Source organism: Hyperolius riggenbachi, chromosome 2 (genome assembly GCF_040937935.1).
Source record: "Hyperolius riggenbachi isolate aHypRig1 chromosome 2, aHypRig1.pri, whole genome shotgun sequence".
Taxonomy (NCBI): Eukaryota; Metazoa; Chordata; class Amphibia; order Anura; family Hyperoliidae; genus Hyperolius; species Hyperolius riggenbachi.
The window spans coordinates 152,183,826-152,255,914 of record NC_090647.1 but is presented as its reverse complement, the minus strand read 5'-3'; the positions used below and the strand labels follow the sequence as shown (position 1 = coordinate 152,255,914).

The 72,089-nt window shown below is 44.4% G+C and overlaps 1 protein-coding gene across 1 annotated transcript; it reads left to right on the top strand.

Annotated features, from left to right (window-relative positions):
* Nucleotides 1-20,242: 20,242 nt before the first annotated feature.
* On the top strand, nucleotides 20,243-41,137 carry SPMIP11 (sperm microtubule inner protein 11). Its single transcript, XM_068265204.1, has 4 exons — nucleotides 20,243-20,366; nucleotides 31,842-31,949; nucleotides 35,118-35,262; nucleotides 41,038-41,137. Exons 1-4 carry the CDS (start codon nucleotides 20,285-20,287, stop codon nucleotides 41,084-41,086), a joined length of 384 nt encoding a protein of 127 aa, XP_068121305.1. The 5' UTR covers nucleotides 20,243-20,284; the 3' UTR covers nucleotides 41,087-41,137.
* Nucleotides 41,138-72,089: the final 30,952 nt, after the last annotated feature.

Here is a 72,089-nt window from a genome sequence, read left to right as displayed (position 1 = left end):
CGCACAAGGGCCTCCTTCAACTCCCTTGTGCGTTGCTCGGTGGTGGATGGCGTCATTAAGTCTCCCAGCTTCCCCTTCAGACGGGGATCAAGCATCAAGGTAATCCAGATGTCCTCCCTTGAACGCATCTGGATCACCCGGGGGTCCCTGCGAAGGCAGCGCAACATGTGCACAGCCATGGGAAACAAGTGGGCCCTGCCAGCACGATCTTCCTCGTCCTCGCCATTGTCCCATAACGCATGCCTGTCCTCTTCCTGTGCCATGTCGTTGTCCTCCTCAAACCGCCATCCACGTACAACGCCTGCTGCACTCTGCTCCTCCTCCTCCTCCTCATTCAGGTTAGGGACCTCCAACTCTTCCACTACCTGCTGTGAGCCCTCCTCTGAGCTGGACTGTGCTGCCATCTGCTCCTGTTCTTCCAACTGCCTTAGGGCTTCATCCCCACGCTCAATTAAATTGTCCATTGCCTGCTCCAGTAGACAAACCAAGGGCACCCACTGGCACACAGAGGCCCGCTCCTCACTGACCATCAGTACATTCCTCAAAGCAATCCCACACTGGTGACTTTAATTTACTGCGGCCCCCACTAGCAGAGGGTGCAGCGGAGCAATGTGTGGTAGTAGTTGCCGGGGGTTGCATGGTGGTGGTGCCGGCTGAAGCAGTGTCCTGTCTACTTCCTCCACGCCCACTGCTGCCGATGCCCCTGCCCCTGCCTGACATATGGCGATATCCTTGCCTAGGCCGAGGTGACTCGTCATCCTGCTCTGACCATTCTTCCACGGACTCAGCAGGCTGCACATAGTTAGGGTCCACAACGTCGTCATCATCAGCAGTATCATCATAATCCAGCTCTTCCTCTGACTCCCCCGCCTCCTCTTCTGTCCCTACATCCCCAGACACAGACCCCTCTTCTTCATCACCAGAACTCAACAACGCTTGTGATTGTGGCCCGATCTCAATCTCTGCCACATCAGTCCCCAGTAAGTCCTGAGCTTCTTGCATCAGCAGGTTCCCAGATGCCGGACTGAGGGACAGAACGCTGTCATCCTGGGAGGGCTGCTGACCAGTGGGTGCTGGGGTGGATGTCACCACAAGCGTGGGATGTTGGCTGCTGCTGCTACTGCTTGGAGTGGTGCTCACAGTAGAGGTCTGGGAGGAAGTCATGATGTCCATGAGTACGTCAGGTTCCATTTGCTCAACCACCACACGGGGACCAGAAACTTTAAAATATTTGGACAATGGCGTCCGCTGACTCGGCCCAGGCTTTGCTGCCCCCTTTTCTGCTGCATCACGACCACGTACAGCTGGGCGTCCTCTCCCTGGACGTGGAGCAGTCCCAGAAGTGGCTTAGGCAATTGAACTCCCTTTCCTCTCACCCCGCGAAACCCTGCCAGACATGTTGCTAGTAATGAATCACTGGATGCAGTGGGCACAGTACAAGGTCACTGAAGGATGCAGTGGCCACAGTACAAGGTCACTGAAGGATGCAGTGGGCACAGCAGTGGGCACTGGATATACAACTAGGTCACTGAAGGATGCAGTGGCCACAGTCCAAGGTCACTTAAGGATGCAGTGGGCACAGCAGTGGGCACTGGATATACAACTAGGTCACTGAAGGATGCAGTGGGCACAGTACAAGGTCACTGAAGGATGCAGTGGGCACAGTACAAGGTCACTGAAGGATGCAGTGGGGACAGTACAAGGTCACTGAAGGATGCAGTGGGCACATCAGTGGGCACTGGATATACAACTAGGTCACTGAAGGATGCAGTGGCCACAGTACAAGGTCACTGAAGGATGCAGTGGGCACAGCAGTGGCCACTGGATATACAACTAGGTCACTGAAGGATGCAGTGGCCACAGTCAGTCCAAGGTCACTTAAGGATGCAGTGGGCACAGTAGTGGGCACTGGATATACAACTAGGTCACTGAAGGATGCAGTGGGCACAGTACAAGGTCACTGAAGGATGCAGTGGGCACAGTACAAGGTCACTGAAGGATGCAGTGGGGACAGTACAAGGTCACTGAAGGATGCAGTGGGCACAGCAGTGGGCACTGGATATACAACTAGGTCACTGAAGGATGCAGTGGCCACAGTACAAGGTCACTGAAGGATGCAGTGGGCACAGCAGTGGCCACTGGATATACAACTAGGTCACTGAAGGATGCAGTGGCCACAGTACAAGGTCACTGAAGGATGCAGTGGGCACAGCAGTGGGCACTGGATATACAACTAGGTCACTGAAGGATGCAGTGGGCACACAAGGATGTCACACTGTGTAATGAGATGCTCATACGCCAGCGAGCGAGCGAGCAGTGGGCACTGGGCACGGCACAAGGTCACTGACAGAATGAATGAACAGCGCTGGCAGAGAGTGGCGGCGCCGGCGGTGTGACTGGCTGCCTGCAAATAGTACAAGTGTATAACTGTCACTGGAATATACAAGTGAACACTGCAGCTGCACTAACCTGCCTGCCTGCACTCTACACACAGATAATCCCCACTCCCACTACACTGCAGCACTGAACCTGCCTGCACAGCACTACACACAGTTAAATAATCACTAGACTCCCACACTCCCACTACACTACACTGACTACAACTAACTACAGCAATCACTCACTGACTAGCTAACTGTGTACAGTATAAGAGCAGTGTTAGCAAAAAAAACGCTTTGTTTTTAACACAATAAATGCACTTGCTCAAACAACAATGGCCTGGAGATAATCCTCTCAGCACCACAGTCTAACAAGGACAGAGCTTTTCCATCATGGCCGCCGCTTTATATTCAGGAGGGGAGGGCATAGCTCCCCTCCTGTGATTGGTTGCTAGGGCCTGGCTGGGGCACTCTGATTGGCCTGCAATGTGTCACTTCCGCATAGTTTGACGCATTTCCGCAAACCACGACTTCAGCACCGGGTTTCACGAGCGTGAATGCGGATTTCTGTCCGCATTCACGCGAAGCCGAAGTAGATTTTCGTGGTTGAAAATCTATTCACGGATTTTCGTGTCCGAGGCGGAATGCGTCAAAATGGTCGTGAATCCACGCGTAAGCGTGATCACGACCTGGCGGTGAGCACCACTGGTATACAAGTGACAGTTTCTGCCTGGGTCAGACTATAGCACAACCCTCACTGATAAGTAATTACAGCCATAAAACACTTTCCTGTCAGTAAATGGCTTCTGAGAGCAGGACAAAAAGGGTCAATAATTCATAGATTTGAGCACTGACATACTTCAATTAAGGTGTCATTGAGCTTAGACAACAAAACAGTAAAAACTTAACAAGATTTTCATTTTAATATAAAATAAAACTGTGGGATATCTAAAAAAAAGGTCATTTTTTTAGGAGAATGAGGATAGACACAAATGTTTTTCTCATCAGTTTATTTTATTCTCGGGTGTCCTTTAAAAGCAAAAAAATATGGCAGCCTTCATATACCTCTCACTTCAGTTGTCCTTTAAAGGAGCCAAGTACAACGTTTATTGGGACAATGGGAAGCTGCATAGTGAGTTTCTACCCACCAACAGCAGAGACACAAGAGTGGTCAGGAGAAAGCTCATTGTACCCAGTGAATTCAGGGGCAGTTGTTGACAGCAAAACAGGAAGTCCTCCTTTCAGGCCACCCGAGCACTTCTAAGACCAGAGCTTGGGTGCTCGACATCTTTAATTCCATACTTTTCCTGTTGGTTTTGTTCTGTTTTGCCAGCATGTGGGAAAAGACATGGGATATTTGCAAGGTTTGTTTGCAACCATTGTTCATCATTGACAAATACCTTCAGAGGGTGCCAGTGGACATTATCAGGCTCCAACCCATCTCCAGCAGCTCAGGCAACAACTACATAGTGACAATGATAGACTATGTGGTACTGCTTTCTTTTACATACTGACAATGATAGACTATGCTGTACTGCTTTCTTTTCTCAGAGCAGATTGATGATCTGCTAGGAAATTTCACACACTTGAGGAATCCTGTAGACTTAGAGATCCTCATGGTCCAGGGTCCACAGCTTAATGCCTGATGCAGTGGGGATCCTCTCTGGGAAAACACAAATGATGCAGGTCTTGACTAGTTCTTACAACCCAAAGACTAGCGTAATGGCCCTTGTGAGCGAGCTCTTCCACTGGACTTTTAACACAAATGTTTAAGACTGGGAGCAGCATTTTCCTTACTTGCTATGAGTATCCACAAAGAGACCTCAGGACTTCACCGGGTTCTTACCCTTTGAATTCCTGCAAGGAAGAAAAGTGAGAGGTTGTGGATTATGTCTTAGGGAATCGAAACAACACAGAGAAAAGCAAGAACTGTGGTACAACCACAATATTAGAGAGCGGGCATATGATGTAGGCCAAAAGTTGCATGGGATGCATGCTATACAGAAGAAATTGCTGCAAACATATCAGAAAGGCCTTAACCACCAGGCATACAGTAAACTTGAGTAGGAGACCGAAAGCTTTTCATATAGATGTGTTTAACCACTTCAGGACCACAGGCTTAAACCCCCCTAAAGACCAGGCCATTTTTTTACAAAATGGGCCACTGCAGCTTTAAGGCCTCACTGCATGGCCGCACAGCTCAGCACACAAGTGATCCCCCCCCCCCCTTTTCTCCCCACCAACAGAGATCTCTGTTGGTGGGCAATGATTGCTCCTCCAATGTTTATTTTTTTATAAATATTTAATTATTTTATAAATAAATTTTGCATTTTTTAAATATTTTCATTCCTCACCCCTCCCCCCGCCAACCAATTACTGTGATCGGCTGTCATAGGCTTCAGCCTATGACAGCGCATCACCCCTGAGCCTGCCAGTGGGACAGCACTGCCTTAGATCGCAGTGCTGTACGGACTAAATAGACGGTGGTTTCACCGTCTAACAGTCTCCTAGTGGCGATCGCCGCTGGGAGACTGATGGCGGAGCGCAATCTCCTGTAAACCACGCCCCAAGGATTTTACGCCGATCTGCGTTAGGCGGTCCTGGGGCTGGCGTCGCATTCACGCCCATCGGTATGATGTGGTCGCCTAGAGGTTAAGCTACACCATGAAAGAACAGCTTATTTCATCCCTTTTCACAATCACCCTGAACAAGACAAGCAAGGACTTACTAAAGACAGGTCCAGTCTCACAAACATGCTGAGCTTTTATGAAGTGGTGATTAGGAATGGTCAATGAGATGCAAATGATTACGAGTTGATGCAACAGTATGCACATTTTATATGCAAATTTGTGAAGTTTGAAAATGGACCAATCAAATTTTACCTCATCAGGATTTGATTGGCTCATTTTCAAGTTGCATAAATGTGCATACAAAATTTGCCTAATACTGCACCAACTCGAATTTATTTGCATCTCATTGACCATCCCTAGTGGTGAATATAAATTTAGAATTGGGGAAAGCAATAGTTATAATACACTTGGACTTTGCCAAGGCTTTTGATACTGTTCCCTAGGCCTGAACGATTTTAGGAAAAAATTGAATGGAGCGATTTCTGTCAAAAATCACGATTTCGATTCGATTCGATTCACGATTTCTATCAAATCAAGCAGTTTTTATCAGACATGCTGGAAAATATCAATCTAAATACTGGCTAGCGTTCTGAGTAAATGCCTTTTTGATATCGAATTTGTGAAATGGGATCAGGAATTTTAAAAATTGCATACGTGCATAGGCTAGCTTTCTTCTAAATCCAATAGATCTCAGATATGATTATCGATTTGATCACTTGCTGGAATAGGAACAGAAGTGAAGAATGCACAGTGTGCACCAGACTTTACTACACAAACCCACTGAAGAATGTGTACAAAATAAACCGGTAACCAGCTTCTACTTTGTATGTGTGGTATACATGATTCAATATTGTATCGATTGACGATCAAATCGATTATTTTCCAACAGGTCCAATCTGATTTCCAATCCTTTTTGTATAGAAATGATCAGAAAATCGATCAGAAAAACGATTGTAAATCAGATCGGACCTGTCAGAAATAATTGATTTGACCGTCAATCAGATGGAAAGTTGCATCATGTGTACCAGGCATTACAAAAGAATAAAAAAAAAAAAAAAAAAGTTTAACAGCAGCACAATGTCAACTGGCAGGGTGAACAGTCAGTGAGCTGCATGGGATTAGTGTTACCCTTCCCCGCAAACACCTGGAACAGAAGATAAAGTCACAGTGAGTTCCAGCAAGTCACATCCCCAGCAGCAGCAAGGCATGGATGAGTCACTTACAGCGTGGGTCCCGGCCCACTGGTGGTCCATGGGCAGTTTTCTTTTGGGCCTCGGCGGGTCTGTCACCTCGCCCCCCTCCCCCCGCGGCTGCCACTCCTGTTACCTTATGAGTGGGCGTCCGCTTCTTTTCTTATATTCCCCCAGGCGCCGCTCTCCTGTCTGCAGCATCTCCTGCGCGGCTGCTGTAAGGTAGGGTAGGAGGCAGGGCAGCGGTTCCCATGGTAACGGCGATGCATATCGCCGGTACAGGAAGCCACTGCCCTGCTTCCTTCCCTTCCTTACAGCAGCCGCGCAGGAAGCGCTGCTGTAATACGAGATGCTGCAGACAGGAGAGCGTCTGCGGGGGAAGAGAAGAAACAGCCGCCTGCTCACAAGGTAACAGGAGCGGCGGCCGCGGGGGGAGTGGGGCACTACCTACCCATACTAAAGCACTATACTGGCCACTATACTAGCTATATACTGGGCACTATGCTAGCTATATACTGGGCACTATGCTAGCTATATACTGAGCACTATTCTAGCTATATACTGGGCACTATTCTAGCTATATACTGGGCACTATACTAGCTATATACTGGGCACTATGCTAGCTATATACTGGGCACTATTCTAGCTATATACTGGGCACTATACTAGCTATATATTGGGCACTATGCTAGCTATATACTGGGCACTATACTAGCTATATACTGGGCACTATGCTAGCTATATACTGGGCACTATGCTAGCTATATACTGATCTTTATAATAGCTATATACTGGGCACTAGACTAGCTATATACTGGGCACTAGACTAGCTATAGAAAAGAAGCAAAAAGGAGCGCTCCGTAGTGCATTAAAGTTATTTATTTCTCAAACACGCAAATTATTAAAAACACTTACTAGAAGACAATAAAATGTAGGCATATCATGGGCAAAAGCCCAGTAAGACAACCGTAGGTGGCAACCTGTTCCTCCTCTGTGGCCTGCAGTGGATGGATGTCCCAGCTGGTGGTGGACAATGGGTGCCTTCCTTTTGGTGCCCGTGTGCAGTGACTACATGACGCGTTTCGGCGTATCCACGCCTTTGTCAAGTGTGTCACTGCTCTGCACACAAAGATTTATATAGCTCTCCCTAAGGGGGTTGACCCAGATCTAAATGCGTGACCCTGTCACTATGGTAACCAGAACTAACACTTCCGGTATTGTAATGATCATTAAAAATCAAAAAGTTTTGAGGATCTGTAAGTTTATACTTACATTTGTATCGCTATCTTAGCGGTATGATGGTCCCTGTCACCAGTTCAATAGTGCCTGGCCTATATCGCGATGAGAAGAACTCATGGCCGGAGGTGGACAGAGTGTTTCAGTGTCTTGGACATCGCTGATGCCGTGCGCTGCAGGACCTGCCTGCATTATCGAGTGGGCGTGGCTATGGGTCTCGCTGCGGGAGTGGTCGGCGGGAAGAAGCGCGAATTGCGCAAAAATTCAGCAAGCCTCTATGGGCGTGACTTTGTGACGTGCTGTAACGTCGTCACATGAGGAAAGGGAGGGGGAGGAGGGATCTCTCCCTCTGTCATCAGCGTAATCCCATTGGTCTTTATGACCATATCTAAAATACTCCCCTAGCCCGTCAGGAACCTATCCGCTTCTAGCATAGCGTTGCTAAGCAACTGTGCTATGGAGTTCGCGTGTATCGCTGCCTGCCAGCCATTGTATACATTAGCATGCATTGATCTTTTATCTAATTTGACCGCTGGATCGCTGGAAACACCTAGATGGCTTGATGACATGTACTGCCATCCTCGTAGGGGCAATTGTGACCATAAATTTAGGATGTACATATAAAGATAAATATATAAAAATTGATGATGAACTATTATGTAAAAAAATATATATAAATAAATAAATAATCACCACCTCCAGCAAATGAGGATAAAGGGGAAATTTGGGGGGGGGGGGGGGAGGGAGAAAAGGAGGGGAAAAGACAATCACAACGGTGGTACCACTATGTTAAGTGTATATGTGTGTGCATGACCTGTATAATCAGAGGATGCCACTATCTGGGAAGTGGGTCCCCGTTTGCTAGGTCGATTCAGTGGAGATGAACAAACTCTTTAGATGAATCTGGCTACCTCCACTTCTTCATTCAGACCCCCTGGGGACAAGGAATTGAGTTTAAAAATCCAATAGGCCTCCCTTTTGCACAGTCTTCTAAACCTTAATCCAGCAGGAAGCTCAGGTGCGATCATTTCCAATCCTGTTACTGTGAGGCTCTCAGTTAACTGTTTATGATAGTGCAGGAAGTGGTGGGGCACGCTGTGACCCTCTGAGCCCTCCTCTATACCACGTCTATGTTCGCCAAACCTCTCTCTGAGTGGCCTTGTCGTTCTCCCGACGTAGTACTTGGGGCAACTGCAGGAGAGTAGGTAAACAACATGTGTAGAAGTACAATTTATAAATTGGTTTAAACTTATCCTGTCTCCATGTACAGTGATCTCTTTATGTTTGTGGTTTATAAAACTACAACACTTGCATCGTGCCATCCCACACTTATAATTGCCCGTTAGACCACAGAGAGGGAGTGGGTGTGCTGATGAATTGTCATTTGCGCGGATGTTGCTTTTGGCGATCTTGTTTTTCAATGATTTTGCCTTTTTGAATCTTGTTTGTGGCTTCCCATTTAGCCTCTGTTCAAGTACAGGGTCTCTTAGTAGAAGTGGCCAATTGGATCTAATTATGCCTTCAATTTCTCGAGCTCTCGCGTTATAACTGGTCACAAAGCATGGTCCCTGTGTTATCGCCTTCCGATCATTTCTGTTTTTGTTTTTGTTCTGATTCTCATTCCTATTCTCCCCTTTTCTTCTCCCCTTAAATTCATTTTTAGCTGTTGTTACTAGGCCCTTGTCATAGCCCTTCTCCAGGAATGTTTTCTCAAGGTGCTCACCTTGTTCTTGGTAATCCCTATCACTTGTGCAATTTCGTCTTAGTCTGCAAAATTGACTTCGCGGTATGTTGGAAATCCACTTCGGATGATGGCAACTTGTCTTGTGTAGGTAAGAATTGCCTGCAGTAGGTTTGAAGTGTGTACGCGTTTTGATGTTACTCTCACTCTCACTTGATAATTCCAGATCCAAGAACACTATTTTGTCCTCATCTATAACATGCGTAAATTCCAGGCCAAAGGTATTTTGGTTGCAGTATTCTGTGAATTGGATGAATACCTCCTCTGGTCCATCCCATACGATAAGGATGTCATCTATAAATCTTACATAGAGGGCGAGGTTTGCTCCATAGGGGTGATGATCCCAAATGAAGAACTCCTCCCAATAAGCCATATAAAGATTGGCAAAACTTGGAGCAAACCCCGCCCCCATGGCTGTCCCACAAGTCTGTAAATGGTACTTGCCCCCAAAAGTGAAATAATTATGCGATAGAGAAAATTCCAAAAGATCAAGAATAAATTGTGCCTGTAGTGAATTGAAGCTCCCATCTTGCATTAAAAAGTAATTAACCGCCTCTATTCCCCTTTCATGTGGAATGCTGGTATAAAGGGAGCTGACATCCAATGATGCCCACTTATATCCAGCTTGCCATCTGAACCCCTCCAAAATTTCTAGAACGTGGCTTGATTCACGGGTGTATGCTTTTGTTCCGGACACTATTGGCTGCAGAAAATAGTCTATATATTCTGAAATGGAGGACAGTAGGCCATCCATGACTGCGACAATCGGTCACCCGGGCGGATTAGATTCACATTTGTGCACCTTGGGAATATGATAAAAGTATGGTATCAACGGGTGGTCATTGATGAGGAACAATTTCTCCTCCTTGGTCAGGACTCCTGAGTTACTTGCTCTGTCAATCATGGTTCTTAGTTCTTGCTGGTAAATATTTGTAGGGTCCTCCTTTAATTCTTTGTATGTTCCAAGGTCGACAAGTAATCTAAAACCTTCTTTCATATATTTATCATGATCTACTATCACAACTCTACCCCCTTTGTCTGCTTGTCTTATCACTATATCCTTGTTTTTCATCAAGGCATTGAGGGACTGCTTTTCTTTTTGATTGAGATTGCTCTTCTTTCGGACGGCCCTGGTATTTTTACTACATAAATTTTGAGTTGGCACCACAAGGCTTGAAAGAAGTTGTTTATGTGTTGTCCTTTCGCATAAACAGGATTAAATACTGATTTGGGTTTAAAATTGCTGGATTTTATTTCCAGTGGCTCAAAGGGGGACAGCCACACATCTGGATCTGAGGAATCACACTGTTCCTGTAATAAGTCCTCTAAATCTTGTAGGGTTGATGATTCTAGGCTCAATGATTCAATTGTCACCGGGTCATTGTCATCAGTTCCTACTTGTTTAGTCTTTGGTTTCTGATTCTCTTTGAGTCCATAGTACCGTTGTAAGGTTAAGTTCCTAATGAACCTATTCAAGTCTTTAAATAACTGAAATTCGTTCGGGTCAGTTGTTGGAGCAAAGTTCAGCCCTTTTGTGAGTAGTGACAATTCACCCGCATCGAGGGTATGAGAGGAGAGATTGTAGATCTTAATGGTTTCTTGCACTACAGGGTTCACTAATGATTTCTTTTTTTGCTTTTTACATCCTCCTCGTCTCGTTCTAGAGGTCTTTTCCCAGGGATTGGTGTCATCTGCAGATCCTGGTCTAAAAAACGAGCCAGATCTTGTTTAGGATCTCGTATAGCTTCAGAAAAGGAGACTTCTTCTAAAATAGCACTTGTGCTTTCAAGGTTTCTTGAGGCCCGGATGGAGTGGTGCTCCTGCTCTATAGCCGCCACCGCCCAGGATTCATTTATTTCACTCCTTGTTTGGGGAGCATCCTTAGCTGGCATTTTCTCTTTCCTTCCTTCTCTTTCTCTTTCCTTCTCATCTATTACTTCCACTATTGCCCTGAGGCTTCTGACTTCAATGGGCTTGAATCTGTTTGCATTTTCGGGTGTTGTGATGTTTTGGGGGATGTTCTGACCCTTCGTGTGGAGCCTGCTGTTGTTAAATGTATGCTGGCCTCTGGACGAAATAGTCGATTGTGCCCGTCTGGGTGGTCTGGACGAGAGTGGAGCTATCTCTGAGTGATCCATTTTTGTTCTTGAGTTCCTCCCTTTGTAGTGATCCTGCCTGGTTCTCCTTCGTGTATTTTGCCATTCATTTCCACCTTTCTTTTGTATGGAGGATGACTCTTCTGTGAACTTTACTCGCCCCCTTGGATGCTCTCAATTAGGCATTCTCTGTTCTCGGTGGAATGGGGTACGTGATTTGACTGGTCTATCCTGAGTAGATGTTGAGACAATTGGGGGAGCATTGGGTGGGGCCCTGGGGGACGATAGTAAGATCTTATCATTCCCCCAATTGTATATGTTGCCAAGTGCATAATCTGTTTTGTCCCTTTTTGTTCTTTTTCACAATGATCTACAAGATCTTCTCAAAAAATTAGCATATTGTGATAAAGTTCATTATTTTCTGTAATGTACTGATAAACATTAGACTTTCATATATTTTAGATTCCTTACACACAACTGAAGTAGTTCAAAGCCTTTTATTGTTTTAATATTGATGATTTGGGCATACGGCTCATGAAAACCCAAGATTCCTATCTCACAAAATTAGCATATCATGAAAAGGATTCTCTAAACGAGCTATTAACCTAATCATCTGAATCAACTAATTAACTCTAAACACCTGCAAAAAATTCCTGAGGCTTTTAAAAACTCCCAGCCTTGTTCATTACTCAAAACCGCAATCATGGGTAAGACTGCCGACCTGACTGCTGTCCAGAAGGCCATCATTGACACCCTCAAGCAAGAGGGTAAGACACAGAAAGAAATTTCTGAACAAATAGTCTGTTCCCAGAGTGCTGTATCAAGGCACCTAAGTGGGAAGTCTGTGGGAAGGAAAAGGTGTGGCAGAAAACGCTTCACAACGAGAAGAGGTGACCGGACTCTGAGGAAGATTGTGGAGATGGACCGATTCCAGACCTTGGGGGCAGTGGCGTAGCTAAGGAGCTGTGGGCCCCGATGCAAGTTTTACAATGGGGCCCCCCAAGCACTCTATACATAACAATTGATATGGTGCACCAAAACCTGCCAATGGTAACTACAGTGTCTGAGGTGCAAGAAGGGGATGGGGAACAGTTTGTTAATGATTACCAGTATTCAAAGTATCTATAGAAGTGATTATTATGAGCACAGGACCAATAGAGAGCTAAAACTGTAGTTGAGGGAGGGCCCTTCGGGGGCCCTCTGGCCCAAGGGCCCCGATGCGGTCGCTACCTCTGCAACCCCTATTGCTACGCCCCTGCTTGGGGGACCTGTGGAAGCAGTGGACTGAGTCTGGAGTAGAAACATCCAGAGACACCGTGTACTGGCATGTACAGGAAATGGGCTACAGGTGCCGCATTCCCCAGATAAAGCCACTTTTGAACCAGAAACAGCTGCAGAAGCGCCTGACCTGTACTTGACACTGGACTTCAGGCATTTTGGCATTTCCCTCTCCCCAGTCTTCCTCCAGACTCTTGCACCTTGATTTCCGAATGACGTGCAAATGTTGCTCTCATCTGAAAACAGTATTTTGGACCACTGAGCATCAGTCCAATGCTGCTTCTCTGTAGCCCGGGTTGGGCGCTTCTGCCGCTGTTTCTGGTTCAAAAGTGGCTTGACCTGGGAAATGTGGCACCTGTAGCCCATTTCCTGCACACACCTGTACACGGTGGCTCTGGGTGTTTCTACTCCACACTCAGTCCACTGCTTCCACAGGTCCCCCAAGGTCTGGAATCTGTCCTTCTCCACAATCTTCCTCAGGATCCGGTCACCTCTTCTCGTTGTGCAGCGTTTTCTGCCACACTTTTTCCTTCCCACAGACTTCTCACTGAGGTGCCTTGATACAGCACTCTGGGAACAGACTATTCGTTCAGAAATTTCTTTCTGTGTCTTACCTTCTTGCTTGAGGGTGTTAATGATGGCCTCTGGACAGCAGTCAGGTCGGCAGTCTTACCCATGATTGCGGTTTTGAGTAATGAACCAGGCTGGGAGTTTTAAAAGCCTCAGGAATCTTTTGTAGGAGTTAATTCGTTGATTCAGATGATTAGGTTAATAGCTCGTTTAGAGAACCTTCTCGTGATATGCTAATTTTTTGAGATAGGAATTTTAGGTTTTCATAAGCTGTATGCCAAAATCATCAATATTAAAACAATAAAAGGCTTTGAACTACTTCAGTTGTGTGTAATGAATCTAAAATATATGAAAGTCTAATGTTTATCAGTACATTACAGAAAATAATGAACTTTATCACAATATGCTAATTTTTGGAGAAGATCCTGTATAGCATTTGCAACTTTCAGCTCCCACCCCGAGAATTCTTTCATGGTTTTGTAGTGAATTAGCTCCCCCTCAATATCTGGCAATACTGACTGTACCCGTTTTAAGTTGCGTTCCCTTTGTGTGATGGAAATGTTCATCCATGTTGTTGTGCAAGTGTTGGATGCTACCTGCCAATCTGCCACCAGATCGGTATCTAGGGAATCACACTCTTTCCTATTCCTAAGTCCTCTGGGGGCAATATGATGCCTAATATACTCTTTTAGGAAAAACGCATCAAACCATTGGACAGATTCATATTTCTTGGCTACCTCATACTCCCTGAACAAACCAATCATGGAAGTCAGTTTGGAGCTATAGTCATCGGAAGCTTTAACATTATCATCAATTGTAATCCGTTGTCTAGGATCAGTGTCTACTAGATCGCAGATGTTGCTTAGTTTAACAGTAATGTCCTCTTTAAAGAGAACCCGAGGTGGGTTTGAAGAATATTATCTGCATACAGAGGATGGATCTGCCTATACAGCCCAGCCTCTGTTGCTATCCCAAACCCCCCTAAGATCCCCCTGCACTCTGCAATCCCTCATAAATCACAGCCACGCTGCTGACAAACAGCTTGTCAGAGCTGGCTGTGTTTATCTCTATAGTGTCAGTCTGTTGCTCTCCCCGCCTCCTGCAGAACTCCGGTCCCCGCCTGCATCCCTTCCCTCCCTGCTGATTGGAGGGAAGGGACGGGGGCAGGGACCGGAGCTATGCAGGAGGCGGGGGAGCAGCTGAGACTGACACTACAGATGTAAACACAGCCTCGCAGCACGGCTGTGATTTATGAGGGATTGCAGAGTGCAGAGGGACCTTAGTGGGGTTTGGGATAGCAACAGAGGCTGGGCTGTATAGGCAGATCCAGCCTCTGTATGCAGATAACATTCTTTAAACACACCTCGGGTTCTCTTTAAGTAAAATTGCATCATTAATGGTCACCTTTAAATAAGAGCGAGCAATGTGTGTGTATGTGGGTGGTGGTGGGGGGGGGGGGGGGGGTTATTATTGGGCAGGTGGTGGCTGTTGATAGTGGCCTTGGGCAGCAAAATGGACTAAAATGTAGACTGAGTCCATTTTTCTTCAGTGTTGCTGAATGTCATTGTAAGATACAGAGCAAACAAGCAGACTTAATGGTCAATAAACAATACACCATTCAAAATCGTTACAAGTAAAAAATCAATGTTACTGGTATGAACCAGATCCGAGAAAATAATCGTTACCCAGCCTTTGTGAAGTTGCAGCAAGATCAAAACAGCCAAAGCATGGATCCAACAAGAAGAAAATGATGTGCAATCTTGCGCTAATCTCGCCAGGCGTACCGGGTATATATTGCAACCACTAGCAGCTCCTTAGTCCTGGCTGAAGGAATGACTGTGGACATGGAAAAGAAGCAAAAAAGAGCGCTCCGTAGTGCATTAAAGTTATTTATTCCTCAAACACGCAAATTATTAAAAACACTTACTAGAAGACAATAAAATGTAGGCATATCATGGGCAAAAGCCCAGTAAGACAACCGTAGGTGGCAACCTGTTCCTCCTCTGTGGCCTGCAGTGGATGGATGTCCCAGCTGGTGGTGGACAATGGGTGCCTTCCTTTTGGTGCCCGTGTGTAGTGACTACACGACGCGTTTCGGCGTATCCACGCCTTTGTCAAGTGTGTCACTGCTCTGCACACAAAGATTTATATAGCTCTCCCTAAGGGGGTTGACCCGGATCTAAATGCTAGCTATATACTGGGCACTATGCTAGCTATATACTGGACACTATACTAGCTATATACTGGGCACTATGCTAGCTATATACTGGGCACTATACTAGTTATACTGGGCACTATACTAGCTATATACTGGGCACTATACTAGCTATACTGGGGTGACTATACTAGCCATACTGGGGCAACTAAACTCCCTATACTGGGGAAACTATGCTAACTATGCCGCCGCACCCCAGCCCCCCTCCCCCCGTAACCCGCTGCGGACAATACTGTCCACTAGGTTGCGCGTCCCTGGAGAAAAATTTGGCCAGGTAGTGGTCCCCGGGCCGGAAAAGGTTGGGGACCCCTGACTTACAGGATAGAAGTCTTGACACAGGGGATGTTAGCTAGCATTAGATGCATGTATCTCACAGAGACACTCTGTAAACACAGCTACTAAGCAGTATAGTGACATATTACAACAGGATCTTGACAACATGATGACATTGATTTTTGATAAATGTGCAGCTTGGAAGTAACAATGGTAAAGCACCACATGAAATAGATGGCATAGAGCTGGGAACATCAGACTTGGAGAAGGACTTAGTAATATTTATTTATTTATTTATTATATTTAAAAAGCGCCAACATATTATGCAGTGTTGTAATACTGTTTGCTAATAAGTTAAGTAACTGTATACAATACCAAGCAGCATTAGCTAAAGCAAATGGAATTCTGGAATGCATAAAGCAAGAAATAAAATCTCAAGATGATGGAATACTAATCCCTCTGTTAGGCCCCATTCACACTTGCGTTCTGTCACGCAAACGGACCAGATCCGCATCGGAGCCGGACCTGATACGCATGGGAGCTGTACGGCACCTATCCGCATGCGATGCGAATCCGATCCGTTTGCATGCTTATTTCTTGCGGTGTGAACACGGCTGCCATGCGGATCCGGGGGGAAAAAAAATTACAAAAGTACCTAAACTTGTTGGGGTCTGCAGAAGGTGCACCTGTAGAATCAGGTCCTCCGCTGTAGGCCTCACCTCCACCTCCGACATACTGCCAAACAGCTCCAGCACGTAAGTCACTGCTGCTCCACTGCTGCCCATGTGTCCCCATCCGAAATGGCCGCTAGAATACGCATAGGAAGTGGGGTAGAACGTCAGGTGTTTGCATCCTGTGTGTTCTGTGCTTTCCGTTCCCCATAGGCTTCCACATCCGCATGGTGCAGTCAGGATCCGTTCCGGGTGCGTGGGCCGGATAAGCCGGACCCAAAAAATAGCGCATGTTGGAAAAGCCTCCGGAGTCCGGATCCGATCCGGCTCCGGAGTGTACGGAACGTACGCGTGTGAACGTCCGCATAGCCTTTGCATTGCTATGCGGAACGTACATTCCGTTTGTACAGTATAAGGTCCGGATCCGATCAGGCAGATCCGAACAGGGAACGCTAATGTGAACCAGGCCTTAATTTGTCAGGCCACATCTGGAGTATGGGATACAGTTTTGGGCACCACACTATAGAAAGGACATTGATCTAAAATGAGTATTGAGTACAAAGACACGCAACTAAATTAATCAGAGGGATGGAAGACTTGACATACTGAGCTTATTTAGCTTGGCAAAAAGAGGTGACCTGATTAACGTACAAAAACATCAGAGGGCAGTACAAAAGCTCAGCAGATTAGCTTTTTGTCTCTAAGCTTGTAAAATGGGCAAGAGACATGACCTGTGCATGGAGTAAAAAAAAAACCTACCTTACCTAAGGAATTAGTTATGGCAAACTCTATATCTGCATTTAAAAGGGGCTTGGATGTTTTCCTTGCATAGAAGGACTTTCAGGACTATAATCACTGGGATTTATCTGACTGCCATCTGGAGTCGGAAAGGATTTTTTTTTTACTCCTTTTCGGATTCATTGACCCAAACCTGTAAAGGTTTTTTGCTTTCCCCTGGAACAACTGGGAAATGTGTTGGGTCAGGACAGTGATTCTTTTTATTTTATCTGGCTGAACTTGGTAGACAGATGTATTTTTTTTTCCAACCACACTATGTAACTATGTAAAGTTGATCCCTTGCTAAATTTACTATGTAAGAGTTGGAAAGTGACCTAAACATCAACCCACAACTCTCCCCTTCACAGACGGATTGGCTCCTGGAGGTGATCACTATGGCCTCCATTCATAAAAGCAGTGTGATAAAAAAAAAATCTGGTAGGGAAAATATTGCATTTGGTATTTTAGACCTTTGTGTGCTAATTCATAAAGATTTTCACAGCTGCCTTTGAGGTTCTGTAAATGACCGCAGCCCATTGAGCGGTACAGCAGAAATGTGGCGATATCTCTCTTATGTTACAAGCTGTAATTACGGTTTCCTGCACAGTCTTGCAGAGACGTCGTCTTCCTGCACAGATGACTCACACAGACTTCGGCTACCTGCACAGATGACTCACACAGACTTCGGCTCCCTGCACAGACGACTCACAGAGACTTCGGCTCCCTGCACAGACGACTCACAGAGATTTCGGCTCCCTGCACAGACTTTTGGCTCCCTGCACTTTGCATTGTGAAGACCTCACCAGAGGTGTCGGTAACTTCTTAAGACCTCACCAGAGGTGTCGGTAACTATCGTCAGGCTTACCGCTTGTTGTAGGCTTTATGAATTGACTTTTGCTGACAATTTACTGACATGTGTTGGAGGTGATTAAAGAGACACTGAAGCGAAAACAAAATTATGATATTATGATTTGTATGTGTAGTACAGCTAAGAAATAAAACATTAAGATCAGATACATCAGTCTAATTGTTTCCAGGACAGGAAGAGTTAAAGAGACTCTGTAACAACAAAAACCTCCCCTGGGGGGTACTCACCTCGGGTGGGGGAAGCCTCCGGATCCTAATGAGGCTTCCCACGCCGTCCTCTGTCCCACGGGGGTCTTGCCGCAGCCCTCCGAACAGCCGGCGACTGTGCCGACTGTCAGTTCAATATTTACCTTTGCTGGCTCCAGCGGGGGCGCTGTGGCGACTTTCGGCACGGAAATAGACGGAAATACCCGATCTCCGTCGGGTCCGCTCTACTGCGCAGGCGCCGGAAACTTGCGCCTGCGCAGTAGAGCAGACCCGACGGAGATCGGGTATTTCCGCCTACTTCGGCGCCGACAGCCATCAGAGTGCCTGCGCAGGAGCCAGGAAGGTAAATATTGCGTCACGGCTGTACGGAGGGCTACAGCGAGACCCCCGAGGGACGCAGGACGGCGTGGGAAGCCTCATTAGGGTCCTGAGGCTTCCCCCACCCGAGGTGAGTACCCCCCAGGGGCCGTTTTGTCGTTACAGTTCCTCTTTAAGAAACTCCAGTTGTTATCTCTATGCAAAAAAGCCATTAAGCTCTACGACTTTCAAAGTCGTGGAGAGGGCTGTCTTCTGACTTTTATTATTTCAACTGTAAGTAAACAAATGTCTTTTTCTCTGGCAGAGGAAAGGTCATTAGTTCACAGACTGCTCTGAAAGAATCATTTTGAATGCTGAGTGTTGTGTAATCTGCACATATTAGAGAATGATGCAATGTTAGAAAAAACACTATATACCTGAAAATAAAATAATAATCTTCTAGTAATTATTCATAGTGCACAACCAATTCATTATATCATATATATTTTTTTCGCTTCAGTGTCTCTTTAAAGCCAAGTCAGTAATTTTCCTCACTGCTCGGTAATTTCAGTTTTTCATGCGGTAACAGCCTTTATGAATTGACACTTTGCTAAGTGCTCGGGAAAGTCTGCTGTTTTCAGCATTACCGCATGCGGTAATGCTTTATGAATTGAGGCCTATATGTAGGCACAGGCTCAAAGGGAAGCCAGGGAGAATGTAGCATTTAGTCCACAAGGTAGACACAGGAACACACTCTACTGTAAGACGGTTGGCCTATCATGCCTCACGTGATGTGCATGCTGCCCTGAGGAAAGAGATATTACAATTAAGTTTAATTTAGCATGTGCACTTAGGTTCAGGGGTGTAACAATAGACCCTGCAAGGGATGCAGCCACAGGGAGGCCCAGAAGCCGCAGGGGGACCCGTGGGAGGAGAAGTTTATTTTCCCTGTCCTGAGAGACTGACAACTAAGGACATGGGGAGAAAAATCTTCTGCTCTCTGCACAGTTGTTCTAATGACTGCATCTGCTCAGCCACTGATAAGGAATAATACAAAGTTTTGCAGACAAAGATTTGTGGACAGTCCCTATTCAGTGTTCAGAAGGGTCTTGTGTACAGCGCGCAGCCCCAACCTCTCTACCCCTCCCTAAGTGCTCTGTACTGTAGTAATGCTGGAGGAATCTGCAAATCCAGTTCTGCTTCATCAGAGATGGACAGAGGGGGTGTAATAAGCTGAGGCTGTGAGCACATCCGTCTGTCGGCTCTCTGTATGTGTTTTCTGCACACCATGTGTGTATGTGTGAAAACATGCACGTTTTATCACAGCAGCTAATGTAAGCTAAGCTGATAGAGAAAATGTGTGCAGTGCTTCATTGCTGTCTGTTTTTATCTGCATGGGGAAAACAGGTTTGCACTAGCCACTTAAATAACATTGGTTCTCAGTTTACCTGTGCAGAAAGCGAGTGGGGGGCAACCAAAGTTTTGCAGGGGGCCCAGTGATTTCTAATTATGCCCCTGCTTAGTTTTATAGAGATGGGACAAGTGGGAACAATCTGCAGCCAGAAACAACAATAGGGTACAGGGAAGCAAAGCTGCAATGATGTTTTTTGTTTTTGTTTTAATAACGCTTTTGGAGTTCCTCACAAGGTTGCTGTGTTATCTTCCTAATAAATTAAACATGGCCAGAAATGCGAGAGAATGCATTTTCCTGGTCATCCATATCAGTGTGACCACCCTGGTAGTAAATATCGCGAGCCCCGTCTCTATGGTAACACTCCATTGAGCTGTCGCAGCAGAGGCAGCGTGGATGTTTCTGCTGCTACCATGGTAACGGACGACGCTTCCTGTCTGCCTCTTCATGGCTTTCTTCGGGCTTACAACTCTCGGCTACCAGGCTCCTCTGCGGGCCGCCCGCATTCAGGAATTGGGTGACATCCCAGGTGAGAAAAGCGCTGCCCAAATCCTACCTAGCTATAAACGGGCTGCACCTGCAGCAAAAGCCACGCATAGGTCACGGAAGGTCTCTCAAGCACAAAGTGTGCAGCGGATGCGTCATCCAGATTCATAGACTCACGTCCATAATCCATTCTGTAATGCGAGTGACAAAGACTTCTTCACAAACGGGGCAAAAATTACTAAAAGGGCGCTTCATAGATGAATACTAATTAAAGAGGCTCTGTGAGAACACAAATGTTATCAATAAAGTTTAAGAACCATGTAGTGCTAAAAAGAGAGTTTGCTTTATTTACTAAAAATAGTACTTAATAAAAAGGCTTAAAATAAGCCAACATTCAAACAAGTCACTCCCAGGATGTGTTTGTTTCCCTAACTACAAGCACACAATCATAATCATTCATGGACCACTGCGAATGTATATGCATGTTGTCTGGAAACATACATATCCTGGGAATAAGTGACTTGTTTGAATGTTGGCTTATTTTAAGCCTTTTTATGAAGTACTATTTTTTTTTTTTAGCGCTACGTATTTCTTTTTCATTAGGTCTTCAAAATATTCTATAGCAGTTACCTGTTAAAATGAGATAAATCATTAATTTCTTTATGCACTGGGTGACTCCCAGTTCCAGGAGTTGGGGCCGACTTTATTAAGGTTTGTTCACACTCTATGCACATAGTGTACAATCTGCATGTTCCCACTGCAAGCACGTGGTGTACGATCCGCATGTTCCCACTGCATGCACGTGGTGTACGATCCGCATGTTCCCACTGCATGCACGTGGTGTACGATCCGCATGTTCCCACTGCATGCACGTGGTGTACGATCCGCATGTTCCCACTGCATGCACGTGGTGTACGATCCGCATGTTCCCACTGCATGCACGTGGTGTACGATCCGCATGTTCCCACTGCATGCACGTGGTGTACGATCCGCATGTTCCGACTGCATCCACGTGGTGTACGATCCGCATGTTCCCACTGCATGCACGTGGTGTACGATCCGCATGTTCCCACTGCATGCACGTGGTGTACGATCCGCATGTTCCCACTGCATGCACGTGGTGTACGATCCGCATGTTCCCACTGCATGCACATGGTGTACGATCTGCATGTTCCCACTGCATGCACATGGCGTACGATCTGCATGTTCCCACTGCATGCACGTGGCGTACGATCCGCATGTTCCCACTGCATGCACGTGTATGATCTGCATGTTCACACTGTATGTGCATAGTGTACCATCTGCATGTTCACACTTTATGCGCATGGTGCACGATCTGCATGTTCACACTGTATGCGCATGGTGTACGATCTGCATGTTCTCACAACATGGTGTACGATCTGCACGTTCCCACTTCATGCACATGGTGCACGATATGCATGATCACACTGTATACGCATGGTGTACCATCTGCATGTTCACACTTTATGCGCATGGTGCATGATATGCATGTTCACACTGTATGCGCATGGTGTACCATCTGCATGTTCACACTTTATGCGCATGGTGCATGATATGCATATTCACACTGTATGCGCACGGTGTACCATCTGCATGTTCACACTTTATGCGCATGGTGCATGATATGCATGTTCACACTGTAAGCGCATGGTGTACCATCTGCATGTTCCCACTGCATGCACGTGGTGTACGATCCGCATGTTCCCACTGCATGCACGTGGCGTACGATCCGCATGTTCCCACTGCATGCACGTGGCGTACGATCCACATGTTCCCACTGCATGCACGTGGCGTACGATCCGCATGTTCCCACTGCATGCACGTGGTGTATGATCTGCATGTTCACACTGTATGTGCAAAGTGTACCATCTGCATGTTCACACAACATGGTGTACAATCTGCATGTTCACACTGTATGCGCATGGTGTACGATCTGCATGTTCACACTGTATGCACGTGGCGTACGATCCGCATGTTCCCACTGCATGCACGTGGCGTACGATCCGCATGTTCCCACTGCATGCACGTGGCGTACGATCCACATGTTCCCACTGCATGCACGTGGCGTACGATCCGCATGTTCCCACTGCATGCACGTGGTGTATGATCTGCATGTTCACACTGTATGTGCAAAGTGTACCATCTGCATGTTCACACAACATGGTGTACAATCTGCATGTTCACACTGTATGCGCATGGTGTACGATCTGCATGTTCTCACAACATGGTGTACGATCTACATGTTCCCACTTCATGCACATGGTGCACGATATGCATGTTCACACTGTATGCGCATGGTGTACCATCTGCATGTTCACACTTTATGCGCATGGTGCACGATATGCATGTTCACACTGTATGCGCATGGTGTACAATCTGCATGTTCACACTGTATGCGCATGGTGTACGATCTGCATGTTCACACTGTATGCGCATGGTGTACGATCTGCATGTTCACACTGTATGCGCATGGTGTACCATCTGCATGTTCACACTGTATGCGCATGGTGTATGATCTGCATGTTCACACTGTATGCGCATGGTGTACCATCTGCATGTTCACACAACATGGTGTACAATCTGCATGTTCACACTGTATGCACATGGTGTACGATCTGCATGTTCACACTGTATGTGCATGGTGTACCATCTGCATGTTCACACTGTATGTGCATGGTGTACCATCTGCATGTTCACACTGTATGCGCATGGTGTACAATCTGCATGTACACACTGTATGTGCATGGTGTACCATCTGCATGTTCACACTGTATGCGCATGGTGTACAATCTGCATGTTCACACAAGATGGTGTACGATCTGCATGTTCACACTGTATGCGCATGGTGTACCATCGGCATGTTCACACAAGATGGTGTACGATCTGCATGTTCACACTGTATGCGCATGGTGTACGATCTGCATGTTCACACTGTATGCGCATGGTGTACAATCTGCATGTTCACACTGTATGCGCATGGTGTATGATCTGCATGTTCACACTGTATGCGCATGGTGTACGATCTGCATGCTCACACTGTATGCGCATGGTGTACGATCTGCATGTTCCCACTGCATGCACATGGTGTACGATCTGCATGTTCATACTGTACATGCATGGTGTACAGTCTGCATGCTCACACTGTATGCGCATGGTGTAGAGTCTGCATGTTCATACTATACGCGCATGGCGTACGATCTGCATGTTCACACTGTATGTGCATAGTGTACCATCTGCATGTTCACACTGTATGCGCATGGTGTACAATCTGCATGTTCACGCTGTATGCACATGGTGTAAGATCTGCATGTTCATACTGTACATGCATGGTGTACAATCTGCATGCTCACACTGTATGCCCACGGTGTACTATTTTGAAAATTAGTGAACACCATCATGGAACTAAAATAAGAATACAATAATTGTAATAATAATAACAGTTATGGCTAACCAGCAGGCAAGCTGGAAGTATTATTATAAATGGAAACACATTCATGCTCATGGGTTACCTAGTGTAATAATACAGAGATACATACAATTAAGATCCACTCCTCATGCAATTTCTAATTATTGAAGTGATTCCAGAAGGCCCCAACCATTTTTATGAATTTAAAGCTAGAGAAGCCTTCTGGATTTTTAGATTAAGAACACTTCACCCAGAAGCGCTCAACCCAATGACATGTTAGCAAATGTCACATTATAGAATATTGTTTTGACTGTTTTCAGGACATTTATGGATATTATGATGTTTAATGTTATCATTGTTTGGTACAATACTGTATTTAGTCAGTATCTTCTTACTACATGTGCAAAAAGTTTTTTGGCCACTAGATGGTGATATGTCTCTAGTACATTATGAGCCATTTCAGACACAGGCCCATAAAGAAATACCTTCCTTGTACACACACACCCAAGTGAAGATACAAATGCGCAGGCGAAAATGTGTAAACACAAGGGCCCATATGCAATTCATTTTTTCACCTGAGTTTTCTCCTAGGTGATATTTTTAAACTTGTCAATAAATTGCATTTTAAGCCATCAGAAAGCAAGAAAATGCTCAAACTAATTTTGATAGTACTTTTTCATTTACTTTTTGGTACTTTTTTAGTTAAAACGTGCTGGAAAGTTATTTTAATTTGAAGATGAAAAATTCTCTCCTAGGAGAAAACGCAGGAGAAAAAATTAATTGCATATGGGCCAAGGTTTTCCAGCATGATAATGTAATGTGTGCAATTTGGCTATTTCAAGGCACCACACATTACAGCACACCTTACAGCCATATGGTGATTTTTCTCTTTTATTAGGGATAATAGATATTGAACTATTACATTTTTCCTTAAAATCACTTTTAAAGTAATCAGCCTCTTTTTACTTTCTAATTGTTTGGCACAAATGTATTTCATAATCATATTTTAAAGAGGAACTGTTCTGAAAATAATGTAATGAACAAAATTGGTTAATTTTTTTATAATATTACTTAATAAATGATTTAGTCAGCATTTTGGAATTGTATAATCTTTCCTGATTTACATTCTGAAATTAATCATGGGTGGGGACATCTTTAGTTCTGTCAGGGGCAACTCTGTGGAATGTTTGTATACTTAGTATTCTAAAGCCAGTAGAAAAAATACTTGGTCTCCCAGAATGCTCTGGGAGTAGAATTCCCCATATCTTAACAGCCTAGGCTGGATCATCACTAGGAGAGCAGGGCTACATAGCAATATATAGATTAAGGGCTGGGGCACACAGAGCGGCTTTTTGAGCGTTTTTGCAGCCGCTTGTGGCTGCGCATACGCTAGGGTAATGTATGTCAATGGGGGTGTGCACACCACAGCGGGAGGCGTTTTGCAGAAACGAATCCTCCCGGGGTGAGGCATTTTTTGGATTGCGGAGGCGTTTCTGCCTCAATGTTATGTATAGGAAAAACGCAAACCGCTCTGAAAAACGGCAGATCAGAGCGGTTTTGTTACAGAAGCTGTTCAGTAACAGCTTTACTGTAACAATATATGAAATATGCTACACTGAAATTCGCAGCAGCAATCCGCAAACCGCTATGCAAAACCCCTCTTGTAAATAAAAAAGCGTTTAAAAATCTGCTAGCATTTTGCGGATCTGCTAGTGGGTTTTGGTGTGCACCAGGCCATAGGAAGTGTTTCAGATGCTGAAACCAGGGTAATGAATGTAAAAGTGAGTACCCATATTTTTCGGACTATGAGACGCTCCTGACCATAAGATGCACCTTGGTTTAGAGGACAATAACCAGGGGAAAACAAATATATACTTAACCTGGTACATCCATGGTGAAGGGCATTTTGTGGATTATGCCCCCTTGTACCTCTTGTTTCCCTGTGTCCTCCTCTGTCCCCTTGTGTCGTTCTGTGTCCACTTCTGTCATCCTTGTGTCCTCCTCTATGCCCTTTTGTGTCCCGCATGTGTCCTCTATGCCCCTTTGTATCCCCCTGTATCCTCTGTTTGTCCCCCTGTGTCCTCCTCTGCAGGAGCATAGTACAGGGAGTCCCCGACATTGCAGAGGGTTGGAGGTTCGTATTGGCAAGCGTTCACAAGTCAGGAACTCCCTGCATTTGGACTATAAGACGCAGTGACTATTTTCCCCACTTTTGGGAAAGAAAAAGTGAGTCTAATAGCCAAAAAAATACAGTACCTTAAAGAGAAACTCCAACCTAGAATTGAACTTTATCCCAATCAGTAGCTGATACCCCCTTTTACATGAGATATATAATGATTTTCACAAACAGACCATCAGGGGGCGCTGTATGACTGATTTTGTGCTGAAACCCCTCCCACAAGAAGCTCTGAGTACCGCGGTACTCTGGGCAAACGGCCACAATGTAACAATGTTCACAGACTGGAATTAGCTGTTTACAGCTGTCTCTAACAGCCAAAACAGCTAGGAGCAGCTACATAACCTGCCCACAGTAAAAATGTCACCATGTAATAAATGTCAGAATGTGAATCTGGGAGAGGAAAGATTTTACAATGAGCAAACACTGACTAAATCATTTATACATAATTATGGTAAAAAATGAAGCACTTTTTTTACTACATTATTTTCACTGGAGTTCCTCTTTAAATAATGTTCTTTATTCTACTGGATGTCACTCAGTTCCTCTTTAATATGGGGGAGCATGGGGGACGCACTTGTTAATATAGGACAGCATGGGCAGCACGGTGGCATAGTGGTTAGCGCTCTCGCCTTGCAGCGCTGGGTCCCCGGTTCGAATCCCAGCCAGGGCACCATCTGCAAGGAATTTGTATGTTCTCCCCGTGTCTGCGTGGGTTTCCTCCGGGTACTCCGGTTTCCTCCCACATCCCAAAAAACATACAGATAAGTTAATTGGCTCACCCCTAAATTGGCCCTAGACTACAGCACTTACACTACATAATACATACGGTACATAGACATATGATAATAGTAGGGATTAGATTGTGAGCTCCTTTGAGAGACAGTTAGTGACAATACAATATATATATATATACTGTACAGTGCTGCGTAAGATGTCGGCGCTATATAAATACTAAATAATAATAATAATAATGGAGGGCACACTTGGTAATATGGAGAAGCATGGAGATCACACTCATTATGGAAAAACATGGAGATCACACTCGTTATGGAAAAACATGGAAGCCATATTTACTATGGAGGAGCATGAAAGGGATGCTTGTTTCTTGAAGAAGCTTGGAGGCACAGTTATGATTGCTTCATTTGTCATTGGGAGGTACATATGTTATGGCCAGAACCCGAAGTCTGGCCACTTCTAGCCGGCCAAAATGTGAAGTGGCTGTGCTACTGCAGCCAATGTAAGAAATTAATAGAGTCCGGCGGCTCCTCCCCCCACCCCCTCCTCTAACCAGTCGGCCAATGTGAGAAGTGAATAGAGTCCGGCGGCTCCAGAACCTCCCCCTGCCCCTCCTCTAACCAGTCGGCCAATGTGAGAAGTGAACAGAGTCTGGCAGCTCCAGCTCCTCCCCCTGCCCCCTCCTCTAACCAGTCGGCCAATGTGATAAGTGAATTGAGTCCGGAGGCTCCAGCTCCTCCCCCTGCCCCCTACTCTAACCTATCGGCCAATGTGAGAAGTGAATAAAATCCAGCAGCTCCGGCTCCCCCTCTTCCTCTCACCACTGGCAGCTGGCCCATTATCCCTACCCACCACCCTGTATGTTCCCCCTCGTCCTGCTTCCCCCTACAATGAGCTATCATTTGTAACTGCAGGGAAGTACCTTGAGAAGCAGGGATTTGTGCCACTTATTTCATTCCTATACGTGGGCACTGCAGAGCAGACTCATTATGAGCATGCTGGTGAGACTGCAGGGAGGCAGGACACAGTAAAGGCATTCTGAGAAGATTGCAGCCTGAAGCTCTACACTACATGAAAAGGCTGGAGAGGGGAGCGCTCCTGACCAGATGGATATTTTGGCCCCTTCCTCTTCCGAAAGCTAATGGTTGATTGCATACACCGATCAGTAGGGGAGCTTTGGAGCTCCACTCATTGTGCTATCACTTTCATTCTGAGATTTCCAAATATCTGAAACTACTGTGTGTTCTCACATTCAGTGTTTCGCAGAATGTAACGTGTGTATTTTACAAGCTATTACTTTCTATTGCCCAACTCTGTGGCATGGACGTATTTGGGCCCTGCCACACCGGAGAACGTTGTGCTGGTCCTTTTCTTTTTTTAAAAAATATGCTTTCATTGACTTGCCTTAAAATTGTGGCAAAATAGCGGAAAATCGCGATTGGGGCAATTTGCCACGATTTTAAAGGATACCAGAGGTGACGTGACATGATGAGATTTTTTTTCTCTTTCTCTGCCTGAAAGAGTGAAATATCAGGTATGTAAGTGGCTGACTCAGACAGGAAGTGACTACAGTGTGACCCTCACGGATTAGAAATTCCAACTATAAAACACTTTTCTAGCAGAAAATGGCTTCTGAGAGCAGGAGAGAGATAAAAGGGTCAAAAGTTCATAGATTTTAGCTCTGGCATACTTCAATGAATGTGTCATTGAGCAAAAACCATAAAACAGTTAAAACTTAAAAAGTAGATTTAAACATAAAATAAAACTGTGGAATATCTTAAAAAGTCAGTTTTAGGAGAAGGAAGATAGATACAATCATTTATTTCATTAGTTTATTTTAACCTCAGTGTCCTTTTAACCATTTATGCCATGCAGACATGAGCTTCACCTCCGCAGCGGCAGTTGCGAGAGCCGCAGGTACGCACTAGTCACGTCCCTGCAGTTTGGGGGGTTTGCGGGCAAATGCCCGTGATCGCGCTGTTAAAGGGAGCAGGGGGAGGTTGGCTGCAGAGGACAAAAGTCCCCTGTTCCAATCCATACATTACCGCCGAGAATAAACACTGTTTTTGTTCAAAAACAGTGTTTATTCTTACATAGAGCCGCCGTGGTTTCCGCCAACCGATTGTTAAATTTATGAATGGGAACAAAGTTCCCATTCATTAATCTCACCACCAGCACTGTGATCGTAGGTTTCCATTGAAACCTTGGGTCACTTCCCTAGTTACAATGTAGCAATACATTGTATCCTATGTAGCGTACTTGTACGCTACATAGAATTTTGCTCAGCGTGGACATCTTGTGGCCAAATAGTAAAATACACCTACTGACTTTAGGGGGAAAAAATTAATATCTATGTCAAAAGGGCCTATAATTATTAACCACTTTGTCCTCCTTGACGTATAAAAACGTCAAGGAGGACATGCGCACTCCCGCACGATCCCGCGGCCGATCGCGCGCGTGCACGCACACTCCCGGCCGCGGATTCGGTAGCCCAGGAACCAATGTATCGGGCTATGGTGCCCGATCACTGATTCCTCCCCTCCCCCCAGAAAAAGCGACAAATTCAAGATTGCCATCTTGTGGCCAAAAAGTAAAACTACATCTAAAAGTTAAAAAAAATTACAATACACAAATATTTCCCCAAATAAAACACTATTTATATCCCACCCTCCCAAAAATACCCACATAAAATGTTTAATAAAAACAAAACAAAAACATTACTATAAAAAAAACCCCACAAATATTTACCTAAGGGTCTAAACTTTTTAAATATCTATGTAAAGATTAAATATTTCTCTATATTTTCTTTTTATAAGCTTGTAAATAGTGATGGATGCAAAATGGAAAAAATGCTCTTTTATTTCCAAATAAAATATTGTCGCCATACATTGTGATAGGGACATAATTTAAACGGTGAAATAACCGTGACAAATGGGCAAATACAATACGTGGGTTTTAATTATGGAGGCATGTATTATTTTTAAACTATAATGGCCAAAAACTGAGAAATAATGATTTTTTAAATTTTTTTTCTTATTCTTACTGTTAAAATGCATTTACAGTAAGGTAGCTCTTAGCAAATGTACCCCCCAAAGAAAGCCTAATTGGTGGCGGAAAAAACTAGTGATGGATGTAAAACTGAAAAAATGCACCTTTAATTCCAGATAAAATATTGTCACCATACATTATACTAGGGATATAATTTGAATGTTGCAATAACCGGGACAAATGGCCATATAAAATGTGTGGATTTTAATTATGGTAGCATGAATTATTTTAAAAATATAATGGCTGAAAACTGAAAAAAAATGTTTTTTTTCAATTGTTTCTTATTATTCCCATTTTAATGCATTTAGAATAAAATAATTCTTAGCGTAATGTACCACCCCAAGAAAGCCTAATTGGTGGCGGAAAAAACAAGGTATAGATCATTTCGTTGTGATATGTAGTGATAAAGTTATTGGAGAATGAATGGGAGGAGCGCTGAAATGTGAAAATTCCTCTCGTCCATAAGGTGAAAAATACCCGCGGGCTGAAATGGTTAATGCAAATCAATGGAAGCATTTTCTTAAAAGGTGAAAGCACCTGCAAAACGCTCTCCGGTGTGCCAGGGCCCTTAGGCCCTGTTCACACTTGCGTTTTGGCAAGTAAACGGACCGGATCCTGATCGGATCCTGACCTGATCCTGATCAGAACCGTACGATTTCCGATCCGGATCCGGTCCGTTTGTATCAGGCATGCATCAGGCTGCCATCCCGATCCGTGGGCAAAAAATAGTTAAATTTAAATAAAAAAATGTTCGGGTCAGCAGAAGGTGCACCTGGTGACCATGTACAATCAGGTTCCTCCGCTGCAGGCCTCACCTCCACCTCCGACATTCTGCCAAACAGCTCCAGCACGTCTGTCACTGCTGCTCCACTCCAGACATGCTTGGCCCATGTGTCCCCATCCGAAATGGCCGCTTGGATACGCATAGGAAGTGGGGTAGAACGTCAGGTTTTTGTAGGCAGTGTGTTCTGTGCCTTCCGTTCCCCATTGGATTCTGTGTTCCGGATGGTGCTGTCAGGCTCAGGTCCGGCTCCGGTCCGGGTGCGTGGGCCGGAGATCCGGACCCAAAAAATAGCGCATGTTGGAAAAGAGTCCGGATCCGGTCCGGAACGGACACGTGTGAACGTCCGCATAGACTTTACATTGCTATGCGGAACGTGCGTTCCGTTTGTACAGTATGCGGTCCGGATCAGATCCGGAAAATCCGGATAGCGTACGCTAATGTGAACCGGGCCTAAGTCATATTAGTTTATATGTTACCTGCATTCAACTTTTTGCTTCTTGGATAATTGCATTTAAAGGACAACTGAAGTCAGAAGAATATGGAGGCTGCTATATTTATTTCTTTTTAAGCAATACCAGTTGTCTGGCAGTCCTGCTGATCCTCAGCCTCTAATACTTTTAGCCATAGACCCTGAACAAGCATGCAGCAGATCAGGTGTTCCTGACATAATTGTGAGATCTGACAAGATTAGCTGCAGATTCAGACACCACTGCAGCCAAATAGATTAGCAGGGCTGCTAGACAACTGGTATTGCTTAAAAGGAAATACATATGGCAGCTCCGATATTCTTCAGGCTGGGTGCACAAATGGCTGTGCGTGAAAAGTCGCGTTTTCTGTCATGTGCGTTTTTGCGTTTGTAGTGCGGTTTTAATGCATTTTTTGTGCATTTTAGCGCATTTGCGGTTCACATATACAAAATGCATATGCATTTTCCATGCATTTTTCTATTGCTTTTTTTGCAAATCACTAGGAAGACAACAGGAACCAGGAAATACATCAGAAAACATTTTTTTAAAGCATATAAAAACGCATGAAAAACGTATACAAAACGCATTACATTGCGTTTTACCATTGACTTTCATAATATGCGTTTGTGATGCGATTTTGAAAAATATGCAACAAAACCAGCGTTTTTAAAAATGCATGTTTTAAAATGCATACTAAATGCATATGCATTTTTTTATATGCGTTTTTTGATGCGGACCACTGACTACAATTGCAGGCAACAACGCTGCGTTTTCCGCAACACTAGCGTTTCTGCTAAGTGTGTTCCCAGCCTCTCACTTCAGTTGTCCTTTGTCGATGAAACATAACCCTTGTATGTTGTCTCATTTTGTCTTTTTAGGAGAAAAAGGAAAGAAATCAACAAAACTTCCTCCCCTTGTTCCCCAGACGCCACATGTTAGTTATGGCAAATATAAGGAAACGGTGAGACGTCACCAGGACCTGCATAGTAAGTGAGGCATATATATGGCAAAGAATCACGTTTGCATCATATATAGTGTGTCAAGGGGAGACTTGTGGGAAAAATTGTGTTTCTATTTATTTTTAAAAAGAAGCCTTTTGAACCCCTTGTTCTCCATGCAGGCTGGTATTCCCCAGACAGTTTAGGGCCTCAAAGTATTGCTTCCAAACCTGTAACCTGTGCAATATTAGCCCATCTGGTCCATGCCATTGGAGGGGGGGGGGGGGGGGGGGGGGAGTTATCTGCAAAAGGAGGGGTGGTGGCAAAGCCTTCCCCATTTGCAAAGCAAACTTGTGTCAATAATAAAAATCATTATAAAATTATTTTTAATGAAATAAATGTACATAAAAAAGTAAAGACGTTTTAGGAAAACCCTTTTCATCTATACTCTACAGCAGGGGTGCCCATTGCATTGATCTCAAACTACCGGTTGATCACAAAAGACTGGGCAGATTGCGGTTGCATGTGCCATACACTCCGCAAGGGCTGCACTTTACGATTTGCCGCATCACCAGTACACGCATCAAGAGCGTGTTGGCGACAATGGTTGCCATGCACCTCCAGCTCTGCGCATATATGCTTCACTCATGCGAAGGCTGAGGTATAGAAGGAGCCAGTCTTAGAGGCTTTCATGCAAGACCTACTGCACCTCCTGAGCCCAACATACAGCCTGAAAGACAATGCATGCAACGTTCATAAGGGAAGCCGCCAATGTTAAGTACGCACATCTGTGTGAAAGCCGTCATAGGAGCTCATGCTTTATTTTTATCTAACATTGTCCTGGCAAAGTGAATAAAGGCGAAATGTTGTCGGTTGAAGCAACTGTGAACTTAGCCTCACTAGCTGTTCCATAGGGTATCATTCCTTTGCGTAGTACAATATCCGATACAGAAGCTTGAAATCTAAAGATAGCCATATAAGCCAATAGGACAGGTCAGTGAAAGTATACAACATTCTAAAATGAAGCAGAATGTATCTGTTTACTCTCTCAGGCTTACAGAAGGTTAGTAAAAGGAGAGAGAAAAGAGCGCTTTTATGGTGCAATACCTTTAATTCAGTTTGCAAATTGCAAAAGAAATGCACTTACAAGAACGCATAAATTTGCAAGTATATCTCACATGCGTAAGATATGCACATTTATGCCATCTTGTACGTGCATTTCTTTTGCAATTTGCAAACTGAATTAAAGGTATTGCACCATAGAGGCACTCTCTCTTCTCTCTCCTTTTTCTGATACAGACACTTGTCAAATCTCACTGCTGAGAAAGCTGCACTGGATGCTACCTTTCCTCCTTTCATTGTCTGACACTGACATTGGAGAACTGTTTCAGGGCTTTTGCACACCAAGAGCGGTTCTGAGAGTGTTTAAAAACGCTTGCGCTTTGAAAACCGCTTGGCTAATGTATTTTAATGGGATCATGCACACCAGAGAGATTCATTTTTTCTCCAAATGCAAACTCAGGTCCTGCAGCATTTTTGCTGATTTCTGAGGAGATTCAGCCTCAATGTTAAGTATAGGAAAGTGGAAAATTGCTCTGAAAAGCGCTAGCTCAAAGCGATTTTCCAAGCCTTTTTGTTAGAGAAGCTGTTCAGTTACAGCTCTACTGTAACAAAAAATGCTACACCAAAACGCTCCAAAATTCGCTAGGCACATGCCTACAGTCGCCTAGAAAAATCACATCAAAAAGCACTGAGTGTTTGCAATTATACTAGCGCTTTTTGGTGTGCACTGGCCCTCACTTTGGACATAATATCCTTTAGTTTGGGTTGCAACACGCAGCATGCATACATTTATATTACAGGAGGTTAGTATCTGTCTTTATTCTTATTATAGGTGCCCACCACTGACACTAGGGAGTGTCTAGGTGTTTCGGGGGGGTTTCATTGGTAAGCTCACTTTGACTCAGTAATTTCTAAAGTATCTCTAAAGTTGAAAAGTGTGGGCATCCCGCTCTACAGTTTACTTTTTTTTATCTGTATGCTTTCTCCACATCTGTACATTACCTTTTTTCTTTGGTACACTTACCTCTTCTTCTATGACATATGTCACTCTCCATCCCCTGCCGTCTTCAAGCATAGGACATTCCTGTCAGGCACCAATGAAGTTCCATTCTCTGTAGAATCTGATCCAGCATCTCAGCTTCTGGATCTGCAGTTTACTCAGTCCCCTAAGGGCTCGTTTCCACTAGCGCGGAACCCGGGCCGAATCCACAGAGTTTCCCTGCAGGCAAATCGCTCGGGTAAACTCTGCCATAGGAAAGAATGGCGCCGCCGGCAAAACCGCTTGCCCTAGCGATTCATCCGGCATTGCCCACAGTTTTCGCACCGGAGGCAGCGAATCCCATAGCTGTGCATGGCACAGCTTCTGGGATTCGTCTGCGTTCCCGCAGACCCGGAAGTGCCGCCGCGCGTCTCCCAGCTGCGCGTGTTGGCTAGTGGAAACTGGCCCTTAATTGTACTCGCATAGATTGCCACCCAATGTGGTAACCAGTTTAATCCCTCTCTTATCTACATCTGACCAGAGATGGATCAAACCTCTTCATACACGTCACTGTTTTAGGCAGTGCAATGCACTGGTCCATAGATCTGTCACTGCTACTGGCCTACCCCAATCAATCAATATTTTGGGGCCAATTTGATCAATAATTTCAATACATTTTCAGAAAAACCTATTGAAATTACGATCAGTGAAACATGATGTGCTATAGGGTCCTTACGGATTTGATCATATTGAATTGAGCAGGAAAATCTATGAGTGTATGGCCTGCATTACTTGTTTCCACTCTATGCTAGATTACAAGTTTTCAAGGTCAGTGTTCTCTCCCTTATTGTTTCTAGTACTTACAGTATATTATCTCCCCTATTGTTGCTAGTACTTGCAGTATATTTGTTAGAAAATGTAACTGTCACAATAATAACTTTATATTTTGCATCTATGTTTGCATCCTACTCTGTAGAGGAGACAGAAAATGATGACACTATAGACAAAAAAATAAATAAATAAAAGCTATGACTATTAAAATAGTGGCAGGACTGGAACTTTGTTGCGAGTTATAAGACAGCCAAGACATATTGGTCAAGAAAATAGAGAAAATTGATGCTTGCAGGCACTATATGAAGATATGGAAGACAGTCATCGTATGATTTTGTTTTCAGCTCCTAAAGAAACTCAGCGAGTCCCTCTGACAACAGCCCAGCAGTATGGATGGTGGCTGCCCCAGGAACCCAGAGAAAATCCGCAAACTCTCTATCCTTGGATTCAAAGCACGCGATACCCTATGATCAACAGTGCTATGACCAGGTGAGCCAGCAGTCATTCTGCAATAATAGGATGCATCTGCACCAGAAGAGACAGATGCTAAGGGTCTTTTCACACTTTGCCCATTGCATTATGACAGAGTACCCAAGCAGCTGAGGGTGACCCAAAACCACTAGGAAAGTAAAGGGACTAAAAGAGACCGAAAAGTCCTCCTACCAAAAAGCAATGCTTAGTGTGGTTTCCCTTCTTAGCCTCTTGCGGACCTCAGTGTTAAACCCCCCTAATGACCAGGCGATTTTGTGTTAAATGGGCCACTGCAGCTTTAAGGCCAAGCTGCAGGACCGCAAAACAGCACACAAGTGATTCCCCCCCCCCCCCCCTTTTGTCCCCACCAACAGAGCTCTCTATTGGTGGGGTCTGATCGCCCCTGCAGTGTTTTTATTTTTTTATATATATAAATCCTTATTTTTTTTTTATTAAATGTTCGTATTTTTTTATTATATTTTTTTCCCTCTGTCCCTCCCACCCCCCAGGCAGCCAATAACGGCGATCGGCTTTCATAGGCTTTAGCCTATGAGAGCCGATCGCTCTCGTCTCCCGGGGGGGACAGCGCTGCTGCAGATTGCAGCGCTGTACAATACAATCAAGCAGCGGTTTCGCCGTTACAGTCTCCCGAGCGGCGACTGCCGCTCGGAGACTGAAGGCGGAGCTAAATCTCCGCCCACCAAGCAGGAGGCTGCGCGCGATCTCCTGCAAATGCAAGCCCCAGGACTTAACACCAATCGGCATTAGCTGGTCCTGGGGCTGCCGCCGCGGCCACGCCCATCGGCGTGACGTGGTCGGGAAATGGTTAAAGCAGAAGGTATTTGCGATAATTCTGCCTTAAGTGAACATATGTGGTTACCCACAATGCACCGCTACTCAATATGCAAATTATCTCTTCATGCCCCCGAAGCCAGGCTTACGTCCAGAACCTCTGGTGTATAGCAAGCCTATAGCTTTAAATTTTACAGAGCCACAAGCCTGTTTCTGAGTTTTGGTCCTTCTTAGTGTATGGCAGGGATTGATGGGGCTCTATGGGATAGGATTTGGACCAGTGCAACAGCGTAACCAAGCAGCTCGGGGTGACCCATGACCCAAACCACTAGGAAAGTATAGGGGACTAAAAGAGACCAAACAGCCATTCCTACTAAAAAAGCAATGCTTAGTGTGATTGGCCCTAAAACAGAAGGTATTTGCAATGGACAAAATCAGCGCATCGTATTGCAGATGTAATGATAGTTCTATGGGGCTGTTACATTGAATGCGGTTTGATGTGACAAGTTCCTTCAGGATAACGCAGTGGATACACTTGCGTTACAGGATGATGTGCACATTTACATTGAAAGTGAGGCATACTTTCATAGTGTTGTATGCCTCTCTGTATGGGCGACCACACAGTCAGGATGGGATGTGACTTTTCAGCAATGTTGGTGTGTGATTAAAGAGTAATCGCACCACAACGGATTCCACGTAGTGTGTAAGGAGCCTAAATCTCCATCCAACAACATCAACACAACAGTAGTAACTTCACAAAAGCAAATACAGCAATCACTAGCAGTAATAAAAGTCTACAGATGTGAAGCTTACATCGGTATTTTTATTCACCTCCTGTTTTTGTTATCTTGCAGAGAACAGTGGGTGAACAGATGATGTGAAATAACTTCTACTTCTGTCACTAAAGGTGGCCATACATCTATAGATTTAGCAGCCGATCGACCATCTGATTTAATAATTATTATTGTATAAAAATAGGTGCAGCCAAAAGCATGGCAGATAGACGATGCGACAAATATCGGGCCAAAATTGGTCGCATGTATCAATCGGGCATGCTGGAAAATCTTAGGTCGACATGCTCGATCTCATGCGCTGCGTTACTGCACAGGGCACCGAGGGGACTACATGTACACAAGGGGGGACAGCGGCTGGGGGCGGCAAGGCAGCATCACAAGGCCAATTGCTGAAAGATTTCCTGCGAAAATTGGTCGGGAATCGGCCTGAGGTTTATGGTGGCCAACAAATCTCTCTCTGATCAAATTCAATCAGAGAGAGTTCTGTCTATTGGTCGTTCAGCCACCAAAATGGTATGATGTATGGGTATCTGATCTGATCTCTAGATATATTTTTGAGCGACAGTTTTAGAATGAGGCATGTGTACAGTAACGCTCGCAGCTGAAATGTTACTTTTGCTCTATGAAGAGGGATGGGGTAGGGTGCATGAGCACTGCCAAGAGGAGGCCTGCATCATCAGGGGAAGTCTATACTCTATTTCCTGGCTGGACAATCAGGAACAATGGTTTTGGAAGATGAAATCTAAAATGCGAATGTAGTTTATAGAGTGCCACTACCAAGAGTTTTGTGGTGTGCCTCTGCAAATGCTCTCCATTGAATGCACTGTGACTGACAAATGTCTTGCCACACAAACTCAAAGGCTATGCAACCCATGTGGCCAGCTGGCCATGTTTTGCATGGTAGCACGTTGCTATGTGATTCAGTATGGCTCACGTCACATGATTGGGGTTATCTGCTGCTGCATGCACAAAGGACCACCAGCTGAAATGTTTTCAGTGTACCATGCTGGGGTCTATTTAAAACAAAACATTGGGCTAGAGTGGGGACATTCCCACTACTCAGCTGTAATCCTAGTGGGAACGAACCATTAGTGATCGCCCATAAGCATGTTGTATACAGGAAATACTTTCCCAGGAAGTACAACTCAAAGCTGAGCCCATGGTGTCACTGGGACAGGAAATGTGGAAATGCTTCCTTAATAGGGATATGGACAGACAGTAAAAAGTGACAAAGGTTGTGTTTTTTCCCCGTTTATCGAAAGTTTAAAAACATTCTACTTTAATAGTGAGACATCATTTTTCTTGTGTATTTGGTTATTAATAAGCAGTGTTTTGACGCACAGTATTACATCTCTTTTCCACAGTATAAACAAAACAAGGAAACCTTTTCATGGGATGTTTTATGTAATCATGAAAATGTATTTTTCCTATCACAGGCTATAGAGGCAGTGAAATAGCTGCCATTTCCTGCATACAGCCGCTCACAATATGCATTCATTAATGGCTGCCCACATGGCTCCAGCTCCACCACTGATCTGACACCCAGAGCATTGAATAATTAATTCCCAGTGAACTGTGCTCATGAATTATAGAACACCTCTGTGGTTCCTGCCTTGTGCCGAGATGCTTACAATCAGGCCAAGAGCATTTCAATGCAGCGTCCTCACTGAAGACCCTTGTGTTTGCAACCACTGCATTACATACAGAGTACATTTTACTGTAGGGAAAATGCTGCTTTCGGTGTTCTGGTAAATTAAATGTTTTCAGCAACCGAAAAAGCATATTTAATGCTATGTTTAGCATGTAATTTCACTGAGATGGAACATACTGTATAGTATGTGTATGAGGTCAGTAAGCTTCTTATGGCTTTAAATGCCATGTTTGTAGAGGGCACTTTCAGCATTAACCCCCAGATAAAGGGGTTTCCGTCCTTTCCACCTCTGCAGTCGCTGATTTTGTCTTTTTATTTTTCACTTGTTCTTGAGGCTTTATGAAAGCTAATTTCTGATTGTTAGGAGACAACTGTTCTGAATAATAGCAGATTATTATCCCAGTAACGTCACAATCTATATACATGGTCTAATGGTAATTGGAGTGTGGAGGTTTGCTGCTAATGTTTTATCCTCTTGTGAGGTGGAGGCCCGGATCCTAATATTATTTATTGGGTAGGGTCTGAGTGGGAACATTAAAATGGAAGGGGGGTCTAATGTATATGAACCGAGCATGTAAGGGTTATTAATGTTTGGGTAACTGGCTGCAGGTGTTATTTGATATGGGGGTGAATGTTGATTGGAGGAGAGGCCTAATGTTTTATGAGAGGCTTTATTCCTGGCAAGTTATGTTTCCTACATTTACTCAAATATAAGCTGATGTGATTGTAGGCTGCTCCTTAGGAAACCGGTAAAATAGTTGGTGGCATTATAAAAAGAGAGTCTCTGTTTCCTCACTGTCACTTTGCCACCACACCACTTTATAATTATTATTCTGAATCCGATGAGCAGGATTGCTTAGTTATTATCTAAGATTTAATTTCTTATTTATTCATTTATTTGGGGGGCTCTAGTTGTGCCCTTGCATATGGGGGGGGGGGGGGTATTCATTACCTTGTAGAATAATCATGATTTTCCACTTGTACCGATAGTTTTTCTAAAGAGAAATGTTCAATTTAAATTTTGTATTCAAGCCAGTGATTCACTTGACTACATTATCAAACTGATCATTCTTTCAAACGATCAGATTGTGCTAGGCATCAGGGCTGGGCTGAGGTGGAGGCGAGAGACTCCAGCTTTAGGGCGCAGCGTAGGAGGGTCGCAAAACTCACTCAGCTATCATTCCCTTATTGTGTTTGAAGCAAAGAGAAATAAGGAAAAGGGATACATGGCAGTGACTGCAAGCCAGATAACTAGAGACTAAGGTGTTGGGGGCCCTGGGCCGTCTCTGAGGGCTGGTGCACACCAGAGCATTTTTTTAAAACGCTTGCAGGGGGGAAACCGCTTGGGTAATGTATTTCACTGGGATGGTGCACACCAGAGCAGTTTGTTTTTTCCACAAACGCAAACTCGGGAACTGCCGCATTTTTTAGATTTCTGAGGAGTTTCTGCCTCAATGTTAAAGTATAGAAAAGTGGAAAACCGCTCTGAAAATCGCTCGATCAGAGCAGTTTTCCAGGCGTTTTTGTTACAGAAGCTGTTCAGTAACAGCTTTACTGTAACAATATTTGAAATCTGCTACACAAACGCTCCAAAAAACGCTAGGCATGTTTAGAAAACGTCTCTAAACACCTAGAATCACTCTGAAATCTGCTTCAAAAACCTATAGCGGTTTGCAGATCTGCTAGAGGTGTTTGGTGTGCACTGGGCCTTAGTCTAATAGTAATCCGTGTGAGACGGCTGGGGTGGCAGGGATGGAGGGGCGCACTTTGGTGTCTCAGCCTTGGGTGCTGGAGGACCTTGTCCCGGCTCTGCTAGGCATGGCCACTTTTCAGACAGCGGCTCCAGTCTGTAACCTTTTATTTCTAAGTTATGCCTTTTATTTCATCTTGCCCATGGTTTATTGCACCAAAAATGTTCACTGCACACAACACATTTCTCTGTCTCGCCACAGTGCACATAGCAATCTTCTTTCCTCCTTGTAACCATATGCATTTTTACCATCTACTGTACCTCTGCTACTGTCTAAGCAAGCACCAGCACAGCCCCACCACCATTGCTAGAGTTGCTTTTGGCACTCCAATAAACAAAGTCTATGAACAGGTTATGCCTCATCCTGTTTTTAATACGCTGAATATGCAGTGCTAGAATCACACGTTAACATGTAACACGTTACCATTGGTCAGTTGCTTCCTTGCTTGCGTTACTGCATGCCACCACAAATGTCTTTGGTTGCACTATGTGTATAAGGCAATACAATGCCCCAGTGTGAACCAAGCCTACTTCTTCCAGACCAGTCTCACTGGAGGTGCTACACAGGACTGCAATAACATATCTTCTAGTAGTTTACTAACCATTCAGGAACTGCACTGTGGTCTGGGATGGCACATGGGAAGGTTCCACTTATGCCACCTGATAGAAGACCCAGGTTTATTGGATCACTTATCAGCCAACCTCACTCAGTAGCAGTCTCCATCACACAATGCTATTTAGCATCAAACTGGACTTTCCATAGTGTTCTACTTTTATTTCTCACCAAAATCTTTCTTGTTTTTCAGGTTTGTGGATCAGATGGCGGTGACCAATAAGGAATTCAGCTTATTCTGACACGTGACATGAAGATGCAGGACACTAATAAAGTAGATCTCTCCCAGTTTATGAATATACGGGCCTCTCTTGTAATCACCTGCAGTCATCCAGCTTCAGCCACTGTACACATTCCTATGCTTGCTTGGTTTGACCCACTGAGCTGAAATTAAGAACAGTAAGGTTGTCTTTTTTATAGTCGGCCCTGAACATCTGCCAAAACAACCATGAATTGATAGATTTTCAGTAGGTACCAATACACTACATAGAAATACAGCAGATTTGATCAGTGTGATCGAATCTGCAGTGAAATTTTTAACGCAGATGTTGACCGATCGACCGATTTCCAATCGAAAATGTTGCTAGATCGCCAGCAGATCAGGAGCGCATTGTTAGTGGCATTCGATATGGTGATGACCAACACAGCAGTAATATTACCTGTCCACCGGCGTGAGTCCCTAGGTCCCTGCAGTCTCTCAATTCTTATCAGTGTCCTCCCCCGTTCTTCCCTTCACTTCCTGTCCCGCCCTGTGAGAAGGCAAAGTTCAAACAGTAGAGTGCCCTCTACTGTCTTAACTTACGCTTGTCACAGGGCGGGACAGGAAATGAAGGGAAGAACAGAGGAGGACGCCGGTAAGAATTGAGGTAAGAATTGAGAGACTGCAGAGACCTGGGGATTCGCCCTGGTGGACAGGCAATATCATTGGGGCGGCGAGGCAGGCGGCAGTGGCAGGTCCACAGTTGTGAACAGATTTCATGCTGAAATCGATTCAAAATCTGTGTGCAGTGTATGAGCAGCAAATAGATCCCTCTCCGATCAGATTTGATCAGAGAGGGATCGATCTGTTGGTCGATCGAAATTCAGATTGTACATGTTGGAAAAAAACAATCTGGCAGGTAAATCTGCCACAAAATTGTATCGTGTGTACCTAGCATTAGATGTTTCAGCTTCATTGGACCTAGAAAGGCTATATTTTAATAGATTTTCATTTAATGCAATGGTTTAATGAATTTAATGGCTAATCTATTAAATACAGCTAATGCAATATGGGTACTTTTAAATGTTGTGTGGCTACTGCCAGCTCTGCAGTTTAGTTGTCCAGGTGACTTGCCTGCCACAACCCACCAGATCAGAACGCTACACTCGCTGCCTCTTTTGCTTTGCAGGAACTTTAAAAAAAAAAAAAAAAAAAAAAGCTCATGCGGTATGGTTCTGCTCATATGTGCTCTCCCTCTCCTCTCCATAGTGCAGTGCACTCTCAGGAGCTGTACAGTGTCTGTACAGTGATCTCTACAGATCATTTCAAGTGACAGAAGTCTTAAGTATGTCACTTAACCTGCAGTTCATTGTGTGCTCCTCTTGTGGGGTCCCCCATGCTAACCTTAGTCACATGGTAGTGGTACTTACTTCATGAACAATGGCACCCATTTATTGTATATTACCTGAAGGGCTTTACTGAGTTACTAATAAACATATTTTTACATTTGCAAACTTAACATTTTTCTGCCTGCTAATATAAGACTGTTTTGTTCATAATCTAATGTATTAATTATCACATACAGTAAAGTCCCAGGCATCTGGCACAGGTGAGGATTGCCTCATGCAGGATATGTGTTCTTTATGGTTGAGTAGTCAAGCAGCCAAGGCCTAAGTTTAACACTCATCTCCCGCCACAAAACTACTTATAAACGCTCACTTCCTGCAGCTGCTCTCCTGAATCTGCTCTGTACAGCTCTTGATGCATCACGTGATCTGATGTGGTCCAGGTTACACATTGGAAGCCATACAAAGATGCACAACAGATGCAGCCAGGAGGGAAGAAGACCGGATCATTGTAAGTAGTTTCCACTGCACGTTGCTCTGCATAATTATAGAGTCAGACCCCCATGGCTCTCCCCATGCTCTGCCGGTTGGTAAAGTTCAGGATAACCAGAACCCTACTGTACTTCTGTAACTTATGAAATTAATAAACTTAAAGGATGCATCTGGGAATTCTTTAAAAAGAATGTGGAGGGGACCCCGGGAGCCCAGCTTGGAGCGGAGCTGCAGCTAGGCAGGCATAGGTTTCCAGGGGGTGGTGGAAGCCCCAGGTAAGTAAATCAGATTTTTTTTTTTAGAATTCCCAGAGGCAGGGTTCACACTTATCAAATTGTTGTGCATTTTTCCTGCTATGAATTCACATTAGAATTTCCAACCAATGTAAGTCAACAATGGGTTGCATTCACTGCCAAATGCGATTTTTGCATATGGGAAAAAAAACAAAAAACGTACAATCCTGCAGTACAATTTTGCACACTTCATGCGTTTTCTCATTCACAATCATTGAGCCACTGTGGCAAAATGCATACACATAATTAGGCCAGTGCTATAAAAGAAAAACATGGCATTCTATCCCAGCCCCGCACCTTCCTCCTCCCCTTACCCTTCCTCCTCCCCCTACACCTTCCTCCTCCCCTTACCTCCCTCCCCCTACACCTTCCTCCTCCCCTTACCTCCCTCCCCCTACACCTTCCTCCTCCCCTTACCTCCCTCCCCCTACACCTTCCTCCTCCCCTTAGCGCCCTTCCATCACTCTCCCCTTCTCTTCCCTTTCCCAGGTAAGACCATCCTCTTCTTCTGCACGACCTTTCTGCTCTGGGCATTCAAGATCTCACTCTCTACATGCCTTTCTTCTTACTGATAGGACCTTGAAAGTTGCACATTCCGGCACCACCTCCTTTTTGTGTACTCACTCTGTTGGGGTACCACATGGATTGGTCCTCAGATCCTTCTCTTTATCTCTCTAAACTAAGATCCGGTTCACACTGACGGAACTAAACGGACCAGATCCTAATAGACGTGAACTGAGCCTAGGTTAATCAATAGGATCCGTTCACATTGCTCCGTTAGGCCCTTTCTGTCGAGCAGACTGCAAGTTTGGGGTGGGAGAAATTGTTCCAGGTCAACAGACGCAGGGCCGTTTTTTTGGCAGTGCGGTCAGGGCGACCACCCTGGGCGCAGACTGGCAAGTAGAAGAAGGGGGGGCGCAGGCAGAAGGACATAACTCCTAGGGAGCTGGTGATGCGCAGTGCAGCCAAATGGAAGAAGAAGATTCCCAGCGAGATCACCTTCCTTGACTCCTCCTGGGCTGCCTGCATCCAACATAAAGTCATCATCCTGCCACCACCGCGTGATGACACCTGATGTCCTGTAGCGGTACTGCAGGCTGTCAGTGCGCGGCGCCAATGGAGGAGTCGGCTTTCCGGGCTCTCTTCACCTGTGTGTTTTCTCCTGGTCCCTGCTTCCTCCTGGATGAGTTGCTGGTCACTAGTAAGTTGGCAGATCTACTGTGACATGTGGCTCTGTGACTGTTCCTAAAGAGTAAAGGTTCGGGAGTCCACAGGGGTGGGGAGGAAGGGGGTGCAATTGTTACACCCTCGTCCTGGGTGCATTTTAGCCTAGAAACTGCCCTGAACAGACACGTCACGTTGGCTGCATGTTAATGGCATGGAGGGTCACAGATGAAAAACTGATGCCTTTTAAAAACTGATCTGTTCCACAGATCAGTTTTTCATCTGTGCAGTGCAAACCGGCCCTTATAGTTATTAGTCACCTTTTCAGCTTGTCTATTTTCAGAATCACCTATAAAGTCATGAACTCCTGTGTGGCTCAAGAACAACACTAGTGAGAGTACGAAACAGCTAAGAAAGTTCAGTAGTTAATATTTATCTGTATGAGTGGTGAATAAACGTTATATTTAACTCGAGGCAGTAAAGTTAGATTTTTAACCTAAACATTAGACTTTGGGACACCAGGGAAGTCCTATTTAAGATTAAGACTATAGATAAAATTGTTTATTTCATCCGATTGTTTTCACTTCAGATTTTCTTTGAAGGATATCTGTAACCACCTGGAGGGATGTTACATACTCACCTTAGAAGCGAGCAGGTGATCTCTTAGAGCAGGGGTGTCCAAACTTTTTAGGCTGAAGGCCATATCAGTGTAGCGTGCGCTGGTAACTTACATGCGCTCCTTGTAAATAACGGCCGCTCCACCCGTCTCGCCCCCCCCCTTCGGGTCCAGTGGCTTTATAGGATGTGATCCCTGCATGTTGATTGGCCCAGTGACAGGCAGCCTATTGGGCCAATCAAAGCGCTGGGATCACGTCCTATAAAGATACTGGACCCGAAGAGGCTCAGGGCAGGATGAGTGGAGCTGCCGTTAGTTACAAGGGGTGCGCGTAAGTTACCACTGCACGCTAGGCTTCACTACCGCAGCATAGCTCGCGATCCTCATTAAGCTGCACTGCTAAGCCCATTATGTCTATGAATTTTGTCAAATAAAACATTTACCAAGGAAAGTAACCATATACCGTGTGCAGTTTGCATGTCCCATAGTGCTGCTGGCACAGTGGCAGCTGCTAAACAGTGGCTGCTACCGCTAGTGGCCATTTACCATGTCAATGTGTCTGTTTTGCCTTCCCGAGATTCTCCTTCACCTCCAGGAAAGTCTCATAGAACTTGCTATTTGTTTGTAGTCCTTTAGTAATTACTAAAAGACTATAGACAAGGGGAGGCAGAGCAGCGACACAAAGCGGCCCCTGCATGCAGCGGTGCTTGGAGGCCTGATGCAATTAACAAGTGCAGAGAGCTTCAGGCTTCCAGAAAAGGCTTGGCGGGCCACACTTTGGACATGCCTGACTTAAAGAGGAGCTTTCAGCCATACTATCTCAGAAAAAAAACATAAATATGTAGATAAATACTTGCTCTACGTGCATATGTATTGCACTGTCCACAGTTTTATTTTAGTGATATTTCTATAGTAAAAAAAAGAGAAAATCCTTCTTAGGAGTCTCCATTTTAATTGTGTCTATCTTGAAGCCAATCCTGATGTAATTTCCTCCCTTACTCTCCTCTGCCTGATTGTGTATGCCTTGCCCACCCTCCTCTTAGTCTTCAGGCACTCTCACCCAGCTCTGCATTATAAAGTGCATTGTCTCAGCATGAGAAATATTGGCCAATCAGAGAGGAACCGAGGTGTGGGAGGAAAAAACAGGAGGGAAAGAGGCTTCAGCCAATCAGGCTGCATTAGTGTCAAGTCTGAGGGGAAATAAAGAAGCAAAAAAAAGACAACCCAGCATGCCCTGCAACTTCCCTTGTGTGTCAATGAACCAAATGAGAGTCAGAGTTATTTTGAGCTTTTGGATTGCCTGGTTAGCATACTTGTTACTTGTTTACCAGATAAAAATAAATAATTGATTTTATGCCTGACAGTTACACTTTAAAGCCTTCACCATCCTCTCTCAGTCTCCTCGTTCTCCTGCCAGTTAAAGTCTCCCGCCAGCTGCATCTTCCTGGTCTCCTTGGAAGTATTTGGGTTGCTAAGTACTTCCGAAAATGAATGGCTCAGAGACCCAAGTACTTCTTTGATATTAAAGTAAGACGCAGGAACGGAGCCTGGTGGTGGAACAAGAGCACACAGAAAGGACAGGGAAGGGCCCCCCCCTTCTTAGGTGAGTATGTAATCCCTCCCCCTTTCCTGGCGGTTACAGGTATCCTTTACTACCTTAGATTGTCAGGTCCGAACCACTGGTGTGTTCCAGTACTGCTCTGTAATGTGTCTATATGTCTTCCACCTCTATGTACAACTTAAGAGCGGAGCTGTTCAATTATGTACTATGTATCCCCTCATTGTTTATGCAATTGTTTTGCTATGTATTTTCTATTGTACAGCATTATGGAAGTTGCTGGCATGCTATACCTCAAAATAACAGTAATAATAATTCCATTAGCTGTTCTATGGAAGGTTTAACCATAACAGAAGCAACTTTTTCTATAAATTAATTTGTTGTTTCTTGTGCTAACTTCCTCCTAAAACCACATGATGCCTATGGCCGATTATAAAGGTGTCTTTCTTTAGACATAAAAATACCAAAATAGAGCAAGGCATTCAGGCTCTGTTCAGGATGAGAATCGGATGGTGCAATAAAACTAGCAGGCCACACATTCCAGTCTTCATAATAAGGTTACTGTTGTTGTCTAGGATGATATTGAGTAATCTGATCACCCAGCCACTCTTTTGCGTGTTATAATGTTCATGAGCTATAAATAAACCCTCACAGTGAGCAGAGTTTATCAGCCAAGGAACAAAGATGCTACTGAATCCTCTCTTCATCTGACGTATTTTATATAAGCTCAAAAGGCACTGTCGTCACTTAAGTCTTACTTTACCTTACTTACGTATGTAATAAAGGTTCCTCTTGACTTTGATGCTCATTGTATGTTAATATTCATGACGAGTTACATTATTATCTCCTTATTAGCCCAGTTTCTCTTAAAGCTAAACTCCGAGAATTTCACACTAACAAAAATAAGGCTGTCCAACATTTTACGTAGGTTCCCTGTTTTTCTTGGGGAACAGGTGCCAGTGAGGGATGTTTCAGCAGTCCTGCAATCCATCTTCCATTGATGGCCTACAGATGGGATCTGCAAAGCCTGTATCCAGCTGTACACAAAACTCACTACATCGTTTGCATGAATAGGTAGCATATACAGGGTTTGTATACAAATTGTGTGTGTATGGGAGCATATACAGTGTGTGTATACAAATTGTGTGTGTGGTGTTTGTGAACATGTACATACCGTAATTTCTTCCCTTACACGTGTGTACAACCTATTTGAAGCATGTCAGTGTGCTGGGGAGGATTGCCGTGCAGTGTATGCACACCGTGGGACTCTGTGGGGTATACATTTAAAAGCATGTTAAAATAAATGCAAAATCTACCCCATAGTAGAATATTGGTAACGTTACCAAAATTCTACTATCTTACCGTTAGCAGAATATCAGTAACATTACTCACCGCTTATCCTAACCTAATTCTTACAATACCCCTTCCTTACCTATGCCTAGCACTAACAACCCCTACCACCTAACAATGCCCTCCACCTAACCTTCCCCATAGCCATCACAGCTATCCTGTCAGGCACCAGCTACCACCACTAACCAAAAAACACTAATTGTCAAAGGCGAAGAGCTGCTATACTATAGTGGATTTACAGCGTCCCTTGTAGTGTATCCCAGTATGCCTGTGATGGATTACAGGCCACCATTGTCCCTTATACGGATTCCAGCTTTCCAGTATCTATTGTAGGGAAGGGGTCTGTCTCCTCCCCCCCCCCCTTCCATCGCCTGGGGTTCCCCCTTCCTCGCTCCCCCCCTCTAGAATTAAACTTTGTGGGCGGCTGGCAGCGGGTGGGGACTTACTTCTTCCTTGTTCCAAGCGCGGGAGGGAGCTCTGCATGCCGCTGCTCTGGTCTGCTAAGTGCATGAGTAGACTAGGCCAGCAGCACGCAAAGCTCCCTTTCACACCCGGAACAAGGAAGAGGTAAGTCGTTCCTCGCCCATTGCCAACCTACCACAAAGCTTAGTTCCAGAAGGGGAAGCCCCAGGTGAGGGAGGGGGGTGGAGACATCTCCCCTTCCCCACCGCTGTGCCTGCTGCTCTCCCTTTACTGCGCTGCCACCTCTTTTTCTGGAGACACCTGGCTACCTATTCTGGGGACACCTAAAGACCTGGCTACCTATTCTGGGGATTCCTATAGACCTGGCTACCTATACTGGGGATACCTATAGACCTGACTACATTTTCTGTGGAAACCTATAGATCTGGCTACCTATTCTGGGGACACCTATAGACCTGGCTAGCTGAACTGGGGACACCTAAAGACCTGGCTACCTATTCTGGGGACACCTATAGACCTGGCTATCTAAACTGGGGACCCCTAAAGACCTGGTTACCTATTCTGGGGACCCCTAAAGACCGAGCTACCTATTCTGGGGACACCTATAGACCTGGCTACCTATTCTGGGGACACCTATAGACCTGGCTATCTAAACTGGGGACACCTATAGACCTGGCTACCTATACTGGGGACACCTATAGATCTGGCTACCTATTCTGGGGACACCTATAGACCTGGCTACTTATACTGTGGATAATTATAGACCTGACTACCTATTCTGAGGACACCTATAGATCTGGTTACCTATTCTGGGGACACCTATAGACCTGGCTACTTATACTGGGGACACCTATAGATCTGGCTACTTATACTGGGGACACCTATAGACCTGGCTATCTAAACTGGGGATACCTCTAGACCTGGCCACCTATACTGGGGACACCTATGGACCTGGTTACTTCCACTGGGGACACCTATAGACCTGGCTACCCATACTGGGGGCACTTTTTTTAGGAGAACTGATGCCAGATTATCTGTATTTTTGGGGAACCGCTGCCAGATTATGTGTATATTGGGGGAACCGCTGGTGCCAGATTGCATCTATTTTGGGGGAACCACTGCCATATTATCTGTATTTTGGAGGAACCTCTGCCAGATTACATGTATGTTATAAATTAAGTAGGCCTCAGTTATCTGGACTGAGTTTTAGGTAAAAGGCTTGTTCGCAGAGTATACCTTTAAATAGAGTTTTCAAAGATGCAGGCAGAAGCATCTCAGTGTCTGCTTGAAGCAGATGATACAAGCAGATACTGAGAACATGTCACGTATAATCACAGCGCCAGGGTTTATGTTGCCATACAGATATTCCAATCCACCTCCAGAGTCCCCTCCTATATCCTGGGTACTTCGATGTGTACTCCGTGCAGCCCAGTATAGGAAATAAAAGAAAAGGGGTGCTCTCAGTGGATAATATTCAGGCAAAATGTATTCAAAGTGTTGGATAAAATATGTACATAATCACTCACATAATGAGGGTCCCAAACCAATTAGGACCTCTCCGGCTAAGTCCCTTCCCACCCTCGTGGTACTCAGCAACAAAGTGGTAACGATCCCAGCTGCATAGCCCGCTCTCGGACGAGTGTTGCCGAGTACCACGAGGGTGGGAAGTGACTTAGCCGGAGAGGGTCCTAATTGGTTTGGGACCCTCATTATGTGAGTGATTATGTACATATTTTATCCAACACTTTGAATACATTTTGCCTGAATATTATCCACGGAGAGCACCCCTTTTCTTTTATTTCCTATACTGGGCTGCACAGAGTACACATTGAAGTACCCAGGATATAGGAGGGGACTCTGGAGGTGGATTGGAATATCTGTATGGCAACATAAACCCTGTGATTATACGTGACATTACAATTGTGGAGGAAGGAGGGTCCTATCCCTAACACGGCTGCAAAGGTTGTTGACTTAAAAGAAAGGAAGAGGATCTTCTGTGTCCTTTTGGGGTGCCTCTAACTGCTACTTACTTTTCAGATACTGAGAACATGTTCCTGAAGGAAGGCCACAGGTCTACACTGCCCCAGACAAATGGACTACGAGATTAATCAACATAGCCCATATTTACAAAATATCACATTCCTGTATGTAAGTGAAAGGGGTCATGGAATATTAATCGAGTAGGTGGGTATTAAGACACCACGAGGGGTCTAAGCCAATAGTCGGTTCTGGGGGAGGGCTCAGATGAGGTCACATTTAACTCTTTCCTAGTCAGTATTAAAGGGCCGGATGGGCCAGCGGAGCGCATTCTTACTCTTACTTTCACGCTCTCCATCTACTGACTTCTACTGACTGGAACCATAATTATTTCCTTTCTTTATGTAAGCTGATATAATGTATGCTGTATATACCTAGTTATATGTAACTTAGAATAGAAAGAAGATGACCTGATTACCTTCAACAGGAAGGTGATCAAGAGCTTGTAACGCAAAGGGACTTAAAGAAGAATCTGCTTGGCTAAGATATGATGAACTGTATCTGTATATCTGTGTAGTGAATAAACTCCTTGTATATTGAAGACGCCTGAGAACGGTCTATCTCCAATAATGCTTGCTGTGTTGAGAGTCAAGTTATCTCACAGTCTGTGAGGTGCAACTCCAAGAAGTTGCTGGTGTCAAAGCAAAAAGGTGATTTATAACAATGTATTTTTAGTGAAATTGTAACAAACGTATCTGGTGTTGTCTTTGGAGGCTGCTCTGACAATGTTGAGCAGCTGCAAGAAGCTTCCTCTTCCTCTTTGTTCAGACGCATCCCCGGCTCCCCTGTCGATGTGAGTCAGCGTGCTGTTTCTGGCAGTCACCCTAGGAGGACGTGGGCAGCTCAGAGCTGTCTTTATAGGTTAAGGAGGCGTGTCAGAGGTATGTCAGCTGATTCCTGCGGTCAGCTGACACTTGCTGTAGCGATGTTACTGATTGGTCTGATTTTCCTGGGGGCTTGGTCTGTGATCTATTCTTTCTATATAAGCCCAGGGCATTCAGTTACTCGCTGTCCGTTATAACTATCAGTTCGCTGAGTGCTGGACCTTGCCGTGGTATTGTGCTTAAAACAGCTAGTTTTCAGAGCTATATATATATATATATATATATATATATATATATATATATATATATATATATATATATATATATATATATATATACACAGACACTGCCAATATATATGTAGTCTAGTTAGATCAGTCTTGTATATTGTATCTGCTCCTGATTGTTTTGCTGTGTATGACCCTGCGTGGCCCTCACTTTGTTTAGTCTCATCCTTCCTGTACTGCAGGCATCTGATACTCGGTTTAGACCTCGGCCTGTTAACAACTCTGATTTTGTCTGACTCCTGGTACCTCTATTTCTGATATGTGTATGACCTTTGGCTATCCCCAACTTCTCGATTTCTATATATCTGCTAGTTTCTAGTGCCCCAGGCATTACAGAAATGCTGTCAGATTACATGTATTTTGGGGGGAAACACTATGGCAGAGCTCAAACTTCCCCGGCAGACCTTTTACAGCACTGAGAAGGTCATGTATATTTGGCCCCACCCATGACCACGCCCACATTCTGTTACATGACTACACTAATTTTTCATTTTAGTCAGTAAAAAATATCCTGTGTCAGTAAATTTTGATGACTTTGTCAGTAAAAACTAATATGAAAGGTTGGCAACTCCCAGAGTGCACCTCAAAAAATCTGGAGACAGAGCCTTCTGTCATGCTGCCCATACTCTTTGGAACTCCCTACCACACCCAGTAAAGACAGCACCATCCCTGGAGCTATTCAAATCCAGACTGAAAAGCCACCTGTTTAGCCTGGCATTTCCAGATTTATAAAATTCTTCCTCTGTACCACGATGGTCTGAGCCATGCTTATGCGCTTTGAGTCCCACGGGAGAAAAGCGCTTTACAAATGTTATTTGTTGTTGTTGTTGATGATGATACCGAGCCAGTCTGAAATCAGACTGCACATGTTCTGCATTTTAAATTCACTAAAATAAGTCAATGGGATTTCTGTAGCTGGAAACACTGCTTTACCTGGGGCTGTATGGGCACATACAGTAATCTCTCATTCACACTATTAAAATACCAGGACAACAAATAACCACAGTTGCCTAAAAAAATCTTTTGCAGCACAATTAACAGAATTTTGTCTCCATTCTCCAAGATTACCGTAAATGTGGCTTGTGTTGCCCAAATGTTAGCATTCAGAAATAAACTTTGGAAACCTCTATTTTATATAGACAGGGCTATAAATGTTTCTATCCAACTTCTTTCAACATGTTAGTCTTCCTGTATCTGCAACAACTCACCTCTTGAGATTCTTCTGAAGGCATTTTCAAGGCTAATAAAACAAATATGTAGACTCCTGTTATTCAGAATTCAGCTAATCAGCAGTCTTAACCAACCAGCACAAATTTATGGCACTATTCACAGAGGTGAAGGCCAATTTTTTAGGTTTGTGGGTTCTGCTGTGCTTAAAGTGTATCCGAGATGAACTTTTACTCATTGCATAATTGTGTTCCTTTCCTATTGTTCATAGGGCATTCCTCAATCCAAATACTTTTTTGTTTTAATACTCAAATTCCCTATAGACTAAACAAGCCTTGCCCACAGCTTTTCAGAGAGCCTTGGCATTTTCAGACAGTAGCAAGGGCTAATGGAGCTCAGTTTGGGCAGGAGGAGGGGGAGGTATTAATAGCCAGAGATTTCAGAGGTAGAGGGGAGGAGGGAGGAGGAGGGGGAATTAGGGTTTTTTTCACAGGCTGAGTGCTGAAGATGCAGATAAGCTTGCCTGTGTGTAATGTTTACAAACAACATGGCTGCTGTCATTGTATCACAGGAAGAAATAAACATATTCTACTGAAGCTGTTTGCAGCTAGATTAGCTGTGTAAACTATCTAAACCTTAGATAAGATCTATAGACAAGTTACTTGTTATAGTTCGTTTTTCATCTCGGATCCGTTTTAACCTCCTTGGCGGTTCAATCTTTTCGCCAAGGAGGCTGCATTACACTTTTTTTGTAATTTTTTTTTTTGTTTCATGTAGCTACCCGAGTGGTAGCTACATGAAACACCACTAGAGGGCGCATGTGTCCCTCTAGTCCGATTGCCGCCGGCAACAACAGCAAACAGGATATTGCGTACAGAACGCGATCTCCTGTTTGACTTCTCTTGTTGCCATGGCGACGATCGGAATGACATCATGGACGTCAGCCGACGTCCTGACATCAGGCGCACCCGATCCAGCCCTTTGTGCTGGCCGGGAGTGATTGGTCCGGGCTGCGCAGGGCTCTGGCGGGGGGGCCCTCTTCCGCCGCTGCGGCGCCGATCAAGCTGTACGCGTGGCTAGCAAACTGCTAGCTGCGCATACAGCACTTTACAGAATTTAAATCGCCCCACCAGGGGCTGAGATATCCTCCGAGGCGGCTTACCCCGTGTCCAGCACGGGGTTACCGCTAAGGAGGTTAAAGAGAGCCTGAAGCCTTATAAAATTGCTATTTTTATTTAATATTTATCTTCTGCACTATCACCATAGCTAAAACACTGCATCCCCGCAGCAGAACACTGTAATTAAACCCCCCAAATCCCCTGGGCAAAATGTGGGGATCACTTCTTGGTAGAGGCAGACAGTGGCGTAGCTAAGGAGCTGTGGGCCCCGATGCAAGTTTTACAATGGGGCCCCCCAAGCTCTCTATACATAACAATTGATACGGCGCACCAAAACCTGCCAATGGCAACTACAGTGTCAGAGGTGCAAGAAGGGGATGGGGAACAGTTTGTTAATGATTACTACTGTTCAAAGTATCTGTAGAAGTGATTATTATGAGCACAGGACCAATAGAGAGCTAATACTGCAGTTGAGAGAGGGCCACTCTGGGCCCCTCTGGCCCAAGGGCCCCGATGCGGTCGCTACCTCTGCACCCCCTATTGCTACGCCCCTGGAGGCAGAGCTAGGGCAGTAGCTTTGCCTCTACTCATCTCAATCCCCGCTGATCGCCTCCTCTCCATCTTCTTTCACTGAGGATAATGGAGGCAGAGCTACAGCGCTAAGTTCTGCCTCCCCGGGCAGCAAAATCCACGACTTTAAAGTCGTGGATTTTTGTCCCGGGTTTTGGGGGGGGGAGGGGGGTTAATTTCAGCGTTCTGCCACGGAGTTGCAGCGTTTAAAGAAAACCTGAACTGAAAATTAAAAGTCAAAATAAACATTCGGAAGTCATACTTACCTCCTGTGTAGTCTACTCCTCAATCTCTTTCTCCTTTCCCGCGTCCTGCTTGTCCACTGTGATCAAGGGAATTCTCTGTCCTCCATTTTCATAATGGTCACTACCCCATAACAGCTTTCTGGTCAGCACACTGTTAAACTGTAACATTGCTCACTTGAGCCATAGGGAAAATGGACATTACTTGGCACATCAGTTGTCCTCTCAGCTATAACTGACAGCAACTGATAAATAACTGACAGCAACTGATATATTTAAATTCTGACAAAATGTTGTCAGAACTCGAAGCCATCACTGTCAGTTGAAAATGGTACGCTTCTGAGAGGAACTGATGGCAAGGTAACTATGTAATGTTCATTTGAAGTTACCTCATGTGTTTATTTTAAATAATTTTACTCAGTACAGGTTCTCTTTAACCTCCCTGGCGTTCTAATAAGATCGCCAGGGCGGCTGCAGGAGGGTTTTTTTTAAATAAAAAAAAAACTATTCCATGCAGCCAACTGAAAGTTGGTTGCATGAAAGCCCACTAGAGGGCGCTCCGGCGACCAGAATAAACAAGGAAGGCCGCAATGAGCAGCCTTCCTTGCTTTGATTACCTCGTCGCTATGGCGACGAGCGGAGTGACGTCATGGACGTCAGCCGACGTCCTGACGTCAGCCGCCTCCGATCCAGCCCTTAGCGCTGGCCGGAACTGTTTGTTCCGGCTACGCTGGGCTCGGGCGGCTAGGGGGACCCTCTTTCGCCACTGCACGTGGCGCATCGCCGCGCTGTGGCGGCGATCAGGTAGCACACGCGGCTGGCAAAGTGCCGGCTGCGTGTGCTGCTTTTTATTTGGAGAAAATCGGCCCAGCAGGGCCTGAGCGCCAGCCTCCGGCGGTGATGGACGAGCTGAGCTCGTCCAGACCGCTCAGGAGGTTAAGCTATGGTGACAGTGCAAAAGATGAATAAAAACAGCAATTTTATAAGGTTTCAGACTCTCTTTAAAGACTGGGTTCCATGGTTCTCCAAGGTTAATATACTTTCAATTACTGAATTTTAACATTTAATAAAGTTTATAATATGTATATAGAATGGGGTATAGTTCTGTAGTAGCTAATCATATTTTAACATTAAGTCTCAAGCAACTAGAAAGTACACCTATCTGGCATCAGCTGATCCCCGTTAGTGCTGGATAACCAAGATTCTGTTTTTCTTTTCTGAATATGATAACTTTTTAGCCGTCACACAGTAAAAATGCAGTGTTTAAGATTAGTGATCGTCACGTACCAACAGAAGAGCTCTATATAAAACAAATGGCATACAGCTGGGAACGTAAGACTTGGAGAAGGACTTGGAAATACTGGTTGATAACAAGTTAAGTAACCTTATACAATATCAAGCAGTGGTAGCTTAAGCAAATACAATTCTGGGATGCATAAAATGGGAAATATACTATGTTAGTATACTACTCCCTCTATATAAATTACTTGTCAGGCCACATCTAGAGTATGGGATACAGTTTTGGGCACCACACTATAGAAAGGACCTTGACCTTCTAGAATGGGTACAAAGACGGCAAACTAAATTAATCAGAGGGATGGAAGATCTCACTTACCAAGAAAGGTTGGACCAACTGGGCTTAGTTAGCTTGGAAAAAAGGCAACTGAGAGGTGACATTATTAACATTTATAAATACATCAGAGGGCAATACAAAAGCTTGGCTGATAAGCTTTTTGTCCCTAGGGTTGTACAACGGACAAGGGGACATGATCTGCGTATGGAGGAAAAAGGTTTTTGGCATTTGTTTAGAAAGGGGTCCTTAACAGTAAGAATGGTTCAAATCTGGAATATCTTACCTCAGGAAGTAGTTATGGAAAACTTACATTGAAGGGCATCCATGGCTATAATTACTACGCAATTCCTGGGAGAATAGATCTAAGGACAGTTCCTGATTGCCATCTGGAGTTGGGAACTAATTTTTCCCTTTAAAGAGACTCTGTAACAAAATGTTCAGCCTTATTTCTTCTATACTATAAGTTCCTATACATGTTCTGATGTGCTCTGGCTTACTGCAGCCTTTCCTAGTTTCACAGTGCCTGTGTTATCTCTGTTATATAATATAATCTTCTTTTCCTCTGTTGGGTTAAGGCACTCAGGCTGGAATGTGCTGGTCCGCTTGTGATAGGATAGAAGCTATACACACCCTCTCCAGGCCCCCTGCAAGCTCTGTATGCCTCACACTGAGCTACTCTCAGCCTATCACATGCTTTTAGCAGCCATGTCTTTTGTTTGTAAACACTGCCTAAAACTAGCAATTACAAGCCAGGATTGCAGCAGGGAGTGGCAGAAACAGCACAGAGGGGCCAAGGAGAACATAATAAATAGAATGGTATGCTTTGTATTGTAAGAATTTTAGAGTACAGATTCTCTTTAAAGGCTAATTGGCTCAGGCCTTGTAAGGATTTTCACCTTCCCATAAATCAACTGGGATATGAGTGGGTTCTGGTTGAACTTGATGGGAAAATGTATTTTTCAACCAAAACCAACTATGTAACTATGTCTAAGAGAACTAAGAGATGAGCATGTGATTTGTTTGGTCAGCTGACTTGCTCTGATCACATCCTGCTTTAGCACATGACCATGACTAGCAAATCAGAGACTTAAATATCTATTACCTGACAAAACTCATCATATGCTTCTCTATGTGTTCTCCTAGACAGTTACATAGTTAATTTGGTTGGAAAAAGAATCCGGCCAAAACTCGTTCAACCCAAACTTTTCTCTGCCTTTAATACAGAATTTCTGTTGGCATTCTGCAGGAGTCAGACTGATATATACAAATGCATATAGTCACAAACAAATATTTTACTTGCTGCCTACGTTGTGCTGCACGTGTATTTGTTTATGTAGTTATTCGTCACTAGGGGGCAGCATGTGTTAACATTACACAGCACTGCAAATGGAAGTTGTGTTTCTCATGCATGATATTTGTGAGTTCACATTCAGAATATAGTAACGCTAATTTAAATGTGTTTTGTGGCATTATTGCTTTTAAGCAATCATGTCTACAAGGGTGTACTCACTTTTGTTGCTAGTGGTTTCGTAGCTGTGTGTTGAGTTACTTTGATGGGACAGCAAATTTACACCATTATACAAGCTGTACACTCACTACTTTACATAGTAACAAAGGGGTTGATGCTGAAAAGGCCGGTAACGTCACACACTGTACAGCAATGTTACCGGCCTGTACTGAATCTAGTACTGCTTGTTGCAGCAATATCGTTACCATAGCAACGTGCGTAAACAGTGTACTGCTATGGTAATGCTATCGGCGCAATGAGCGTTACTAGGTTCAGTACAGGTCGTAACATTGTGGCATTGTGTGCAATGTTATCAGCCTTTTCTGCATCAACCCCTGTGTGTCATATCGTCAGTGTTTACCCATGAAAAGATAGAACAACATAATTACAAAAATTGTTAATACAGTAGAATACCTTTATAGTAAACACCAGATTAGACCCAACTGTTTGTCATTTGGGCCTTCAACCTGATCACTTACCTCATGGGAAGCTTAAAGAGTAACTGTCAGGCTGCAGAAGCTAATTTAAACCTCTATTCTCCTGTGTTAAACAGTTTAGAAGGAAGCCCAAAAGCCATTAGTGAAGATAAAAATCTCAGTTACCTTTGATGTGTGCTTATCAGCAAGTCTGTTATAGACCCATAAGGACGCAAGCCACATACTAAACTGCAAAGCATTCTGGGGCCCTCCCCTCGGCTGCTAATGAGACGTTACAGAAGCTTGTAATCAGTCCAGCGTGTAGCACTGATAAATCTCGGGGCAGAGTACTCTGCAGGAGTCAGCTATTGTTCCTAGCCACATGGCTCATTAATATTCACTGCACACTGTGTTGTTCAAGTAGGAGCTTATCTGTGATCAGGAAGCAGGCAGGACATGACGACACATTTGACAGAAAAACATGGAGCCTGCCATGAGCTGTCAGGAGCATCTATCTCTGCATATACTATATACAAATTCTGTGAAATCCAAACGTGGACAGTGAAATGCATATGTAATGTAAGTACAGCCAATCTTTAGCTACTGATATATGTGTTTATTTTCTCTGAGACCTTATACCTAACAGCTCCTCTTTAACTTCTTGCCGACCGCGTCACGCCAGTAGGCGTGGCCGCGGCGGCAGCCCCAGGACCGCCTAACGCCAATTGGCGTAAAGTCCTGGGGCTCTGTTTTGCAGGAGATCGCGCGCAGGCTGCGCGCGCATCTCCTGCTTGGGGGGCGGAGCTCCGCCCCGCCTTCAGTCTCCGAGCGGCTATTGCCGCTCGGGAGACCGGTAGACGGCGTGATCGCCGTCTATTTACTTTGTGCAGCGCTGCGATCAGCAGCAGCGCTGCACTGGGGACAGCCGTGTGACACGGCTGTCCCCATGGGGGACAAGAGAGCGATCGGCTCTCATAGGCAGAAGCCTATGACAGCCGATCGCCATATTTGGCCGGCTGTGGGGAGGGAGGGAGGGAGGGAGGGAAGGGAGTTAAAGAAACAGGGTTTTTTTTAAAAAAAAAACAAACAATAATATTTATTAAAAAAAAAATAAACATGGGGGGAGCGATCAGACCCCACCAACAGAGAGCTCTGTTGGTGGGGAGAAAAGGGGGGGGAATCACTTGTGTGCTGAGTTATGCGGCCCTGCAGCTTGGCCTTAAAGCTGCAGTGGCCATTTTAGCTAAAAAATGCCTGGTCACTAGGGGGGTTTAGCCCTGCAGTCCTCAAGAGGTTAAAGGGGAACTGAAGAGAGAGGTATATGGAGGCTGTCATGTTTATTTCCTTTTAGACAATACCAGTTGCCTGGCAGCCCTGCTGATCATCTGCCTCTAATACTATTAGTCATAGCCCCTAAACAAGCATGCAGCAGATCAGGTGTTTAAGTGGTTCAGACTTATAAGTCTGATCTGACAAGACTAGCTGCATGCTTGTTTCTGGTTTTAATCAGATACTACTGCAGAGAAATAGACCAGCAGGGCTGCCAGGCAACTGGTATTGATTAAAAGGAAATAAACATGACAGCCTCCATATACCTCTCTCTTCAGTTCCCCTTTAAACTCATACAATTTATTGCTAATGCTACCAAGACCTATTGCCTCTCAGTGGCTTCAGAAGCCCTCATTATAAACGGATTCACCTCACTATGTTAAATGAAAGAATCAAGGCGAACTTAATGGACTTAACCCACCATTTCGAGAAGATTTGGCAGCCCTGGATCCAACACATATCCTCTAGACCAGGGGTCCCCAAACGTTTTGGGTCGAGGGCCGGGTCAACATACTTCAGACTGCTAGGGGGGGGGGGGGGGGGGCGGAGTATACATAAAATGATGTAGAAGTCTTTGCGGGCCAGACATAAAGCATACCTGCAGTGGACAGCAGTGTCACCTGATGCGGAATTTGATTGGAAACCAGCAAATTACTGCTTTCTGGCTTCCATGTGGATGGGTGGTGCCAGTACTGCTATTCTATATGTGGACCACCAATATTTAAAGATGTAGCTGACCGCACCAATAAGTAATACATTTTGTGTGTGGGGGGCCAGTAAAAAAGCCTCAGGGGGCCACAATTAGGCCCTCAGGCCTTAGTTTGAGGACCACTGCTCTTGGGGGATTCAGTCTGCTTTAGATAAGTTTTGAACCTACTTATGTCCAATTTAATGTTTGATAATCCTTGTTTATGTTTAAAGATGCTCTGATGTTGTACTCTTTATAAGGTTATGTGACTTTTTCATTCACGGCCTGTAGGCCTTGTTTAAAGGGAACCTAAACTGAGGAGGATATGGATTTTTCCCTTTAAAATAATACCAGTTGCCCGACTCTCCTGCTGATCCTGTGTCTCTAATACTTTTAGCCACAGCCCCTCAACAAGCATGCAGATCAGGTGCTCTGACTGAAGTCAGACTGGATTAGCTGCATGCTTGTTCCAGGTGTGTGATTTAGTCACCACTGCAACCAAAGAGATCAGCAGGGCTGCCAGGCAACTGGTATTGTTTAAAAGTAAACATCCATATGCCTCTCAGTTTAGGTTCCCTTTAAATAATACCTTTGCATTATTTGCATTGTTCAGATGACCTAATAAAATACTTTTGAAATTATAGTAAACTCCAAAAGGGGCCAGAAAAAGTAGTTTACTATATCCGAAGTTTACTAGATCAGAATTGGTCATACATTGTACTGAATATTTATAAATACACATTTGCTGGGACCTGAGGGTTGGGATTACTATATCCAGAGATTTACAATAAAAGAATAACGAGATTCTACTGTATATGGTCCAGGTTGCTTACATGAATACACATTTCAACACATACTGGCCACAATTTTAGTATTTATTGCTTTACAAATAAGAAGTGTGCATATGGTTTTATCAGAGATTATAAGTATTGTCCAATAATAATATCATTGTCCAATTTCTGCAATCTGTCAGGAACATTGTTAGGTTGTTACCTCATCTCATCTCAAGAATAGATGGATAAAGTTACCAAAAACAATTTTCATTGATTGCAGGTCATGATCTTTTCAGACAAGATGCTCTCAACTCTCAGGATAATTTAGAGCTGTTTAGTGTTATTTCCTAATTTTGAAATATAGAGAGGAGCCTATTTATAAAGTAAAACAAAATCACCTTTGTGCTTTGTTACATCTTGTTTTTAGGTATCGGAGAACATTTAGCGTACCTATGCTCAATTTACCATGAATTATTTGCACCAGAACACAAACTGAAGCAAAATGAAAAGCTTACCCAAACATGAAACAAAGAGAACCCTTGGTTGGGGTGCTGGGAGACAGACCTGTGATGTAATTGCTCCCCATTTACCTTTTCCAAAATATGATGCTGATGAAAACCTTCTTCCCCTAAGTGGAGAAAATAAATTGTAGGGGTCACTATGCACTAAAGATGCCCATAGACTTGACGATTATGGGCAGATTCGACAAAGAGACACATTTATCTCTAATCAAATCTGATTAGAGATAAATTTGTCTTTTGTCAAGACAAGACAAATAACATTTATATTGCGCTTTTCTCCTTGCGGACTCAAAGCGCCAGAGCAGAGCAGCAGCCACTAGGGCGCGCTCTATTGGCAGTAGCAGTGTAAGGGAGACTTGCCAAAGGTCTCCTACTGAATTAGTGCTGGCTTACTGAACAGGCAGAGCCGAGATTCGAACCCTGGTCTCCTGTGTCAGAGGCAGAGCCCTTAACCATTACACCATCAGAAACTTCTCAAACTACAGGCCGATTCCCATCCGAATTTCAGCACGAAATCTTCCGAGAATCGGCTGAGCCTGCCGCGTCCGCCCCGCTGCTGCCCCCAATGTATAAATGTACCCCCCCAGTGTGTACATTTATACATTACTTGTCCTGTAGCAGCCTCTGCCTGGTGACTGTCCATCTTGTCAGGTAATAGCTGTGTACACGGTAGCGGCGCATAGCGTCGGATGTCAGACGCTATGTACCGGTACCATGTATGAGTGTATGCGGGACCCGGCTAGATGGATGGAAACCGTGTGGAGGCTGACACTGGACAGGTAATGTATAAATGCACACACAGGGGGCACATTTATACATTGCGGCAGGGGGTTTTGTAATTTCGTCACTTGTTCCAAAATTGGCCGCCGTACCCCTGACCAACCAACTACGGGCCGACATCTTGCAGTATGTGCGATCAACCATGCAACAAATTTCCGTCCCGAAATTGGTTGCTTTGTCGGTGGGGCATGGACTTAGCAGCACAGATTTTCATCTAATTTAATTATAATAATCGATATTGGATGGTCGATCAACCGCCAAGTCTCCTGATGTATGGCCACCCTAATATTTAGATTAGAGGGAGTTTAGAATTCACAAATTTTACTGCATGGAAACAAAGATCTCCCCCCCCCCTCCAAAAAGGCTCCTAGACTAAGTATTCCCTCCCTCACACAAGTCTGCTGTTGAAATACTCTTAGGGCTTTTTAACATTACACAGCGATTGCACAAACGCAATTTTGTGCATGCATTCCCTACTCACAGAATGCGCATCACAGAGCGTTATAGCGCAGATGTTTGTAGCTGCAACACAATAGAACCCAATGAGAAATTGCATGCAATAAAATGTCCCCGGCCGCATTACGCCACAATGTGCGGGAACACACAAGCTGTACTGTGTACAGTAACATGAAAGTCTATGGTTACTATGTGGATCGCACACTATGTGCAGTGGGTTAAAACAGCACCTCACACAGTGTGAATGAGCCCTTATGTTTAGCATGACTATATTTTTGTAGCCCCACTCCACTAGTATTTTTAGCTACTGAAACTGCTCCCCTCTCTACCTGGAGACCTCCAGCCAAACCGGAGACCGGCACCCAGCCAAACCGGAGACCGGCACCCAGCCAAACCGGAGACCTGCACCCAGCCATACCGGAGACCTGCACCCAGCCAAACCGGAGACCTGCACCCAGCCAAACCGGAGACCTGCACCCAGCCAAACCGGAGACCTGCACCCAGCCAAACCGGAGACCTGCACCCAGCCAAACCGGAGACCTGCACCCAGCCAAACCGGAGACCTGCACCCAGCCAAACCGGAGACCTGCACCCAGCCATACCGGAGACCTGCACCCAGCCATACCAGAGACCTGCACCCAGCTATACCGGAGACCTGCACCCAGCCATAGTGGAGACCTGCACCCAGCCATAGTGGATACAAGCCATAGTCGGATACAAGGCATTTCCCATAACCCTCATAGTGGGCCTATTGAATCCTAATTGGGAAAGTATCTAGCAAGTACCTTAATCGGGCATTTACTTTCTAGCAGATACCTTAATCGGGCATGTATAAACATTCATTATAAAATTGCCAATAGGAATCGGTATCCTAATTGGACATAAATGATTCAGGGTGAGCTGAGTATCAGTGATATTTACACCTCCCCCCATATTCTGTTATGATCCTTAATGAGATAGGGTGCAATCAAACTATACGTATTACGGTACATTATAACATACGTTCTAATCACACAGCAATGTGCTGTAATAGTCCAATTCACATTGCTGTGTTGGTGTGTCGAGTTCCATCATCATAACACAAGCTAAGCTGTGAGCTACAAGACAATGCACACATTGACCCAGCACAGACAGTAGAGACATGCACGTTACCAGGAGTTGATAATTTTGAAATCTGTTCCAATGTGCACATCACAACTGATTCAGTGTGAACCTACCCTTAGCTATAGTGGAGTGGATAGAATGCATGGCCCTTTCCTATGGATCCTTAAGGAAATACTGGTACCCACTGCACTGAGACTATGGCCACAATGGTTCCACTACAGGACTTGATCATCATCACCTTTCGTTCGTTATATCAACCCGTTTCTGGTGTAGGGTTCAGAGAGAGTCCAGTAAACTTCTTACACATCAGCCTCCAAAAATGCTTCAAACACCCCCTACATTGTGACAAAAGTAGTAGAAAGCCCCATGGATTTGATTACAGGTGCAACAAAATTCATAACTGCTGTAATTTACCAACAAATATACTCTTCATCTCAAGCTATTAACTAGAATTTCCCATGAAGCCTGGCCATTTATTATTAGCAAATGCAGTAAATCTCTGTGATGGGGACAAGGACATCAGAAATAAGCTAAAAGATAGATAAGCCTCACCCAGCTCTGTCTAAAACTAACAAAATTGTCTGGCTGGAATATAACCAGGCCCGTTCCCACGCTGGTCTTTCATTTCACTTCTCCGCCAGTTCAAATACTGGTAATATTTATGGTGGAATCTATCTGAACTGGAGAATGTCTATTTGTGACTAATAGGCCTGTAAAAGCACTAGTAAAATGAAAGCAATCTGTTAACTTGCATAGTGAAGAAAAAAAAAATTCCTTAAAAAATAGATTCAAAGGCCGAATTATAGAATTTTATCTAAGTTTCTCTACTTTAGGGGCTGTACTTTCACAATGGGGTGTTGTAGTGTGATGTACATATAAGCATACACATCTATTTGGTAAAGACTAGATACTCACCGGCCCCTTATCTAAGCTCTCCTGCTCCCGGGCTGGCCGCTATAAATTACATTGGATCGGCGACTCTGAAATAAAGTTGCACTGTGACCCAGAACAGAAAGACTGCGGGTCCTCTCTGCGCATGCGCTGGCAGAGGGAGGAATCCTGCGCATGCGCAGAAAGGACACGCAGTCTTCCGGTTCTGGGTTACAGCGCAACTTTATTTCAGAGTCACCGACCCAATGTCCTTTATAGTCGCCAGCCCGAGACCTGGAGAGCTTAGATAAGGGGCCGGTGAGTGTCTACTCTTTACCAAATAGCCGTGGGTAAGCTTATATGTTTAAATTATGTCCCCAGTACAATGTATGGTGACAATATTTTATTTATGGAAACAAAGCTGTATGTTTTCAGTTTTTCGTCCGTCACCAATTACAAGCCCTTATTTGCAAAAACAGTAATATGCCCTCATGACAAAAAGTTGAGTCTGAGTCCCTAAGGTAACTATGTATTTTTTTTTTAAATGCCACTTTATTTTTTATACAAGTGCTTTATTTTGGTAACTATGGGAGAGGAAGTAAGGGGTTAATGTGTAATTTTATGTATTTGTATTTAACAAACAGTACACAGGAAGTGTATCCTTTAACATTTGTCAGTGACCATCGGCATCACATTGAGTTCCCATTCACTGATCAGTGTACTAAAGGGCAACTTTAAATTAAGTCCTTCGGGGCATAGATATACTGCCTCGGGGGGATAAATAGTTAATGCACAGATTCGTACTGCAAGGGTAAGTCTTTGTGACATTTTAGCATGCATGCATCCAATATACCAACGCGGAGCATACAGTGGGTCACCGCATAACATGCGTGTTAACATAGGCAGCAAGACATACTTTTCACTGACTCTTTGCTTTATTGTGTGTGCACGATGCAGTGCTTGCATAACGTGCTATGTAACTTTTCCCCTCCATTGCGTTGCATTCCTGATTTTATACTGTGAAATTAACCTTAAAGGATACCTGAAGTGAGGGACAGAAGTTCAATTTAACTTACCTGGGGCTTCAGCTCCTTCTCTGTGGTTCCAGTCCACTCCAGTATGTTGCTTCCCAATTCTTGCTCGGCCCTACACCTAATCAATTGCACTGCCATTGTTGGGAGCGTTCTGAGCATGTGCAGATCACAGAGATAAATTGTGGATGTGCAGAATGCTCCTGGTAATGGGAGTAATAACCTCTCCCTATCCTCAGGCACCTTCCCCACAGACTTCAAGCAGGCCACTGTACTACCCCTGCTCAAGAAACCCTCACTCGACCCCTCGCTACCCTCCAACTACCGTCCTATCTCCCTCCTCCCCTTTGCCTCAAAACTCCTTATGCGTCTGGTTCACAAACGCCTGACCCAGTACCTCAATGCCAACTCACTGCTAGACCCACTCCAATCTGGATTTCGGCCTGCCCACTCAACCGAAACTGCTCTCACCAAAGTGGTCAACGACCTTGCCTTAGCTAAAGCTGAAGGTAAATACTCCATTCTCCTCCTCCTTGACCTGTCAGCAGCTTTTGACACAGTAGATCATCCCCTACTCCTCCAGTCCCTCCAGTCCTTGGGCATTCACGATCTCGCCCTGTCCTGGCTTTCATCCTACCTCTCCAACCGCTCCTTCACGACCACCTTCAATGAGTCCTCGTCCACCCCCAACCACCTCTCGGTGGGAGTCCCCCAAGGTTCGGTCCTTGGCCCCCTACTGTTCACATTATACACATCCTCCATTGGCAAGGTTATCTCCTCCATGGGTTTTAACTATCATCTGTATGCAGATGACACCCAGATCTACCTCCACACCCCTGACATATCCACCACTACCATGGACAAGGTCTCCTCCTGCCTATCCGCCATCTCCTCCTGGATGTCTGCTAGGTTCCTGAAACTAAATCTAGACAAAACGGAATTTATGATCTTCCCACCCCGGCCATCCACGAACCTCCCAGATGTGCATGTCACTGTTAACCACACTACCATTCGCCCTACCTCTCAAGCCCGCTGTCTGGGTGTCACCCTGGACTCCGCACTCTCCTTCACTTCCCACATCCAAAACCTCACAAAGTCCTGCAACTTCCACCTTCGTAACATCTGTAAGATTCGCCCTTTCCTGACCTCTGCCACCACCAAACTCCTCATCCATGCCCTCATAATTTCCCGCCTTGACTACTGCAATGCCCTGCTGTCTGGTCTCCCTATGACCCGAACAGCCCCACTGCAGTCCATCATGAATGCGGCAGCCAGAATTATCCACTGCTCCCATCGCTCCACCACGGCAGATCCCCTCCTAGAATCCCTCCACTGGCTTCCTATCCAGTCCAGAATCAGATTCAAGATACTGTGTCTGACCTACAAATCTGTCCACAAAACCTGTCCAACCTACATTTCCGATCTTACTCAGAGGTACACACCTAGCCGCTCACTCCGCTCTTCCAATGAACTTCGCCTAACCGCCCCCGCATCACCCAGTCCCATGCACGCCTCCAGGACTTCTCAAGAGCTGCTCCAACACTATGGAACTCCCTACCTCCACCCATTAGGGCAGCCCCCTCCTTCAACATCTTCAAGAAAGCCCTCAAAACTCACCTTTTCACTCTGGCCTACTACCCCTCACAAGTGCTCTAAACCCACAGCTGAACTCTGGTCTCCTACCATTCGTGTCCTTTGGGCAGGGTCCTCCTCCTTTTGTGTCCTACCTGATCATGCACCTCCATTACTGTGCACCCATGCTATGCATTTGAGTGAACCTAACTTGCCTAATCTCCATGCTCCATCCAGTGACTGACTAAGCATTACCTTGTACTCATACTGTGCTGTGTGATCTGGTTTTCTTGTATTCCTGTATTGTCATATTGCTGTATGTCACCCCTAAATATTGTCTGTAACCTAAATTAATGTTCAGCGCTGCGTAATATGTTGGCGCTTTATAAATACAATAAATAAATAAATAAATAATAAAGGAGGCATGCGCTTGTTGTAGATCTTTCAGAGAGGACCGCGGCACACTGGAGTGGACTGGAACCACAGCGAGGAACCCGATAGATAGACTGGTAGGGTGAAGCCCCAGGTAAGAAAATTGAGTTAAGATTAGGAGTGTTTATTAGGTATGGCTTGATATACAAATTTTCTTTCAGTTACTATGCTCATATACAGTATATATATATATATATATATATATATATATATATATATATATATATATATATATATATATATATATATATATAAGCATTTCCTAGCTTTCTGTGTTTTTCTAATGTGCAGAATGGATGTGGGGCATATAAAAGGGTTACCTGTTGCTATAAAACCGTTTTTGTGTTGGCCACATGTACAGAAGTACCTATGAGCTCATGATATTGACTTCTTTTTGAGTTCTTGCCATTTCAGAAATATGACAATCTGCACTGGTGGTAAAGAACTGCATGCTCTCACCTGGTCTCTCATTGCCTGTTGTCATGTCAACAACTGTCTTCAGTTCAGCACATACAAGGAGGAGAGACTACAGTGCATCATTCAATGAGCAGAAAGAATCATTGGCTGCAGCTTACCTTCCCCGCAGGACCTTTACACCAGCAGTTGCAGAAAGTGAGCAACAAATATTGCCTCTGACCCCTCTCGCCCCGCCCACTCCATCTTCCAACTTCTGCTTCAGGAGTGAGATACTGGTCAGTTGTAGTCAAATCTTCAGCAATTATGAAACTGCTAGGACCTGAAAGCATTGCAGCCCAGAGCTGGAACTGGAAAATTAATTTCCGTTTTCCAATTATATTAACTCCTATACTATCCTTGATTTGCAATTACTGGTATCTATACTGCTTTCCCCTGTATCACATAGCCTGTGTTCATTAAACAATGACAAGCCAAATTCCTTGCAAGTCCAAACTTATTTGGCTTAATTAAAATGATAAAAAATATATATTCTAAAATGATTCTGATTTTAGCTGGAGATGAGAGGTAGTTTGCACCCTGGAAAGATTATGTCCTGTGACACTTGAGCTGATAGACTGAAGGACTCCTGTGGCCAGTTACTATACTCACCACTTCCCCAAAGCCAGCGCATTCATGATTGTGCATGTTTTTAGCTGTGTAGTGTAATTTTAAAGCACAGCTGCATGCATTTGTTTGTATGTTGCAGGTATTATAATGAAAGCAACTGTCGACGTCTCATGTTAAACGTACCTGTGGTAAACCATGTGCATTATAACGTGTATTAGACAATGTGCAGTGTGTGAATGAGCCCTTACATTCAACGCTCTAGGTGGCTCCACATCACCATAACATGGCCATATAAGTGGTTGCATCAGATAATGGACCTTATTCAATTCACCTGTTCTCAACTTTTCACCTATGAGATCATTTTTCATCTTCTTTTCAGGATTTTGCAATTGGTAAAGAACCAAAAAGTAGGTGAAAATGTACCGGTACTCACAATTATTCTATTTTCTTGCTTGCTGGTGGTCTAAAGTGAAGTGTGAAAATATCACCTAGGAGAAAGCTGAGGAAGTTGAATAAGGGCTATGTTTTATCACATCGCCAAACATGTGAGAAAAAGCTCATGTTACAATAATGAATTATGCATCCAAGAAAGTGACGTAACCAGTGGTAGTTTATGCGCAGGTCACTGGATCCTGCTTGAACTTTAGTACAGCAAGCCTGTTCTGTTTATGCTCTGATAACCTAAGAGCGCACTTAAAAAAATAAACTGCAGAAATGCAATTTCTTAATGATTCCTATATTTGTGTAGCGCATTTCTCCTGGCGGACTCAAAGCGCCAGAGCTGCAGCCACAAGAGCACCCTCAGTAGGCAGTATTAGTGTTAGGGAGTCTCCCCCAAGAACTCCTTATACAATAAGTCACAAAAGTCCATCAGGTATTTGTATGATCGTGGACATCTTCTGACTGGACTGCTTAAGATAGTAGTTATTTTTTAATATGATCAACCAAAAGTGATTAACATCAACCACAAAATCTTAACTAACTTGCAGTTGCTGAAAAAAATCTAATAGACTAACTCCATCAAAAAAGAAAAATTGATTCATGTGTGCCACACTTGGCAACGCTGTGCGAGACAATGGAAGTGCCTTTGGGAGATTCTCTGTTGATGAGCTGTGAGCTTGTCCCGTTTCATGCAGGTATGTCACATGGTGATATTGTTGCACAGTATGGCTATGTCAACAGTGGTGCGCAGTAACGGCCGCATTATAAAACAGAAAGTAACAATGAAGAAATCTATGCAACATTCACAGTGCAGCGGATGTGGTGCAATCTAACGAAGTCCCAATACGTTGCATGCAGCACATTACTGCACAATGAGCACATTAACAGTGAAGCATACTTTTTCATTTTCTGTATGCTTCGCTGTAGGCAATGCAACGGGTACTTAATGTACAATGTGACTGTTCCATTCCTGCTTTTACAAGGAACGTAACACCCACTATGAACATAGCCTGAGAGTGGAGAAGGCGGGGCCACTATAGTATTGGTCACTTGCACCCAGAGTTCTAAACCATATACATACAATTTAATTTTAATACATCTTTTCACCCTTTTTCTATTAACAGTTTTTTCCCCCTCTTTTACCGGTACCACATTTAAAGGGAAAAAAAATAAAAATAAAGATACTTACCTCGGAAGAGGGAAGGCTGTGGATGGAGCAGAGGCTTCCCGTACCTTCTTGCACCCCACCATTCCAGTCAAGAGTTCCACTAAACTTGTTTGACTCAAGCCAGTTGAGTAAGTTCCTTCCAGCTGCTCTCTCAGCCATGGTTGAATGCACCAAACTGGGCCTACTGGAGCAAGATCCATGATGTGGTATGCCACAGAAAACAAAATGCTGGGTCATGATGCACTTGTCCATGACCAGGAGACCGGGCAGAAGGGCAAATGTCCCACAGCTGAAATGGCAACACAGCCTGAAGGGGCCCATACACTGGTCGATTTCTGCCATCGATCGACGGCCGATTCAACCACTCTGATTGCATCGGCTAGAAATCGATGCAACAGGAAGCATGATCGATCGATTTCCAACTGTTTTCAATCGATTTGCTCAATTGGCCTGGATGGAAAATCTAGGCCATCGATCTGCTGCTAGCAGCAGATAGATGGCCCATAGAGTTGCACTAGATAAAATGGTGCAATAATGCATTTCAATCGTTTTTCAATAGATTTCATTCTGAAAGCTATTGGAAATCTGTTCCTTGTGTGTGGCACATATCAGATAGATTCCGGACAGATTTGACCTGACATGCATCTGACAGGAATTTATCTGATGGTTGAATCTGCTGCAAATCTATATGTGTATGGCCACCTTTATATTTATAGAACACTTCAGGGGCTTGTTAACTCTTGTTTTTATCTTCATGTATCAGTACATTTATTTGGACTCCTAATTAACCCACCACCTCTCTTACAAGAAAAGAAAAAACTCTTATGGGGTTTATGGTCAGCTACATGGCCGGATAATTCCCAAAAGTACCCCCATTTTCATCAGTAATTAAGGGCAGAATAGATGTTGGGGTAACTGGCACCTACCATGTGATAAGTCTTTAGTTTACAATGAAAACATCTGAAACCACTATATTCAAAATATTTCATCTGGTTGGGAAATTGTGGAAAGAAATGGTTAAAGGTTTCTAAGCAACTAGATTTGACAATGTCTCTTTTTTTAAAAGGGTGCCATTTGCGACTTTATGTCGCAGCACTTAAGATGTTCTGAAAACGCATAGTACGATAAAATGAAGTGCAAGGAATTGCTCTCCAAAAACCAAATAGCTTAATTGTCTGCTGCAGGCCCAGGTAGATGCATTGCTTCCACTCTGACAAGTGGCACAGTAAATTTTACACTTATATTGTCAGGGTCTGAAGCTGTATGAAAACTATCACTAATTGAAGCAGCGGAAAAGATGCTTTTCTTACCTTTATCATTAAAGTGTACAGAGGGTAAAATAATTCTGTGTGGACAATACAGCTAAAAGGAAGCCCTGCTTGTGCTTCAATAAAAAAAAAAAAGACTATACACACACACAATGCACGTGGGCACACATACATTAGTGATAAGTACAGTATATGGTCAATTCAAGAGGTGTACAGCTGAAATGTGAACTTTGCTGTGGCCAAGTGGAACATAACCACAGGGAGGGAGGTGGTTCAATCCATTTGCAGTTCCGTTTAAAGGGAACCTTAACTGAGAGGGATATGGATGTTTCCTTTTAAACAATACCAGTGGCTTGTCAGTCCTGCTGATCTATTTGGTTGCAGTGGTGACTGAATCACACCCCTGGAACAAGCATGCAGCCAATCCAGTCTGACTTCAGTCAGAGCACCTGATCTGCATGCTTGTTGAGGGGCTAAGGCTAAAAGTATTAGAGACACAAGATCAGCAGGAGAGTCAGGCAACTGGTATTTTAAAAGGTAAAATTCATATCCTCAGTTTAGGTTCCCTTTAACTATGCTAAAGTTTCATAAACACACTAGACTAAAC

Bases quoted from the DNA above. Each gene is read 5' to 3' on its own strand.
- SPMIP11 (XM_068265204.1), top strand. From the start codon at position 20,285: ATGGCTTTCTTCGGGCTTACAACTCTCGGCTACCAGGCTCCTCTGCGG. The intron at 20,367-31,841 runs GTGAGAAAAGCG...TTGTCTTTTTAG, and splicing joins GGAATTGGGTGACATCCCAG to GAGAAAAAGGAAAGAAATCA. The intron at 35,263-41,037 runs GTGAGCCAGCAG...CTTGTTTTTCAG, and splicing joins ATCAACAGTGCTATGACCAG to GTTTGTGGATCAGATGGCGG.